This window comes from Papaver somniferum, chromosome 11 (assembly GCF_003573695.1).
Source record: "Papaver somniferum cultivar HN1 chromosome 11, ASM357369v1, whole genome shotgun sequence".
In the NCBI taxonomy this organism is placed as follows: Eukaryota; Viridiplantae; Streptophyta; class Magnoliopsida; order Ranunculales; family Papaveraceae; genus Papaver; species Papaver somniferum.
The window spans coordinates 91,502,690-91,574,778 of NC_039368.1; the positions used below are offsets into that span (position 1 = coordinate 91,502,690).

At 36.6% G+C, this 72,089-nt stretch overlaps 2 protein-coding genes, 1 long non-coding RNA gene and 2 pseudogenes across 4 annotated transcripts; 2 read left to right on the plus strand and 3 right to left on the minus strand.

Moving 5' to 3' along the window:
* Positions 1–6,163: 6,163 nt before the first annotated feature.
* On the plus strand, positions 6,164–12,229 carry LOC113322467 (serine-rich adhesin for platelets-like). 2 transcript variants are annotated; one of them, XM_026570554.1, is made up of 9 exons: positions 6,164–6,452; positions 6,538–6,623; positions 7,383–7,527; positions 7,614–10,302; positions 10,391–10,464; positions 10,936–11,029; positions 11,126–11,184; positions 11,493–11,550; positions 11,770–12,229. In XM_026570554.1, the coding sequence occupies exons 1-9, from the start codon at positions 6,399–6,401 to the stop codon at positions 11,817–11,819; spliced, it is 3,309 nt and encodes a 1,102-aa protein (XP_026426339.1). In that variant the 5' UTR covers positions 6,164–6,398; the 3' UTR covers positions 11,820–12,229. The 2 variants fall into 2 exon arrangements, with proteins under 2 accessions (XP_026426339.1, XP_026426340.1); XM_026570555.1 differs by lacking the exons at positions 10,936–11,029; positions 11,126–11,184; positions 11,493–11,550; positions 11,770–12,229 and adding an exon at positions 10,591–10,647.
* A 400-nt stretch (positions 12,230–12,629) lies between these two features.
* On the plus strand, positions 12,630–20,074 carry LOC113322469 (annotated as a pseudogene).
* Positions 20,075–20,376: 302 nt separating this feature from the next.
* On the minus strand, positions 20,377–25,348 carry LOC113321325 (methionine--tRNA ligase, chloroplastic/mitochondrial-like). The gene is made up of 12 exons (XM_026569218.1): positions 25,019–25,348; positions 24,073–24,216; positions 23,837–23,986; positions 23,453–23,620; positions 23,234–23,358; positions 22,963–23,056; positions 22,597–22,695; positions 21,876–22,056; positions 21,568–21,683; positions 21,254–21,409; positions 20,878–21,006; positions 20,377–20,762 (listed from the first exon to the last, which is right to left on the minus strand). The coding sequence occupies exons 1-12, from the start codon at positions 25,346–25,348 to the stop codon at positions 20,574–20,576; spliced, it is 1,881 nt and encodes a 626-aa protein (XP_026425003.1). The 3' UTR covers positions 20,377–20,573.
* Positions 25,349–26,001: 653 nt separating this feature from the next.
* Positions 26,002–28,299, minus strand: LOC113320623. Its single transcript, XR_003346207.1, has 3 exons — positions 28,088–28,299; positions 27,943–27,985; positions 26,002–26,247 (listed from the first exon to the last, which is right to left on the minus strand). It is a non-coding gene; the product is annotated as an uncharacterized LOC113320623 (long non-coding RNA).
* Positions 28,300–28,930: 631 nt separating this feature from the next.
* LOC113323734 lies at positions 28,931–36,881 on the minus strand (annotated as a pseudogene).
* Between the last annotated feature and the right edge of the window lie 35,208 nt (positions 36,882–72,089).

Genomic DNA, 72,089 nt, shown 5'->3' on the forward strand with positions numbered 1-72,089 from the left:
ACACAATTTTTAAGTGGGTATAATAATTTTGGAAAGGAGCAATCCACCAACACGAAGAGGGCATCCATGTTTGGAGTCAGTCCAAAGAACTAAGACCAAATGTCTCATGCGTTGTCTTTTCAAATTTCGTATTTGAATTTGAAATGTCAAAACCACTAACCTTTCCCAACAAGATTATTCCAGTATCCGTGAATGGAATGATTAAGAGGTATACTGTGACAAACGTCTATGCCCCCAAATCAGTAGCAAAGATGTTAAGAAGATCAAATGTCTTAAGATTGTTGGATAAATATGTTTGTTACCGATTCTCCAACGGTACAACTCGTGTATTATCCACACATCCGTTACAACTCTTTGTAACATGATTTTCATTTATGTATTACATCTTGTAATACCAATAACAAAACACGAAAAGAAGGATAGAAAACGATGATCAATCACAAAACTTAAACAAACTTACTTGGATGTATTGAGGCTAATAATCTCTTTGTTTAAGATATTTGATGCCCTGTATATAATGTTGTTACAGGTTTAGCGGCTTATGTCTCCAACATTCAACAATACCTCGATGTTTTTCGCAGCACTTCGATAATACCAAACAGCGAACGCGAATAGATGTAGCACAAACTCTTCTTTAATTCTTGAAGACACGTGCAAACTCTTAAATTTCTAGTATTAGTTTTATGGCTTTAAAAACACACTTGCAATGGAGAATGAGTGAGGTTTATATAAGTTTAAAGGTGACTCTTGGAGAAATCCTTTCATGAGGAGGTCACAACCCTTAGTGGAGAGTCACATCCCTTGGGATAAGACACTACATATTGAAAAGGTTTAAGTGATTGGACACATCCATTCACACTAACTAACTAACTAACTCATATTTCTATTCAAAATTTCAACAATTCAGACACAAAAATGTGTTATGGTGTTTTGTGTGTGTAGGTGTTTTCGAAAAATAAACATGTGTGGAAAAATTGGCTCGAGAAAGTGTTAAAGGCACCTGAAAAATTACTAAAGGCACCCCGGAATAAATGCTAAAAGGTCCCCCGGTTTGGATAGGGAGACTCCACTTTCTTCACCACTTCAAACATGATTTTTGGTGGAAAAAGAACCAACCAGCAGTGATATTTTTCTGGGCAGATTTTGATTGAGTTTTAACCAGAGATTTTCTTGAATTTGGATTGATATGGGCTTGCTGCATTAAAACAGGATTGGTAACAGGCTTTAAATCGAAGAAAAGGGAGTTTTCCACGTAGATTTCTGAAAACAAGGATGAGAGTTTCTCGGGATTAGTTTTGTTTGAAATATCGAAGTTGCACGGGGAGAGTTAACAGAGAATATCTTCTCTTCAAGATTTCATTTTTATCTTTGGGAGCAATTAGATGATCTAAAAACGCGTAAGAGATAAACGAAGAATAAAAAGTCTGTAACTTTTGGAAAAAGAAAAAAAACACATATTTCGTGGAGATTTAATTGATCTGTGGTGTATAAATATATCGTATGGAGTCACAAAAGTTAATACAGAGTGATTGGGGAGCCAGTAGGGAGCTCAGAAGCGAAGAAATTGAAATTACAGAGAATATTTTTACCGCTTCTGCAGCGAAGAACACAAAGAACATTTGATGCAGTAAAAGTGCCGCATATACCGTCACCTATTCTACAACAACAGAAGACCGTCGTTCACCGATCTTATTTTTTATGTAACAGTTCAACTGCAACGCTTATAAACGTTGCAGTTCCTTTGCTTTATTGATTTTTCTTATTTTTTTCATCTTTAAACACTTTTTGAGTAAGAGTGTTTAAAGCATGATGAGTTAAACCACATCACTGGGACAATGGAAGAAGCCATGTTTCACAATTGAATGGTAACTATATTTGATTTTTTTTTACTTTTTGCATTATTCTTAATTGATTTATGATATTCATCAATTAGTTGTGATTTTGTTTGATGATGTATGCTTAGACTTAGTGTTTTTAATACATCATGCTTATATTTTTCAATTAATATTTTATAAATTTACTTTTGGCAAAGAAATATAGTCCATAAAAGAACTATTATGAATCGTTATATGAACCAATTGAATTTTTCTAATGGTGGAATCCTGAGCTTCAGTTTCTCCCAATATCGTTATCATGTTTTACATATTTTCTAGTTTAAATTAAAATTAGGTCTAAAATCAATCTTCACAAGTCTGAGTGATCGAATCCTTTTTACCACTTTTCTACAACAATTTAAATCACAGCCATTCTTGAAGCCAGTTCCGACTATCTTTTACTTGATAGTTCGTGTATCCTGATCTTGTTCTTATTGATCTTCAAGGTTCTTGTTTTCTCATATCAGGAATGAGATAGATAGAAATCGTAAAGTTATTTTCTTATCAGACATTGTGATTCCTCAAGATAGATATATGAAACTCTTATCTATTGATTTTTTTGGATTGTTCTTGAGAGGTGGTTGGTAATTTAGGCTTCTCAGCTAAATGATTGTAAGTGTTCCGGATTCGTGAGGTTTTCTAGACTTTCTCTATTGCAAACAGATTTCCAAACCTGGATCTAAATATCAAAAGGGAAATCAAACAGGCTTATGTGCTAAAACCAAATTGGTATCAAAAGTCTTCACTTAGGTTGAAGCAAGTCTTAGGTTGTAAAGGACGCCAGTTAAGGGAATCAATCACGTAGAACCTTACGATGTTCAACAGATGTAATGAGCACGACTACAGCTGCATTTCTTGGAGGGTTAATTTGGTCTCAACTACATTCATGTTCGAAGTTTGATAGTAGGCTAGTGTCTGTAGCTTCTTAATGCAGTTTGGTATTCAGAGATGGATGAAGTCTCGGGGTTTTTCTGCAGGTGCAGTTTTCCTCGTTAACAAAACTTACAGGGTCTTGTTTCTCCTTTTCCACATTATATTGTTTTACCATTATAATTGGAATAACATAAGTAGTGTGTAACCAATCTAGCTAGAAGATGACAAAATATTTCTGGTGAAATAAAAGTGAGAACAAGAAAAGAATTTACCTTAGAAGATGACAAAATATTTCTCAACCTAAAGTGCTAGGTGGCATGAATATCAAGAAAAAAAGGTATTTCGAACAAATTTATTCTTACTAAAGAAAACCAATTCCTTCTTACCAAAGAAACTTGACTAAAAAGAGAGGGGGTATGCAAGATCTATGACGGAATACCAAAAGATCCGTCCACTATAAATTCTAATGTGATCTTTTTGGATAGAGATGGGTAAGAAGGCTAGATTGGGCAAGATTCCATCATAAAATTAATCTGGGGAGATATATGGTTTTCAACATTATTAACTTTTACTCGAAGTACCCAATTTGCTTTTACTAATATCTTTCAAGTTGCAAATTTGATGGATACTGATACTAAATCTCGGAATATGCAGCTGATTGCTACTCTATTTGATAAAAAAAAGTTAAGAAAATCTTAGAAACTAAAATTTCTACGACGGGAACAGATCACTTAAGATGGAAACCACATTATAATGGAACTTTTATTGCGAAATCTGCTTACAAGCCATCCAAAAAGTATCAATCGGGAAAATTGGATTAGTCACCAATCCCCAGTTCTGTGGAAATGTTTCTGGAACACTAAATTTCCTGTCAGTATCCTTCATTTTGTGCTGAAATGCATATATAATTGTCTTTCATTGGAGATAGACTTTTTTAGGTATTATTCTGGTACCAATACCCATTATCCCTTTTTTTGATAGGGGTATTGATAGCATGCAACACATATTTGTTAATTGTAGCTTTGCTAAGTGCGTTTGGAATGGGGTTGATGCTTCTGTAGGTCAGGAAATTGAAGATGCTAATATTAGGAAATGGCTTATATCTATTTTCAAGATTAACAATGCCAACATACATACTAATAAAATGTTAAGTTGGTAAGTTTTATCTTGTGGCAACTATGGAAATGCAAATGGTTGCATATATTTGAGAATGTCAAGGTTACATCTAACTAGGTGACACATTTTTCGTTAGTAAGAAAGATAACAATTTATAAATGTAGAAATACTTATATAGATGAGAATAATTGAGGACAAGAAGGGTCATATTCTCCTGTTACATCATGATTTTTACTATATTTGGTGATTTTATCAACATAGCCATTAAAATCAGTACTTAGATACTCCATTTTTGTAAAATTAAAATTGATCAATAAGTTCCGACAATTATTAAGAATATAGCTACTTAACCAGCTAGTCTGGTTTGAGCTTTTATTTAGAGAAAAGTAATACCATGTGCATCACTACTGATGTAGATGTTAGGAAGTCCTTTCGAACTGGATCATTTGATTGTTTCTAAAAACGCCAGACTTTCAACCTCATTCGGAGATCTGGCTACGCCTGAGACTGTTCTTTAACCTTGATAATTACTTGAAATATCCATTACACAATTTCCATCCCAGATTTCTTAGTAATTGTATTCATTTTTTTTGTAAAGTAGGGGTAAAGTCAACATTAAACGGACGAAGTAGGGTAACTCTAAATTGTCTTTTCCAACTAGGGGTAAAGTCAAAACGCCCTTAATCATATTATAGATTTATTAGCTAAGTACGGTAGGATTATGTCTGTTGTGGTTGAAGAATATGGTCTGCAAACTTACTTGTGCTTCAAAAAAAAAAAAAGAATAAGAAAAAAATATTTTTCTTGTTTCCTATCCACATTAATTCCCATCCCAACAATCATATGTACCGCTTATAGATCCTAAATACCATCTTTTGACATTTTATTTGAACCCACTAATAAATTTACCTAACAACAAATCAATTAATATCCCAATAATAGAATTACCGAACAAAATTAATCAAAATGAAGAAAATAAAAACATCAAAGTCAAAAATCACTTCTTCTTCTCCACCACAACCACTACCTTTTATGCTCCATCTCCACAATCCACCGCCTCCTTCAATAGATGTTTCTTTAATTGTTTCTTCTAGTTGCTTTACATATTGGGCATACTGGCTTTACATTGAATGACTATAGTTTCAACGACTATACTAAACTTTTTTAAATTTATTTTCTGGATGAACTGGTCGTTTATCAACGATCGGCTGTTAACATTTGTGGTTGTTCATCAACTATATTTGTTATAGACTTGCAGACGTCCGATTTTGGTTGTAGTGGTCTAAAATATAATGATGGCACCACAACAGATACCTTTTGGATTGTTGTACATCCAGGATTAGTCGGTGGTCAAATTTAGAGTTTTGGTGAACTTCTAACTTAAGTAAACTTGTTCCCAAAGTTTAGGAACTTAGAGGCCAAGTTATAAAAACTTGTTTCCAAAGTAAAGTTTTCTTAAGGGCCAAGTTTGTTTCTCTATATAAAAGGTTATAATTAGAAGTGTGGAGAGAATCCAACCTAGAAGAATGATAAATCCCTATGCTTAGGTTTTAGGTCTATCTGTTGAGAGGGTTGAGTGCTAACGTGAAGGTTAATATCGGTGTAAGAGAAAATTTTGTAGAAAGAGGATTTTGATGTTCTAGCGTGTTAAGGTTTACGGTTTTTCCCTAATTACTAGGTACTGTGAAGAAGATGTAGAAAAGAGTACATGAGGATGGTTTGAAGAATGGTTTAGAGAGTTGGTTTCCATGGTTTCTTCAATGATGTTATGTCTTGTTAACTTTTTGGATCTTGTCTTGGGTTGTGAAAAGAGCATGTACTGGTCTTTGATTATAATAGTTTTTCTGGTGGTGTTGGCCGTAGATGTAGCATGTAAAGGTGAACCGCGTATTTTCTGTGTTGTGGTTGTGTGCTTCTTTATCTTTTGTCTTTCTTCTTATTTCTCCATGTTTGGTTCAAATCACTATTTACCCTTTATGATCCCGTATTTTGTTGTACTCGGAATGCCAATACTCTCAACAATTATATCAGAGTCATTGGACAGGTTGGTGTCATTGAACCCGGAATTGAATGATAGTTTATTATTCAGGATTTTCCATAATAATAACAATACTGATTTGTCGATTGATTCGTTTATGTTCGAAGAATTAAATTTTTTAAGAAAAAAAATATGTAATAGTTAAATTCTAAGTTTTTTTTCTTGATCCGTCAATTCTAAAATTTACAAATACGATAGGTTGTTGAGTGTTTCATTTATGGAAAATTTTATTTATCAAAAACAAAAGGTTATTAAAGGGTTAATAAAAATGGAACAGAGAAATTAAGGAAGAAGACAAATAAAAATATTAATAGTCAAAATTAATTTGACTTTTGTAAATGGAGACGTGGGTGGCGAATAGAGTAACCCAAGAAAAACCCAAAATATTTCAAGCTCCCGGTTAATAGGTCTCCCCATTTGGTAACTTTTGTTTTCCATGATTTATTCTTCTCTTTTTCCCGCGATGTTACTATAGAAAGATATCATGTGAAGTTCTAATGGCGACCCCTCGATCAGAGAGCAACTTTATTTCATCCAAAGACGAACAAACAGTACTTCCCCGTCTCTTCCGATCATCTTCGTGAGATGCTCTTTTTTCACTTCACTTAACTCTATCTTTTTCTTTTTCCTGTTTAGGTTTATTTAGAAGATTGGTGGTTAATTAAGTCCGAAAAAGAAATTGATGGGAAAAGATTGGCTGTTGAAGGATTTGCTTTAAGAGAGTAAGTAAATAAGCTTATTTACATTGTTATGGTCCCCTGAATCATTTAGCCCGGTATTTGATTATCATAATTAGGGTTTTTCAATTAATTGGTTTCTGCTGTGGATGGATAATAGAGCCATGGAAATTGGAAAACTTATACGGCTGAGAAGTGAAGTTTGTGTGTGGATCATTATTCAGGGGGATAGAAAAAATTGTCGGGTTCCTTAATTGTTTACATGATAAACATAGTGGCATCACAGGATTTAAGTTTTCCTTTCTTTTTCAGCATCTTATTGGATTTAGTCCATGTTTGAGTGTTTTGGTTTTGGTGCATTTTACTCACTGGGTAGGTATAACTATGTAACTGGTACTCCAGGTTGCTCTAGATTTTGTTGGATAAACTGGAATTTGTAATTTGACGCTATGGTGCCTTGACTGGTTTTGTTAATATCTTTTACATACCCATTGAAGGGATTAGAAGAAATGGCAAGTCATTAATGTGATTATTTATTTATTTTTTGTGTGGGGGTAATAAGTCTGCATCCTTGTTTCTCCACAGATGAAACGTCCAGGATTTTCTTACATTCCGAACTTGTTTAACGCTTAGAATTCGTTTCGTTTAAATTGACGTTGTTTCACATTTCTCTCTATTTTCAAAATAAAATTGGTTGGCAGTGGTTTAACCAATGTTTTCTATGTATCGTTCATTTTTATTCCTTCTTGATGTAGTAGTATTTAATTCGCTACCATTTCTTTTACTGCTTTTCTGGTTCCTTAGCCCCCGATCTATGGGTGTGTTTTCCACTGCTCCAATTATCAAGAGATATAATATTTGCACTTTGAGGACGGCTGATGGGATCACTATTGTGACTAAGGGCTCTATAAACGCGTCTCGCACACTGGAAAATGGGTTTTCCTCGGAGGTAATAATTTTTATTTTACTGTTTTTATACATCTTCTCTTATGAGGAGTACATTGATATATTTATTGGCATCTATCTAATGAGCAGATGTGCAGTCTATTCCTTCTTGGATTTCCTTGGTCCTGGGAGACTTATTCTAATCCATGTGTTGAGGACGAATCCGCTAGCAGAGGTGTTACAACAAGTATGGATGCCTTTCTTGAGTCAACAACCATGCTTTCTTCTCTACCCAACTTCTTAAGAGGAAGAGCAGATACCAAGACGCGTGATCATATATTCTGTTTTCCTTGTGTGTCTGAGAATTCTGCACCCACTGAGAATGTTAGCGCCAGTCTGCTTGAAAAATGTATTGGAAATGCTTCGAGAAACCCTACGATGCCTGTTTTTGCTGATACAACATGCTGTAATCCTGTGTTGGGAGATTCTCTGCCAGAGAAAACACCTATTAATGAGGAAAGATCTGCAACTGAGATGAAACATGGACGTGAAGAGGATCTTCTATGTGGTAAAGATGGAGAAACTGTGGAAAAGGAAAATATTATTTTAGAGGAGGTTGAAACAAGTAAGCTAAAAAGTGATAGATGTATCCATCCTAAAAACAAATTTCTTGCGGAGAGATCATTTGAAGAGAACCTAGAAACCTCCACTGGTGGTCTTCGTGTCCTGTCGAATGGAGCTGTCGAGTCATCCGACGTCGATATGCTTGCAACCGAGGAAACTACAGTTAACAAAGAAAATTGTGGAGTACATGATGAGGGAACAATGGTAAACGAATACCATTTATTCCCAAATCAAGATAACCTCAAGACTGATAGTTGTAACGAGCCTGTCTTGCCATTGAATGAAGTCGTCAGGCCGTTCAACATTGAGTTCTTTGAAGCCAAGGAAACTTTGATCGGCAAGGAAGAGGGAACAGTGAAAACTGCAGGAAGTCCATCATCAGATAAGCAAGATAGCCTCAGTAATAGCTGCATAGAAGATGGTAAAAATGCGACGCTTTTCAGTACTTCAAGAAGAATCACCAGAAACGCTCTAAAAAATCTAGTAAACTATGGTAAGTCCTCAAGTGAGCATTGTGCGCCTAATGATGGTTTCGAGGAAAAGCATGCATCAACATCACCTAATGAAGGTCGTCCTACAAAAAAAATGAGGTTAAAGAAATGTATTGATAGTGTCACGAGGAATGAAGCCTCGAAGGATATCTTAGTACCCATTGCTAATGATTTGAACAACGATAATCCTAAAGAGGTCAGCGTGGTCTCCAAAGGCTCGTCCAAGGGTTTTGGGGATTCGAAAAGCAGCTCAAAAGGTCGAAAGAAGACTCGGGATAACTTGAGAATATCAGGAGCAGCAAACAACGTTGATGGTTGCTGGAATGAGTCCTTAAAAGCTGATTCCATATCTGTAGGGTCTGATGCGAGAACTGTTGATTCTTGTGAACTCATTGTCGATGTGCCTTTCTTGCCACTGAATGAAAAAGGTGTCAAGTCGTTGGACACTGAGTTGCACGAGACTAAGGAAACATCAATTGACAAAGAAGGGGGAGCTGAAGAAAATAAACAAGATAATCGCAATGATTCTGGCAATGAATCTGAAAGAGACTCTGTAAAAGAGAACTCTATCAAAGAAAAATCAGGAACTCCCGATGATGAAGTCCCTGGTGTGCAACTGAATGAAGAAGTTACAGAGTTATCTGTTCTTGAGTCGTTTTCAACTGAGGGAACTTTGACCAGCAAAGAAGATGGTGAAAATGTGAACATCTTACATCCTTCAAGAAGAATCACTAGAAACACTCTTAAAAATGTGGTAAACTACAGTAAGGCCTCAAATGGACGTCATGTGTCAAAGAAGAGCCTTGAGGAAAAGCGTGTTTCTACATCCCCCAGTGAAGGTTGTTTTAACAAAGATTTTAGGTCAAGCAGATGCGACCTTCCAAAGGACATCTTAGTACCCATAGCTAAGGATATCGATACTGCTGATTCGTCAGGTGTCAACGTGGCTCTTACTGTAAATCTCAAAAAGTCATCTAAGAGGTCTGGAAGTTCAAAAAATAGCTCGAAAGGTGGTAAGAAGACCAGGATAAACATGAAAAGTTCAAGACCAGCAAACTCCAGTTGTGGCTTTGATAATGGCAAGGCTAATTCCTTGAATGAGGCTTCAGCACCTACATGCTCTGATATGAAGAGTCTTAGTCCTTCCGAGGTCAATGCGGCTGTTCCAGGTAACATCCCGTATTCAACATTGGTTTCTGCCAGAGGATCCTTAAAAACAAAAGTTGGTTGCGAAAAGGGGAAAGGAATGAATTGCCATTCTATTTCTGGGTCCCAAGGCAGTAGTGTTATACAACTTCCTGGTAAAGATAAACCAAGACATGAATCTACTGCTAGTATTAAAGAAATTCTGCAGGAATCATTGTCAAAAGCGCCCCTTGCCGGGAGTCATGGCATCTTAGATATTGCGGGGAATTACATTAATCATACCATGGAGGATTCTCCTCGACAAGTAAATCTTAAAACTAATGCTAGTTGCTTATCTAAAATGGATATAGACACTCAAAGTGCTGCAGCAAGAACTCGCAGTAGGTTTAAAAACATAGAAGGAAAAGTCCATAAGAATACAATGTGTGGGGAACACCTGAGTGGAGGTCGTGTCGCAAGTCCTTCTATCTGTAAAATTGACGCCATGGAGGAAACAGCGGATTCATGTAAAGGCAGAAGAACAAACAACAGAGGCAAAATCTCAAGAAACAAGTCGAAGGTGGCCAAACCTACCAACAGTAAGATTCATTACAAACAGAATGAAGTCTACTCTGCTTTTATGGTCCTGATTTTACAAAGAGTAATGTACTAATGCTGTCCATGCAGGAGGCAGAAGTAGTTTAGATCAGCCAAATGATCGATTTCAAGAGACTGTTCCTGGAAAAAGAATGTGGAAAGAAGTGAGTTCTTACATTAAATTTGGATTACTTTTTACAAATTCCTTTTTCATGCCATACTTAAGGATTGAGAAGGTATCCTCAGAAACTGACTAATAGCTGACTAGTTTGACCTTGCTGGCTTCTTAGCAGTTCTCAGGTGCCTTTTGTTGGTGGAGCTTTAGGTGCTGAACTACACCATTCGACTCTTACCACATTAGCTTAGATAAGCCTTTTAAATTTCTGAATAAGCATTTTTTTTCACGCCACCAAAACATGTCTCTGGTATTACAGTATAGACCTTACTAGTGGCATGGTGGAATATATAATCATTACCCAACTACGTCGTTGTTCAGTGATTTTATTCACTACTTTACTTAAATTTTTTAGTGAGGCCATAACTTTTTATTTGTATTCAACTGTACAGTTTGGATAGGTTATCACAAAAAAGTCTAGCCTTGCACCCTTTAACATATATTTATTCTATTTGTGTAGGTATCCCCACCGCGTACTGCTGGGATTAACAGGAAGATGCAATATTCAAATACCCCAGAACAGTCTAGCCTAAGTCTCAAACGATCGAGATCTGGTGACTTGGATTTTGTGCCCCATGTTGCTTAATCGAACTCTCATTTCTGGTTAACTACATGGAAGTACTTTCTATTTATTGTCTTGTTTTTTGCAGGGAGACTACTTATACCTCCACTGGAATTTTGGCGGAATGAGCTAGTAATGTATGATAAGGTATGTGACGTTTTGCAGTGCCCTAAGGTCGTGACATGCTCAGTAGTTACACCCTATGTTTTTTTTCTAAATTCTCTTTTTCTCCTTTTATCCTCACAGTATGCATAACTTAATATACTTGCCATTTTCTGACTCTTTTTCACTTTCCTCATGTTTTCTCATGCATTTCAATACAGCCTTATTGTGTCCCTCTGAAGTTAACATAAAACTGCTTTAACCACCATGGTAGATTTTGAAATGCTAGTGGTAAATTCATTGCTGTGTTGCATTTTATTCTAATTGCATGGAACCTGCGCACATTGTTGCAGGATCGTAAGATAACTGGCATTCAGGAAGGCACGCCTAATGTTATAGATCATCCTATAGGTTTGTCTCATTTCAATTTCTGCACTTCATGATTCCACCCTCTCCTTTGATAAAAAATAAGTAATTAATTTCGTATACTGTATTGTGTATGTACTTTCTCTTGGAAACGAATGCCTTCTTGTTGCTGTACAAATATTGAGATTCTGCGGGGACTTTAGTGTCTCGTCGCAAAACACATTAAGGTTATTGTTTCTGACATACATTTTGTACATTTGACAGGTTCTAGGTCTGAGCCCCCAAAAACCAAAAGAAAGCTAGTGTACTCGTAGATATTCGAGTCATATTCTTGTCCATCAATGCAGAAGCAGCTCAAGTGTATGATGATGAGTAGCAACACAAGAAAAAAGAAAGCTATTTAAGTCTCGGCAGGGTTTTTTGTGTGGCACGGCTCACTTTTTGAGGGGAAGAGCTGAAAGTGAATGTTTCTTTCACATCGCTCTGTTCATCAATGCTCAATAGCCTTTCTCATTTCAATAATCATGTAAATGTTGAGGAGTTTCTTCAGATCTTACCAGCTAGTTCATGTCATCAGTGTATGGATCATGCAATCTTTCTTTTCTGTTTAGTTCCCAAACTTTTCTTGATTCTTAGGTTGTATATATACTTATTAGTACCTGCTTCTTCAGTGTAAGCGACTGGCATTGCCTTTTAAGTTAATAATTATAGTTATAGTTTTGCACCCCAAAGGCCTAGTTACTAGGTTCTGGTGCTGAGTGGACCGGGCATATAAAGGGGGTTTTAATTAATCAGAGTACAAATTTAGGGACCATTTGGTAAGACTGCAAAAACTTCACATATATTAGCCCGAAACGCGCGTGATTCTCGTTTTTCCTGATTCCCTACCCAACTCTTTCTAATTCTTTTAAAAAAACGTTTATTAACATGGTACATTTGGATATTAAGAAGAAGAAGAAGAAGAAGAGGCTCTGAATTCACAAATCTAACTTAGATTTTTGTCCTTGCACAAGGTAATAAACTCAATTTGTTTGAGATTCAGATCTGAACAGCAATAATAATTAGTTCTTACGTTACAAAGTTGTTATTGATAAGCTTTCAATTCACATTATTCTTCTTTTCATTTTCGCTTCAACTTCAAGTTTCTGCCTTTTCTTTTCTGTCTTTCATAATTTGAGTTTGGTAGATTCAAATTTGATTATAGATATATTAGCTTTCATCTTAAGAAACCCATTCACATTGTTTCTTTCGATCAAAGAGGAGGAGGAGGAGGAGTTTGGTAAGTTGTAGTTTTTGGATCAGAAGAGTGATTGAATGTAGAATCCTTTTAGTTTTTCTTTACTTGGATCTTTGATTGTGATTTGTTTATTGATTATAAGTTGGAATTTCTTATTTGATTAGACCGAGAGATCCAAGCAATGGCAACCAACGCAGATCACCAAAAGGCCCCTCCAACTCCATCTCCTCTAAGGAATTCTAAATTTTTCCAGGTAAAATGGCATATCTTTCTTTGTTAAGATTTTGTATTTAGATTTGTAGTGTGAACGGTTTGTAGCTCGGTATCTTCTACATTGGTCTAGTCTTAAGATTCCTGTTGTTGATTTTTGTGACTGTTTAATTTAACTTTTCTTCATTAATTGGTTCTGATGTCATTAAAATGTGCTTCGAAAATGGGTATTGCCGATCAATTTACCCGAAAATGTTTCTAATGTAGCTTACAAAAAAAAATGATCTTCTTTTTAGAGTTAGAGAACTACGTGCGAAATGAGTGATTTGAGTCGTGGATCAGTTGGTGTGATAGCATGGCAATGTCTTTTTCTCTTTTCTTTTTAATGCTTAAGTCGTGCGTGCTAACTAAAACCGCCATCTGGTGGGTGTAAAGTCTCTCCTTGGTGAATATCAGTCTATTCTAATGATCCTTACAATTGTATCACATTGGCTAGTCCATTTGTCTGGAAGCCTAATTGGGAGTAAGCGCGATAACTCTACAAGGATTGTGTTGTTGGTACCTTTAAGAGAAGATTTCCGTCTGCATTGTTATTACATTAAACGCCTACTCTCCGCTATTTCTGTTATAAGATGATATTCTGTGATAGTAACCAGTTCTCTTACGACTAATGTCAGTCCAATATGCGAATCCTTATTACTGGAGGAGCTGGGTTCATTGGTTCCCACCTTGTAGATAAGTTGATGGAAAATGAAAAAAACGAGGTACTCTTTCTTTTCTACATATCTTTCTTCTTCTTCTTCTTTTTTTTTTTTTTTTTTGATTTGTTTGGCGACATAATGCACAAATTACATATTAATGGTCATATGCCTGGTGGACTTTTCTACAAGCATAGTTTAAATAAGTACCTCTTTGTAACTCAGATTTTTCCTGGTCACCACAGGTTATTGTTGCTGATAACTACTTCACTGGTTCAAAAGACAACTTAAAGAAGTGGATTGGTCATCCAAGATTTGAGCTTATTCGTCACGGTATCTACTTCCTATTCAACTTAACTAAATTGTGAATCAGTGCATGACCCACTCTCTTACCAAGTTCTCCTCATGGAAACCTTACATGATGTGAATAAAAGGCATAGATTTACAGAATAACGATCAAGTGAAAGAACATAAAAAGAAGTAGGAATTAACAATAGGTACTATTATGGTAGTCTTAGTTAATGGCAGGTCCACCCATTAAAGCCCAGTAACCAGAGGTCCATAATAAAAGGAAAAAGAGAAAATTGGACCAAAATTTTTATCCCCTGGTCCGGTACACGTGCGGGACCAGTAATGCGTAATTTCGAAATTCCCAAATTAACCTTCCACCTCTAGATATTTAATCTCCTGGTTCTTATCGTCACATTCTCTTTCAATTTTTGGTTTTGCTCCAAAGAAGCTTTCACGCTGGAAATTTTTTGATTTCATTAATTGAGTCGCCAATTCGATCCCAAAGCTATCGTTTTATATATTATAGAAGATCTCCTCCGGTGAAGGTTTTTGCAAGATATATAGGTTGATTTTCTTACTGTTGATGTTAGTCTAGTTTTTTTTTATAATCAATTTTCATCTAGTAATGTTTATTTTAGGGCTCTAATATTAATCGTTTAATGGATGTTTGATTATGTTTTGATCTCCTTGTTTGATTGTTTATTTTATTTTATTAAAAAATAGTTCAGATCTATATGGATAATCATGTTTTTTTGTCAATTTCTTCACTAGATCTGATCATATCAGTTTCATTTTGTTGGTTTTAGATGTGTTTCGGTTTATTTTGTGTATGAACCAACAGTACGTATCTGCAGTACTGATAGAAACCTAGTTTTGAAGACCTTTTTTTATTTGATTCAGAAGTACATATATGGAATATTGAAATAGAAGTGTTTCAATACTGTTTTTTCACGGATTCATTAATTATTTTTGACATGCAGCTGATTGTTGTGTATGAACCAACAGTACGTATATCCCGTACTGACAGAAACCTAGTCTACTTTTAAGAAGAAGAACAAGAACAAGATGGTGCATCGTTATGATTTACGAGGAGAATATTTGTTTTCTGTTTCCAGGTATGCTTTCTAATCATCTTGTTTGATTATTTTGTTCGGTTTTTCTTCTTTTGATTTGTTTTTTTGATTGTATTCTGATAATCAAATCGATTTGATTGACGCTTTTATGGTTTTTAGGTTTGTTACAGTTGTTTTTCGTGTATGAATTGACAGTACATATATGGCGTACTGATACAAAACTCTTCTAATTTTGTTTTATTTGAAGTTTTTCCAATTTTTTTGGTTCGATCCATGAGTATGTATGTATAATACTGATAGGAAGTGCTATTTGCTGTGTTTTTGCTCCTTTTTTAATCTTACCCTTCAGTACTTATGTGAAATATTGTAATATGTCTTTCGATTCTCTTATTTTTCATAGATCTGTCACCTGTTGTTGTCATACTGTTGATTTGTAGTTCATGAATCTTCAGTACATATATCGCATACTGATAGGAAGTGCTCCTTGTTATGTTTAAGGAGAAGTGAAGAAGATGCAGGCATACAATGGAGCTGCAATAATGGGTGTTGTTGTACAACAACCCAATCTTTTTACTAAAGGTTCTTCAACTTTTTTTCCCAAGTTGGATACTACTACTGCGGATAGATTACCTTCTCAAGTTAGGCAGACCCTGAAATACGTTCAATAATTGATAGTGAGAAGAATCGTCAGTTTAACAGCTTGGAGCTCATTACTTCAGAGAATTTTACATCTCGCGCAGTGATGGAAGCTGTGGGTTCTTGTCTCACAAACAAGTATTCAGAAGGGCTTTCTGGTAAAAGGTAAAGATGGTTGTATTTTTTCCCTGTATTTGTATTGAAATGCATTTGATCATTTCATTCTGCAATGTAGATACTATGGTGGCAATGAGTACATTGATAAGCTAGAGACACTTTGTCAACAAAGGGCTTTGTTCATATAACTGGCACAGGGTCTGGATCTTCCTCATGGAGGTCACTTGTCACATGGATTTATGACTCCTAAAAGACGGGTATCTGGGACTTCGATTTATTTTGAATCGATGCCCTACCGTCTTGATGAATCAACAGGTGCTGCTCTGCATTCTTATATTGTGTAATGACTATGTGGTCTATTGTTGTTCATTTATAATTCGTTGATAATTTGCATTCATCACCAAATTCACTTGCAGGCTTTATTGATTATGATATGCTTGAGAAAACTGCCACCCTCTTTCGACCAAAACTCATCATTGTTGGTGCTAGTGCTTATCCTCGTGATTTAGATTATCCTCGAATGAGAAAGGTATACACATATCTTTTGATTGTCAACAGTTGTTATTCTTAGTGATCAGAGAATCAGACTAGTTAACCCATTACGCACACCTAATTCCCTTTCCTGCTATGTTTCTTGAATATTGCAGATTCTGTTCGGGCTTTTCTCATGATGGATATGGCTCACATAAGTGGTCTCGTTGCTGCATCTGTACTTGCCGACCCATTTGAATATTGTGATGTTGTAACAACCCCACCACTCACAAGGTACACCTAGTCTCATTCATGAAGTCTGCAAGACTGCAACTACTGACACCAACACAAGCAGCATTTGTTTTTATTGGTTTAGGTTCAATGGTCATGTTGTTTACTATGTCTTCTGTTTCAATTTGCAGTCATTACGAGGTCCCAGAGGTGGCATGATTTTCTTCAAGAAAGATCCTGTTCTTTGGGTTGATATGGAATCTGCGATTAACAATGTTGTTTTCCCAAGGTTACAGGTAACTAAAACTGTAGCGGTTATTTGTGATTTATCATTGGTTCAACATTATAACATTTTTTAGGTTTGTTACAGTTGTTTTTCGTGTATGAATTGACAGTACATATATGGCGTACTGATACAAAACTCTTCTAATTTTGTTTTATTTGAAGTTTTTCCAATTTTTTTGGTTCGATCCATGAGTATGTATGTATAATACTGATAGGAAGTGCTATTTGCTGTGTTTTTGCTCCTTTTTTAGTCTTACCCTTCAGTACTTATGTGAAATACTGTAATATGTCTTTCGATTCTCTTATTTTTCATAGATCTGTCACCTGTTGTTGTCATACTGTTGATTTGTAGTTCATGAATATTCAGTACATATATCGCATACTGATAGGAAGTGCTCCTTGTTATGTTTGATTCAGTACGTATATGAAATACTGAAATAGATGCTCTTTGTTACGTTTGATTCAGTACTGGAATTGGATATGGAGATGATCTGGAGCTGCAATTCAGAACTTATTGCAAGAAATGACAGATTTTGAATGATAGGAACAGGAGTTGTTGTTGGTTCAGATTTGCAAGCTTGTGAAATTGGTGGTGGTCTTGATGAAGTTACAAATTGGTTGTGACGTGTGTTTGAAAGAAGGTGTGATGCAAATGGATTTGGAGGAACATAGAAGGTTGGGTTGCTACATTGTATGATACTACAATGTATGTGATGTAATACGTTTTCTAATTTATTTATCATTGATTCTTACAGATTTGTACTCTACCTGGAAGCAGTGCAGCAAATATGTACTCGAATTTGTAAGCATTCAAATATATAATCGGATTTGTAAGCAGTACGACAGATATGCACTTAGACAGATATGTACTCAAATTTGTAAGCAGTGTAGCAAATATGTACTCGAATTTTTAAGCAGTGTACCAGATATGTACTCAAATTTGTAAGCAGTGTAGACACACACGTTTGGTAGTAATGGGCATTATGGACATTTCCATATTTTAATTAATTTTGGACCTCCGGATAAAAAAAAAATCCGGTTGGACCCTACTATAAATAACTATATGGACCTAGGACCAAACAAGAAATTTTCCAAAAAAGAAACTATCTCCTACTTGCCGATCCCTTGACGTATGGCGTTTTATCATTCTGCAGATGTGACGGAACCACTGCTGATCGAGGTTGATCGAATATACCATCTTGCCTGCCCTGCATCTCCAATTTTCTACAAACACAACCCAGTAAAGGTAGTTAAATTCCCATCAAACATCTGGGCACGAGATCTGTGCTCTTTCCCATGTTTTGGGTAAACCATGACGTCTGAAATCAAACATGACATATATTTGTCACATTCTATTACAAATCATGCTATGGTTACTATATTTTGTTCTAAAAGTCGATGCACAGCATTCACAGGACTGTTTCAGTCTTGACATGTTTAACTTAATTTTGGAGATGGTTTGATTGACTGATTCGTGGTTGATACTCCACAGACGATAAAAACAAATGTCATTGGCACTTTAAATATGTTGGGACTTGCAAAGAGAGTTGGAGCCAGGTTGGTGGTTTATACCATTTCGTAGTAAATTAACCTAATATGTGTTTTGGAGTCCACATATCTTTTTCACTCATGATGCAAGTCCAACAGGATTTTGTTGACATCAACCTCGGAGGTGTATGGAGACCCTTGTGCATCCCCAGACCGAAGATTATTGGGGAAATGTGAACCCAATTGGTAGATTTACTTACTCTGACAGCTCAGTTTTTACATTTTTCTGGTTATTATAAGTGGGTTGTACTTGCCTATAAGCTCCCCTGAAAAGTTTTCCTGGGAGTTGGGTCAATCACAAGTTACCTCCTAAGCCACTTTCAATTAATTTATCCCATATATTGTCTTTGCTTAAACCCGTATTCTCTTGATCCATGCAACAATGATGGTACGATTGATCTAATCCAGTAGTAGTTGGTGCTTAACAACCAAGCATTACAAATTTACGAGGTTTGACGGAAAAGGATATCGTGACTTATGCTTCAGGTGTCAGAAGCTGCTATGATGAGGGAAAGCGTGTAGCAGAGACTTTGATGTTTGATTATCACAGACAGCATGGCATAGGTAAACCGGGTTTACATACCTTAACAGGGGGTCTTGGAAAGAAAATAGGATGAACTACCATGCTAGATGTCGTTATGTAAGTTTTAAGCTTTGGTTATATTTGTATCCACAGAAATTCGCATTGCCAGAATTTTCAACACATATGGACCCAGGATGAATATTGATGATGGACGTGTTGTCAGCAATTTCATCGCTCAAGCACTCCGGTAACTTCCTTTCTCTTTTTTCTTTTTTTCTCTTTTATGCACACCATGGAGCACCTTTGAAGTATTTATCCCTTCTCATGCTTTTGTGAAGTCCACTAAAATCAATCGTTTGCTTGTGATTTGTGCAGAGGTGAATCTTTGACAGTTCAAGCTCCTGGAATTCAAACTAGGAGTTTTTGCTTCGTTTCCGACATGGTATATACTAGAAAGCTTTGTCTGCTTTCAAGAATTTCAGAGTCAGTATCTTTGTTTCTTACCTCTCATTGTATTTTGCCAATATTGAAAGGTCGATGGCCTTATTCGCCTCATGGAAGAAGAAAATACAGGACCCATTAACATTGGAAACCCAGGTTCAGCTACTTGATTTTTATTAAATTATTGGAGGATTTTCATATTAATTTATTCAAAAGAAACATTAATTGATTCTTAGTTATTTATTCTGGGATGATATAGGTGAATTTACAATGATGGAACTTGCCGAGACAGTGAAGGAGGTCAGTTGTGATTTATCATTAGAAATATGCAAAATGCTGTAAAAGGATCACGTTACTTCTCTAGCACGGACCAAGGACTGTTACATCCTTGGCTACACCTTCCAGTTTTCCGTTCATACATAAATGTTTCAGCCCAATTAAATCTTGCAGGTTTTGGGTTTCTGTATGTGGGATTCTGATCATTGTTATACTTGATTATGTGGTTTGCAGCTGATTGATCCTGACGTGAAATTGAAAGTTGTGGAGAATACACCAGATGACCCACGTCAAAGAAAGCCTGACATCTCAAAGGCGAAGGAGCTGCTCGGATGGGAACCCAAGGTCAGTCTGCGCGAGGGTCTTCCTCTAATGGAAGAAGATATCCGACTGAGGCTTGGAGTCGCCAAGAAGAATTAACTACCGCATCATAAACATAGGAACAGAGAGAAACTACAGGAGTTTTGCAGCCATTTGGCCTAGTGTGTGTTTCTATTTGATATTCCATCATCAAAAAAAGAATTAAATGGTATCAACTTACTTCCTTCCTAGTTTATCAAGTACATTGTGTTTAAATATGGTACGAATATTATATGTGTTATTTGGTTCCTGTAAAATGAGAGAGGTTCGTCTCTCCCTAGCTCATCAATTTCATTACTATGGCTGTAATAGTGAAATCCATGTGCTTCAGTGGGTGGAGATTCATAAATGAATAGATTTTACTTTTTAAGCTTTCTGAAAACATCACACCACATGTCCTAATTTTTATACCCATCATTCCAGTTTAGCAACCGGTTTAAGACTCGAGCAAGAAAAAGAAGGGGCATCGCCATATTTGACCAAAAAAGTTAAGGCTCAATTTCATATCGCAGCAGTTCCAACCATCCACAAGCATTACATTTCTCTCAGTTCTCTGTTCCATCATCAGTTATGTTATCACAAAAAACAATGGAGTACAGTATTCAATGATCCAATTAAAAAAAAAGAAACTCGAATCAAAGAAAACTTGCAGAAGAGTTTATATGCAAGTCCTAACTCTGAGCTTCTATGGCCACTTGAGGCTTTGGCTTTGGTTTCTGTTTCTGTTTCTTGTCTTTCACTGCCTTCTTAGGAGTTTCACCTCCATTTTCCTCTTCTCTGATAATTTCAATCCTCGCGAAGATGGGAATTGCCTGAGCCATAACCTGACCACCTTTAAGCCCTCCCCACCTGGTCTCACTCTGCATAAACAAAGTACATCATTGGATGAGTTTAACAAGATTTACAACTCAAATTCACCAAGGAGAGAGAGAGAGAGAGAGAGAGAGAGAGAGAGAGAGAGAGAGAGAGAGAGACCCAAGTAATATCTTCGAACTGATCGTTTGAAAAGCCAAGCTGTGAATATATTCGCGAAGATAAACTTGGGGTTACAGGAACTAATGCTACTCCAATAATCCTCACGACTTCCAATATTACAACGAGGTCCTGCCAAAAACAAACACCAAATAATTAGAAAAGACGTGCTTTCAGTAAGAGTAAAAAACTTAAATAGTTGTTTTGCAATCAGCTCGGAAAAGGTCAACAACGATTGCCCGAGGTAGACTCGGCCGTATGAAACGAAAACCTGACGACGAGTATAGTCAAGTCTTTTATACAACATATCGTCATTCAGATCCTCCATTTTCATTTTCTTGTTTTCAAATCCTACGGTGAGATATATTTAAGAGAAAACCTTTGCAGCAGCTTCAGAAGCATCGCCACCTTTCTTGAAAAGAGACCATGGAGCCCGTTCATCCATATACAAGTTCCCTGCAGTACCAATCTCTAGTATGGCCTCACAAGCTAAGGATAAGGATAGGTTTTCATAGTGGTCCTTTGCTGTCTCTACCTACAAAAAATGGCAGGAAATGCTCAGAATAGTTGAGTGACGTGAGATGTGTACAACTTTTGTTAAGATAGCTAGCCTAATAATAACAATTGGAATCATGCATATAAGTAATCAAATTATATGTATCATAATATTGCCGGGCCTTCTATCATCCTTACCAACTTCTCTACAGTATCTTTGAGTGCACTCTCTTCAGCTGCAATAATCGAATCAACAATTAAAGTTGAGTTACAGTTCTTCTTCAGAAGCCCAAGCGTACGATTAAGAAGATTTCCTGCACAAATTTAGTGTTTTTTTTATTATTTATAATGGCAGGTTAACAGTTTTAAAACAATGTCAGAGCTAGATCTTAGGATGACCCCAGTAACTTTGAGTGTATTTTAGCAGTTATTTTTTATAACCCAAACCCATATACTAGTTTTAGAAGTTAGCAATAGTTACCCACGAAACAGAAACCAACAACTACCTATTGTATTGGCAAGATGAGCATTGACAATGTTGATGAACCGTTCCTCTGAGTAGTCCCCATCATTTCCGAGTTCTACTTCCCTAAGAAAGAAGTATCTCACTGCATCAGAACCAAACCTAAGCACCAAATCCTTTGGCTCGAGTGTATTACCAAGTGATTTCCCCATTTTCATGCCATCCTAAAATTTTCAAAATAAAAAGCATTGCTGCATGAAATGAAAATCACTTAATGAGATAACATATCAGAACCTATGGAATTTCTGAATATCCTACTATTTCAGTTCATCAGGCACTAGAGGTCAGTTTCATTATCAGGATTATAGAATGGAAACTAGTAAATTACTTAGTATTACCTTATTAACCAAACGTTACCAAAACCAACCCTTTACCTAATAAATCCTCTGAAACTGAATCGCATCTGAGAACGATAGAACAAACTAGTAGAGACCCTGATGATGCATCTGAATCAGAAGTTTTTATGACTGACTACTTTCTAAATACCAAACCACCCCACAGATTCGTCAGTGCCACTTGCCAACAAATCCATCCTTCCACAAGGCATTACAACGGATAGAAACTGAAGCAACATGCGTTTTTTTTTTTTGGAAGACTCCTCCATCATACATGGAACGTGGTCATAGAGGATTGAAAATGCAGATTGTCATGCATGGACTGGGACTGAGTATCGCCTAAACGTAACGCATTTCTGTATAAAGTACCTTACTTAGGAATCCATGGCCGAAAACCATCTTTGGAAGACTTAGTCCAGCAGACATCAACATAGCTGGCCAATAAACTGCATGAAACCGCAAGATATCCTGTGAAAAAGAATAAGGAAACTGATGAGATTTGACAAGAAGACCGAGCTATGTTTCATTAAAGCAATTAGGTCATGTGATAAATACTGATCCTAAGTTTGCATAGAAGGTGAGGGGTAACAACGTCGTTCAAAAACATTACGAGATTTTAGGTGAATTTGAACCCAACACTAGTCCAGTTTCAAGAAAGAAATTAGGGGACACAAATAGATTTCAGAAAATTGTCAGAATTGACCAAACACAATGCAATAAAACAAGATGCGTTACCTTGCCAATTAAGTGCAATGAAGCAGGCCAACCCGAAGAAATTGCATGTTGCAAAGTGGGTTTTTCTTCTTCTTGCGACAATGCCGATACATATCTAAGTAACATAGAAGAGAAGTATAAGTAAATAGTGCACCGAGAATGAGCCTAAACTACAATGTAAGATAGGATATCTTGGAGTATCTACTCAAATATCCACAGGAATTGGGAAAGGCCAAAACTCTCCCAAGCTCAACCGTAAAAGCTTAAAGATAAGTGAAGTTGTAGACATTACCCCAATAAAGCATCAAACCAGATATAGATAGTTTGTTTTTCATCAGTAGGAACAGGAATACCCCAGTCCACAGACGCCCGCGAAATTGAGAAATCCCTTAAGCCACTCTTGACCCAGCTTTGCACCTATATAAAAATTTGTCAGAAAGATAATTTGGCGCAAGAATTTTTCAAACAAAAAAAAAAATCCTACAACCAATGTTAGTATTGTCAGCCGCACCTCATTCAAACGGTAGGAAGGCTGTACAAAATCTGGATTATGTGCTAAAACCTCCTCCAGTGACTTTTGATATTTTGACAAGGCAAAGAAGTAGTTATCCTCCTTACGTGCCTCACAAGGTTTTAGGTGCATAGGGCAACAATTGTTCTCAAGCAATTCTTTCTCATCCTGCATATATTGAAAATAAAGATATCAACCAAATTTTATTCGCTGACCAAGGGAAAAAATAACTAGTCGAAGTTAAGAAGCTTGACATGGTATTCAGCTAAACTGATTGTTCAAGACAAGCTTCTATAGATGAATTATGACAAAATCTCATTATTATATTAAACCTTCTGATCAATCACATTCTGACACTTTTATCCAAAATGAAGGTTTACCCACCTTATACTCTTCACAACCAACACAATAGAGTCCCTCATAATCAGCTCGATAAATGTCACCACTATCAAGGACTCTAGCATAAAATTCCTTGACAATTTCTTCATGACTTGAATCAGTTGTTCGAATAAACTTGTCATGAGCTATGTCTAGCTGCAATAAACAAAAATACTCAAAACTAATCCAATCTAAACAGATTTTAAAACATTTCTTCCAATACAAAGTGAAACAAATCTTACATCCTTCCAAAGGAGTTTATAAGCCTGTGAGATATTGTTGCAATGTTCAATTGGAGTCGAACCACTGGCAGCTGCAGCAGTAGCTATCTTCTCTCCATGTTCATCTGTACCAGTTATGAATATAACTTTCTTCCCTAACAATCTCTGGTAGTAGGGCTGCACAAGACCCGCCCACGATACCCAAACCCACCCGTACCCGTTAAATTCGTGGGTTTTTAATCCATACCCGTCCGTTGTGGGTGCGGGGTTGGTTATGGAAAAAAAACACCCGCTGTCTGTGGGTGCGAGGTTGGTTTAAGCTAATACCCGCCCATACCCGCCCAAAAAACCCGCAGATTATATATCATTAGATAAAACTAATCCTAGTCGTCCATTATGAAACCCTAATACTAGTAGATAGGATAACTGATAACCCTCATTCACTTTCTACACTCTTCTTTCTGTTCAGCCTCTCCTCTTCTTCCTCCTCAGTTCTTCTTCTTCACCTACGAACGACAATTACCAGAAATCTTCGCCAGAAATCGACAACAACAACTTCGAATCTTCACCAGAAATCGACAACAATCGAAAAATCAACAGATTCAACACTTAATCTTCATCTGTGAACTTCCTAGATATGAATATTTTGGGGGTTTTGGTTTTTTTTTCTCACTTAATCAAGGAGAATAGAAGTTACTCTAAATACTTGAATATAAAGCGGGTTTAAACCCGTTTAAACCCATACCCGCCCAACCCGTAGCAGGCGGGTAACAAAACCCGCCCGCTGTTTGTCGGTGCGGGGTTGGTTATGAAAAAAAAAAACCGCAGTCTGTGGGTGCGAGATTGGTTTTAGCTTATACCCGCCCATACCCGCCCATGTGCAGCCCTATCCGGTAGTATCAAAAAAGAAACCAAATTAACACCAGTTTTTTGGTTGTGGGGTATCTACAAATTTCAGCCTGAATACCTGAAATCGAGCAATGGCATCAGCAGCAATAGTAGTGTAGGCACTGCCCATATGAGGAGGGGCATTTACGTAATAAAGAGGTGTGGTGAGAATGAATGGGTCTGCTGGACTAATGGATTGAGCTCCACCATCGCTACTGCTGCTGCTACAGCAACAGAACAAGGCAGATGAAGATGATGAAGAAGGTTTTGGTGAGATGGAAAGAAGATTTCGGCGATTTAAAAAGACATTTTTAATATAGGTGGTTTTGGATTTGATCGAAGAAGAAGATGATGGAGAGAATAACCAGAGACTATTTTGTGGGTTGCAGAATATTACTCTCCCCGACATCTCTCTCTTTCTCTCGAAATTCGGAAGTATTGCCTTGCCTTTAAGTCTTATCCGGAACCGGAATTCAAGACTCAAACTCCATAGCCTATGCCAAGTTTTTGTTTTTAAATACTGAGGTTTGCCCTATTCTCAACTTTAAGAATTTCTATGGTGTTTCAGTACACATTTATTCAAGGTTTCTCAAGGCCGCCCAATCTGACAACAAGGTTTGTTGCATCATCTGTAGTTCTCAGTTATATCTATGTAATACCAATACCATATATATTGAGTAAATCTTATAAGGAGTATGTTTTGAATCCACAGCGGTAGCTTCTTACGGTTCTCATAATGGATTATGAAATGCTCAAACTCCACCGCTTCGCCTAGCCCCTATTACTATTAGCTGCAGCTATCGGACTTAGACTAGTGGAGTGGTTTACACTTTACACAGGATTATTTGTGTTTGGGTCTCTTAATTGTTCCACAGCGGGACTGCTCAAGATTGATGGTTCCATCAAAAAGCAAGATCTGGAATAATCATAGGAATGCACAGACAGTATTAACACTAACTTTTAGGTTTCTTTCTTTTGATGATATATCGATTTTTTTGGTATTGCTGCTTTGATTGCAGCCTGTTGTATGCAAACTAAGAAACCACTTCAAAATACTTTTGGTAGGGGAAAGAGAAAAGAAGAATGCATTCATATTTTGGAACAAAAATACCACCAATCCAACTTATATCCCAGTCTGATTCTTATTCAACTCAACAAAAGCAGACAGTAAATTCAACATCTGAGAATTTTAGAAATTATCTGGATTGTAACTTAATCACACCCACAATGAAATGTGGTAACACTACCCCACTCATGAAAGGAATTTTTTTTGATCCAGTCACTAAGCCACCAAAATTGAGGATTCATCTGCAAGAGAATAGAAAACCACCATCAGTAAAAAGGTCATATATTTGCCAGCATGCAATTTCATAGCCGCTGAAATAAGATAAAAGCATGAGACAAGTTTAATGAAGCAAGAGATGTGAAACGCAAACTGGTTTAAGAAATAATAATAGGTTTCAGGAAATATAAAACTGGATTGAGAAGCATCCTTGAAAGCTTAAATAAATTCTCAGTTACATACATATTAGTCATGCTTCAATAAACAGAACAATATAACTGAGAACAGTAATATAATAACCAATATGCATGTTCAGATCCTATGATTCATAAGAATCCATAAAAGAAATGAAGAAGTCTATAGCCCGAGGGAAGCAAAGATATAACTTGTTGCTCCATTAATTTTAGTACTCAAACCCTCGTGGCTTTGAATCTTTCATCATGGTCAGAACAACTATACGAGGTTGAGATGCTCAAGGTTGCTACTGAGCGTGACCTACGGCAGGTGCATGGATATATTCTCTTTCATAGTTCCTAGCAATTGAGTGGACCAAACTACCTTGCTTTCATATCTTGATTCATCAACTGATCTACTGCAGGAAGCTTTCCATTCTGTGAAAGATATTCCTGGTTTTACGAGCATTTTAAAGAAAGCCCCCAAGCCATTCTTGCTGATCATATATTATGCTTCAGTGACGGAGATATCCTGAGCGTTGGACAATCTAATTCATAATGTACATTGACTATTGTTAAGCAAGATATCTAATGTTGGAGGAAAGATCTCGTCCGTACATCTGTTCCAGATGTGCAACTTTCGCAAAATGTTCCAGATGTGTCAGAATGGAACGGATCACATGCATTCCATTCTCCTAATATGACTTGCAGTTATCTCAAGAACACATAATGGGGTTGATGGTGGTGAAACCTGTATCTAAAAGCTCAACAAGCTTAACAAACTTGCCAGTCAGGAGATTTCTACAAGAGAAGTCCAAACAACACTATTCTCAACATTAGGTGATTTCAATTTCTTTATTGCGGAACCAAAACAATATCATTAGTTGTGGAGAGAGCATTTTCCTTCTGGACTAGCGAATAAAGAAGCTAACAGATTGCATAGTAGTAGTAGAGTGACAAAGGTGTATGCTGATAAATCAACTTCTTATTACGGCCTGAATTATTGTGATTATCACACATATTAATATTAGTTATATAAAACAAATCAGCAACAATTGAAATTTACGCAATCAACTAAATGCACACGACATATATACTATCAATCAAAAACCAGAGAAGAAACAAAATCTAGTGAGCTTGTGGAGTTAACAAAGACAAACTAACTTAGTGAATTTACCCCTGCTCTCATGGTAGCAGCAAAACATCTTAATGTCTTGACCTTGCCGTAGCACCCATTATGCAGCACAAACAACACTAATATCCCCTTGCACATGTAACTTATTCTAGATTTAGGGCCAATAATTAACTGAAAAATTGGAACCTCAAATGAAGTTTACAAAGCATTTACAGAAACTGATCAAAACGAAAGTATTCACACAGGAAATGATACTTTTCCATTTGTAATTAAAAACTCCTAAAACAGACATAGATCAATCACGATAGATAACTAAACCCAATAAAAAATAAATAGATCTACAATAGAAACAGATACTAAAATCAGGATTTAATATAAATTAGGTCAAAATAAAGGGCAAGTTTAATATGTACCATTTATGCCTCTGTGCGAACGCAGACTTCTTCGCATCCTCCTCTACAATAAATAAAATACCACAAAATAAAATACCACAAAATACATCAGATTTAGGGTTACAAAAACTTGATTAGGGAAAAAAAAAGAAGAAATAATTATTACCAGTGAGTCCAAGAGACAGCTTAGTGATGATGGTACCAGTAACGGAAAATCCAACCAAGAACGGCCAGTTACGCTTCCATTCTCTCCTGAAGTAAACAGGCCATGCATCGAACAATTTCGGCATCTTGTTTCTCTCTTTTCTGATGAGTCTTCTTCTTCTCTCTCTCTCTCTCTCTTAAGCAAAAATGAAACAATGTACTACTATTTCCTCTCGGGTTTACCCTTTTAAGGTGGTATTATTATTCAGTGTTTCGCATCCGTTAAAATTTAGTGCAGCATCTTCTTCATCTAGCCGTTTGTTTCGGTGTGGGTAGAATGAATTTCAGCCTCTAGATCATCTTCTAAGTGTAAATAAAGATGTGGAAAACAGAAATGGAGAAGTGCCCGGAATTTGGACGAAAAGTGGCCGTCTCCTTCTCGGATCATGCTGAACCACTTTACTCTTACAAATAATGTCACCATAGTTGATATTATCAGATTGGCACAGGCCCCTGGTGTTTGCAGTAACTGTAAGTCAGCGGGGGTTACATTCTTAAAGCAATTCATCAGCACCACAGGATCAAACGGTGGCTTCTCTTAAACGTAGCTCACACGTTTATTAAACAAAACCCATATGAATTGTGTGGGATTAACGTTTACCATTTTATTTTGCAATGGCTCGCCAGACCTTTTTAACAGCACGTGTTTGATCAATGGTGTTCCCGCGACTCGGATTACCACCGACCGAGTTATTCCATGCGTAAAAGGGGTTTATATAGTGTTGGATTGGCATTAGAGGAACTTCAAATGTGCTAAAGAGATTTTTATAGTGTCAGGACATGGATTGGAAACCGTGCATCGGAGGAACTTCAACCGTGCTAGACTGCTTAAAAATGGAAGTAGGCTTCTCAAAGTTCAAAATAACCGGCTTACCTGACAGTGTGAACGATTAACAAACCCACGCACACATTGACTATGACAAACGACGTAAGAACCAATTACAAAAGAATGCAAACCGCATTGAATTAGATAACATGGAGGTAAGATTACACTCATTAACTGTACATATTTTACACAAGGGAACCAAACATCCAGTGCAACAGGAAAAACTCCCCAGAAATTTACAAGTGAATGACTCACCACCCCATCAGTGTTCTTCTCACTTTGTCCACAATCTGGTTTTTAGCTCGATTATTTGTAAGCGGAAACTCATGGCTTTCATCTAGAAGGAACCTGTAGACTTCCCATTGACGATAGATGTCAAATTTCTCCCAATCTCAGCCTACAAAGATAGACAACGAACGCTTGCTTATTGTAGTTGAAGATAGTGAGTCACTAAGAATATCATTATTAAAGTTTCTTACCGAGAAAATGCAGATACCAAGAACCTTTAGGGCAAGGGTGACATCATAGAAGACGCGTGGTCTTCCCTTTCCACAAATCTCCACTGGATTAGCAACAAGCAGCTCGGTGTCAGGGCCGCGGTTGGAAATAGTTACTCGCAAGGGGTGAAGCATCTCCACCTTTAGACGGAAACAAAGAGAGCTTTGCTTCTCGGAATCTAGAAGCTTTTTTCCATCCTTTTGTTGAATAAATAGGTCAACATCTCGGAAACCCTTGGTGATGGATGAGAACCGGCCATAAGCTATCTAACGATAAGAGAAAACAACATAAATCAAACATTAAAAGAGAATGAAGTACTTTTTTCTTTTTGCTGACACGTGAAAGTAGAGAAATGGAAGTCAAAGAGATAAACTTAGCTAAATAAGCACCTGAATATTGCAGTCTTTCAGGGTTCTCATAATGTCATAAAGCAGACCCTTTTGATCAACACAGTGAATTTGAAGCAGTGTGTGAGCTTATTGGACTGTGATGAGAAGACCCATTCTGGTGGTTGTGTTGCCACTGCCGTGGCACACAATGTAATAGGAATTATCATGTAAATGTAAATCATCTCTCTGAGTTCTAGAGATCTCTAATACAATTCATCCTTATGGGTTTTATCAGTGGATGTAGGTCAAATGGACTGAACCACTTTAATCTTCTGTGTGTTCTCTATTTCCCTCTTACCATTCATATTTTATGATGGTATCAGAGCAGGAAAAGATCTGTCTGCTTCCGCTTCTGTCGTGTACACATTGTGTGCCACGGCAGTGGCAACACAACCACCAGAATGGGTCTTCTCATCACAGTCCGAGTCTTGTGTAGTTGTTCACAACTTCCCTGTATTCTAGTTAGAATCTGTTTTAGCTTAGGAAACATATCTTTGAGAATATCTGTATTCATATATATATATCTCATGTAAAGAAACAAATATTAATTAATGCAGAATATACATATCTTCACCAGAGATCTTTGAAATCTAAGATGGTATCCTTGTAGATCCTAGGTTCTTCCCTTCCGCTTCATCTCTGCAGTCTCCAGTGCATCAATATTTTTTTTCATCATGTCTGCATCTACTCCATCTTCTCCCAACTCTCCAGTGCATGACAACATTTCTTCCCAAAACACTGAACCTCTGCCCAATCCTTCAGCTCTTCCTAGAACTCTAGACCCTTATATCATTCATCCTAGTGATAATCCCGCAACTGTGCTATCCTCTCCTCTTTTACAAGGAGATAACTACGGTTCATGGGTTAGAGGAATCACCAAGTCTCTGAATGCCAAGGCAAGCTTGGTTTCGTTGATGGCTCCCTTCCTCCTCCAACAGATCCATTGCAGTTTCAATGCTGGAAGAGATGTGATGATCTCGTGGGCAGTTGGCTTCTAAACTCTTGTCAACCAGATATCAGGGCTAGCTGCCTGTATGCTGCCAACTCTCATGCTATCTGGAAAGATCTGCAAATCAGGTTTTGTGTCTCCAATGCCCCTATTCTGTTTCGTTTAAAATCTTCCATTGCTTCAATCAAACAGGAATCAATGCCTGTATCTCTTTACTATACCAAAATAAAAACTCTTTGGGATCAATATGACTCCCTGGTTGCTTCTACGGAAGCATGTATCTGTGGTGCTGGCAAGCATATGCTTGAAAGACTCGAAAGAGAACGTGCCATGGAGTTTCTGCAGGGATTACACGACAGGTTTTCCAACCTTCGTAGTCAGATCCTCACTATGGATCCCTTCCCAAGTGCACTTCGTATCTTCAATCTTGTTCAGCAGGAGGAGGAACAACAGCATATCACTCATACTCCTCTGCCAACTGTTGATGCCGCTGCTCTTGCTTCGGCTCGAAATTTTCAGTCCAGCTCTCGTCCGCCATCCAATCAGAACAAGCGTCAGCGTCCCTTTTGCGACTATTGCAACAGGCTAGGCCATGTTCGAGACAAGTGCTACAGGCTCCATGGTTTTCCCCCTGCCAACAGTTCTTCACAGCAACCTTTGGCTAATGCAAGTATGCATGACTGCTGCTGCTGCAGCTCTGTCACTGACACATCTGCTGCACCACACGCTCTTCCCTCTCTGTCTGTTGATCAGTATGCTCGCCTTTTGGCCTTAATCAACCCTGCACCAGACTCTGCACAACCTGATGTCCGTGCCAATTTGCAGGTAACATTCTATCCACCTCTATTGTTGACCCTGGTTTGTAGACAGTGGTGCAACGCACCACATCTGCAACTCCCTCCATTATTTTACATCTTATGTACCTGTTCAGTCTTCCATTCTCATGCAACTCCCGGATGGCTCATTCTCCGTGGTTAAGCATATTGGCGAGGTTGTTTTTTCGCCTACGCTAAAACTGTCGAATGTACATCACATTCCTAATTTCAAGTTCAATCTCATCTCTGTGAGTCAATTAACTCGCCAAACTAATTGCATTGCTTATTTTTCGAACATGTTTGTTTCTTTCAGGACCGTGTAACGAAAGCAGTGATTGGTCGGGCTGATTTTATCTCTGGCTTATATCATCTCCAAGCCCATCGCCCAAGTCATTAATAGAGTCCTATGTAATAAAACAACTGCCGATGTTTGGCACTGCAGACTAGGTCATCCTAGTTTTGATCGTTTTAAATTACTTTGTCGTACTTTTGATTACATTAAATCTAGTTCTACTTCCTTTTGTGATGTCTGTCCATTGGCTAAACAAAGCCGTTTGTCTTTTAATAAAAATTCAGTGTCTTCAAAACGCTGTTTTGAACTCATTCATTGTGATATCTGGGGTCCTTTTATGACACCTTCACTCACTGGTGCAAAGTATTTCTTAACATAGTCGATGACTATTCCCGTTGTACGTGGGTTTATCTCATGCACTCAAGAGTGAAACTTTTAAATTTCTCAAATATTTTCTTAATTTTGTTATCACCCAATATTCTCACAAAATAGATACAATATCAACTGGTAATCCATTCCTTTTCTTTCCATATTGCAAAGAGTACAATCTGATAATGGTTCTGAGTTTTTATCTCAAGACATGCAATCCTGGTTCAAAGCCCATGGCATCCATCACCAACGAAGTTGTGTTTCCACCCCTCAACAAAATGGTGTTGTGGAACGCAAACATCGTCATCTTCTCAGCGTAGCTCGTGCTCTTCGTTTTCAATCTCATTTACCACTTACTTATTGGGGCGAATGTTTACTCACGGCATGTTACCTTATTAATAAAATGCCAACTCCTATTTTGAAACATAAAACTCCACATGAAGTTCTTCTTGGTACTATTCCTAATTATCGTCATTACGTGTTTTTGGTTGTCTTGTTATGCTAGAAACACAAAGATTCATTCTAAATTTGACCCGAGGGCTAAGCCTGGTGTTTTTTTAGGATATCCTCATAACCACAAGGGTTACATCATTTTGGATTTCCACAAAAACAACTTTTGTATCTAGAGATGTTGTCTTTCATGAGCATTTGTTCCCTTCAAAGATGCTAAATTCACTTCTGACACTGCGCTTCCACTCTCTACAGATACTGATTTTTTCTATGAAGACTCCACGTCTGTTTCTCCTTCAAATTCTGTCATCGATATTCATTACTCTAATTTACCTTCCTTGCAAGTGCTGACTCGACTCCTCCCACGCACATTCTGGAATCATACCTCATACGACTGGACCTCCTCTTGAATCTACCTCTCCGGCCGTTCTTCTCCTGAAGTGATTTCTACTATCGATACTATTTACGCAGGTCAACTAGAACACATACTCGTCCATCTCACCTGAAAGATTATGTTTGTTCTGTTTTCAAGGTATGTCTAATTCTCTGTATCCTCTCACAAATTACATTTTTTGATAAATTTACTCCGCAACATCGTGCCTTTCTATCTTCGGTTATTTCTAATAATGAACCACGCTCTTTTACGGAAGCCATTAAACATCCAGAATGGCGTGATGCCATCGTCAAAGAGCACTGCTTTACTTAATAATGATACTTTTACTATGACCGCTCTTCCACCTGGAAAATCTGCTATTGGTTGTAAATGGGTATTCAAATTAAATATAAGTCGAATGGTGATATTGATCGTCGTAAGGCGTCTCGTTGCCAAAGGATACACACAACAGGAAGGTATGACTATCATGACACTTTTGCTCCTGTTGCTAAATTAGTTACTGTTCGTGTTTTATTATCCATTGCTGCCATTTTCAATTGGCCTCTCCATCAACTCGATGTCAATAATGCTTTTTTACAAGGGGATCTCCATGAGGAAATATATATGAAACTTCCCCCTGGTTTTCAAACAAGGGTGAAACTCGTGTTTATAAACTCAATAAATCTCTATACGGTCTTAAGCAAGCGTCTCGTCAATGGTTTGCTAAATTTTCTAATGCTTTACTGGAGGAAGGTTTTATCCAGTCTCGTGCTGATTATTCACTTTTTCTTTTTCATTCTGACGCCATCTCTATTTATCTTTTGGTTTATGTCGACGATATCATTATTACAGGAAATAATCATTTGGCTATCCAGCAGCTCATAAAAAACTCGAAGCCAAATTTTCACTCAAAAATCTAGGGCGTTTACAATATTTTCTGGGCATTGAAGTTTCTCGTTCTCCAAATGGCATTTTTCTTGGACAACGTAAATATATTCTAGACATTATTCAGGACTCCGGTCTTTTAGGTGCTAAACCTGCGGCCTCTCCCATGGAGCAACATCTAAAATTATTACCAACCTCAGGTAATCCTCTCTCTGATCCAAGTATTTATCGACGCTTAATTGGTCGACTTCTATATCTTCAGGTAACTCGTCCTGATATCACTTATTCTGTGAATTATTTAAGTCAATTCTTGCAACATCCTTGTTCTGGTCACCTGGATGCTGCTTATCGTGTTGTTCGTTACCTAAAAGGCACGGTTGCTCACGACATTTTTCTTTCTGCTACTAGTTCACTTTCTCTTGCTGGTTACACTGATTCAGATTGGGCAGGTTGTCCAATCACTCGTCGCTCTACTGCAGGTTATTTCATTATGTTGGGTACTAGTCCTCTTTCTTGGAAATCCAAGAAGCAACCCACTATTTCGCTTTCTTCTGCTGAGGCAGAATATAGAGCTCTAGCTAGGGTCACTTCTGAGCTACAATGGTTACATTATTTATTTTCTGATCTTCGTGTCAGTATTCCACAACCCATTCTAGTCTATTGTGACAATCAGGCTGCTATTCACATCTCTGAAAATCCGGTATTTCATGAACGGACTAAACATATTGAAATCGATTGTTATTTTGTTCGCGAAAAAGTCATCTCTGGACTTATCAAACCAACTCACATTCCTTCTGCAGCCCAGTTAGCCGATCTCTTTACTAAACCGCTTGGTGTGGATCATTTTAAACATCTTGTCAGCAAGTTGGGCGTTCGGCCACATGATCCTCCCGCTCCAACTTGAGGGGGGGTATTGGACGTGTACACATTGTGTGCCACGGCAGTGGCAACACAACCACCAGAATGGGTCTTCTCATCACAGTCCGAGTCTTGTGTAGTTGTTCACAACTTCCCTGTATTCTAGTTAGAATCTGTTTTAGCTTAGGAAACATATCTTTGAGAATATTTGTATTCATATATATATATATCTCATGTAAAGAAACAAATATTAATTAATGCAAAATATACATATCTTCACCAGAGATCTTTGAAATCTAAGAGAGCTGGACTCAAGGAATTGTCAATCATAACACTTGGTGATTTTAATTTGTTCAGATCTGGGGTTAGAGCATGTGAAAGATTTTCCTTTTCTGAAAGCTCACAGCAGAACAACTCCTCGGCAACAGTGGGTGGAGGAGAAGACACCCCATGTTGGAGAGCTTCATATTCAGGACCTGACAGCTGAAGATCACAGCTGATGCACGAATCTCCTAAAATGGCATATAAGCTCCGACATGTATCGTCTCGCCTCTTTTTTGTGTGTAAAAGCTCCCTGAAAAACAATATAACAAATTGGAATCAGTTGACAGTAGACACAATACTTGGTATATCATTTGTATGGCTTCAATACCAACCAGGGCATTAAAACCGAACTACTATGATTTCTGGAATCATTGTCCTGCGACAACTATTACAAACTAACTTGAATCTTTTCTTAACATTCTAGTAAAATACGACCGCGAGCAGATGATATATGTGCTTGATCGAAATAAAGCAGATGATAATATGTGCTATGCAGTAAAATGGTCAAGGGGTGAGCTTACTCAACAAGGTTGGGTCATGACCCCCTCCCCTTGCCACAATAGATTGTGCAGCTTAAGGGTGAGGGTTCTACACATGCACGGTGGACCTGTTTGTTTTTTCCTTGACAATAATAACACCAACAAGATGAAGAACTAGAAATGCAACACACATAATTTTGTTATCAACTTATCATTAAAACAGGTTTTTGTTTTTGATCATATAGAGGGCAGTTGAATACCTACATTGGAATAATATGATTTGTAGCAGCTACTTCAATGACTATATTTTCAAAAGTCGTAATACTTATTGAACGAAAAATAAAGACTACTCACAAGTTATCTGTAACAAAGAACATATCCATGACTTTGTCATCAGGGGTTGTCATCACTTTTACTCTTTGAATTGTTAGCTCAAGCTCACAAAAAACCTTTGTAACATCTACACGTAAAACCCTTGAACAGATTACAACCAGCAAAGATTACAAAAGTAAAACAGACAATTTCAATAACTAAAGAATTCTAATAAATCATGCTTACCATGTAACAGTCCTTTCCTGTCAAGGCCGCAGAATTTTAACAAGTACACCTGCGGAGAAGATGCCGATTTGCTATCTGATTGTTGATTGAAATAAAACGAAGCTGAATTTGATGGACACACAGATACTAATTGATCTTTCAAACTTGCCCATCTTATGTTACTTGAAAATGAATGTGGAATAACCCATAACACTACATAGCACCATTTTCCATCTGTTGAAACATCTACAACCCAACAAAAATAATTGATTGTATTAAGCCATAATTAGCCAATCTTTTCAGTCAGTAGAAAATTATGGTCCTAAAGAATTTGGAAGTGAGGTCGTTAGTAAGTATCAACATCCAACATCATTACCGCTCTACTAGACCATACATATGATGAGTAAATAAAAAACAACCAGATATTCTAGAATTAACAACCATTAAACCTAAAGACTCGGATTAAACAACAACGAAACATCAAATTGAAAAGGAGAAAATCAAGAATAAATTCACTAACCTCCTTTGCTGATTGAGAGGCCAAAATCAAGAATTATTCGACAGAGATCACAACCAAGTCCAGTTTTGTCTGGACAATTAACAGTAATTACATAAGGTTCCCCTGGTTTATTACCCTTCTCGATTAATACAACATCATCACTCGAAAACCCCATGGATTTCATCAAATCAAGAAGAAATCAGAATCTCAAGATCCTTGTGACTGCTATGACTTTCTAAGAAAAAGTAAGAGGTTGTTTTTTACGCTTTTTTCTTGTTTTGTTTTTTAGGTGTACTACTGTCTAGTCTGCTAGTGTCTTGAATGGATAGGGTGATGATCCACCAGTAGCTGTCGGTTTGGTATACCGAAGTATCAGAACCGGAGTGTTTGCCCGTAATATCTTGACACGTTACTATTATCGTGCTAAAGTATGATTGGTCTTCCAGCGGGACTTTCGAAAGAAGGGTCGATTTGCATGGTGAGTTTGGATGCAGAATTATAAAGATGAGATTTAAGATTCCTAAGGATTCAGCTGTTAATCGGGGGTGCCAGATTAAGCGGAGGTGTACCGAGGCAGGCAAAGTTTGTTTTGTCATATATATAAAAATCTGTTTTATCTTATCTTAATTTTGATAGTACACCCCCACTTAATCTAGTATCCCCTATTAGCAATCTTAATAATACGTTTGGTGTCTAAATCGGTGGAATCACGCTTTATGGGGATCGCTTTTCCATCATATTCTCCATATGAAATCTGATCCCTCCTTCTAAAATCTGTTGGAAAACTTATCAAGAGATTTATGAACTCACTTTTTTTAACTTTAAATCCCATATGTATACAATTTTATGATTATGAGGCAATACCAACGGTACGGTACACGGACTTTTAAATAAGATAACTCTACGAATCTCAGGAATTTTAATTGAGTTACCAAACACACGAGGGATTTACATAAATCCCGAAATTTGTAATCCCATAGGATTATAAATTCGTCTGAATTGTGATTCTGCAAACAAATCCACAATAAATTAATCGGATTTTGTTCCATGCACAAGATAACAGCTGATCGTTGACATGGAAAATTATAAACTATAATAAAAAACATGAAAGATAATGCAAAATTAGATTATATATGGCCCAATTTTTTAGATTGTCGTCAAGAAGTATGCTCCCAGATTTATTTATTTTTCTTCTGATTTTTTTTTTTTGAGAAAATAGGTTAAACTTGTATAAAAAAGAAGAAAAATAATTGGTTAATTTCCCGAATATTCCTAAAGTATGGTTCAAGTGGAAAAGTAAACAAAGGTATGGGTGAAATGGACACCAAAAATCTTAGACAATTATGTCCTTCATGTTCATGTTTTTTATTTTATTTATCATTTTCTCTTTCTAATTATAAAACAAATCACAAAACAAGCCACAACTCCTAAATGTATATCCGATTTTTATTAAAAAAAATTACCTTTGGAAGGGGTTTTAGATTATGTCCAGAACAAGATCCATTTTTTATAGTGAATCCGAAAAAACAGTTAGGATGAAACTTGTTGCATCCTGACTTGAAAAATTATAAAAGAAATTATTAGAAAAATAGTTAGGATGAAACTGAAAGCATCCTGACTTAAACTAAGAAAGAAAGAAAATTGTTAAGAAAAAGAAATTATTTGAAAAAATAACTAGAATGAAATTGTTTGCATGGGATAAGAAAAATATTTAGATATGCAGGATGAAACCAGATTCCTAAGAAAACAATGTTTATTTGTTGGAATATGCTAGATGAAACCAAATATATTCTGATTAAAATATTTTCTTTGTCGGAATATGCACGATGAAACCAGTTTCATCCAAGTTTAAACGAAGATGAAACTGGTTTCATCCTAATTTAGTCCTTCTAAAACATTCCATTTGTTCTACATTTTCAAATTTTATGATTAAATTCCATCACTCTTATCTGGTTTCAGCTTCTTTTGAAGACCCCCAACCGTATATGTTATGGATAATTTAACAAGAAGAAGAATTAGTTGTCCCACATTCAAGTAAACCGGGGAATCAATCTATGACATATAATAACGTGTTAAAAATTTAGGTGTATATTTTTTTGTTTATGACACGAAGAAGTGAATCATTGTTAATGCTTATGACGTGAAAATGTAATAAAACTTGGTGTTCTCATATTCTGGTAAGGCTTTATTCCAAAGGGAACCAAATGCGGCACGAGTCATAAGATTCTTTATAGTTCGGCACTATGTTCATACTCTCGTGCAGGGGCAAGAAAACTTCTCTCTCGATCCATATACGTTTTTCCATCAAATTTTCTATTTTCATAGTAACGTTTGAAAATATAATAAAACAATTAGAGTATATAAGAGTTTTTTTTTTGTATACTGTGTAAATATCAGATATCTTTGTGTACGGAAACTTGGGTTTAATACGTGGTTATGGATATAATAATAGTAATATCTTTTATATTCTTGGATATTAAAATAATATCTTATTTTACTCGTCTTGTACACCCATAAAAAATATTTTAAGGGTTGTTGGACCAATTTAGTGAAAAAGATACAGAAAATAAGAGCATCATCTAGTGCTACCAGAACCAGCCCAGTTTAAACAACAAAAAACCAAAGCAAAAGACAAAGTGCCAACAAGCTACATGAACAAACAAGAAGGTGGCATCAATATTTACTATTAGCATAGTTTTGTTGCACTCTGCCAAGCAGTTTATTTCTAGTACATTCACCCCCATATTCTATGTTTCATCTCTTTCTTAGCCTTTTGATAACTCTCATCTATTCCGTCTATTAAGCCTTTGAAAAAGCTCATAGGCTCCTCTTTCTTACTCCCATCAGAGGTTCATATCAAAGCAGAAAATATTTTTTCCACATTTTGATTACTAGTATTGGGGACCCAAGGAGTGTAATCATTAGTAATCTTATCTACTATATCATCTTCAACTTCAGATTTTTCACAGGGGTTTTCTTCACTTGCATCCTCCACTAAAATTTATTCTTCTCCTAAGCATACCCTCCATTTTCTATAGCATCTTCCCTGACATTTCTACCTGAATGTTTCTGTTAGAGCATTGTTTATTTGAACCCACCAAGCGTTTGTTATCAAGTTTGGTTGTCATATTTTAAATCCAAAACTTGAAGCATATTGATAAGATTACTAGAGTCAACTTCTTTAGGTTAAACTAGGAACATTAGAAACGTTAGGACAAATTCGTGTTACTCTAAGGAACCTAAAGACATGGCATAAACGTACACATCATCCTTCTATTTGAGGTTAGTAATACAGACTTGACTTGTTTCCATTTCTATCTACGTTTATTTAAGTCGTTTATATTGAAAACATAATATACAAAGTATATATATATATATAGTATTGTATTGTATTATGATCAAAGTGTCAAGAAAGTATATACTAATTTCTTCATACAACTTTGGTATATTGAATTACGAAGTATAACATTTATCTTTTGAACTTCGTAATTGCGACATAACAATGTTTGAGCTTACTAGATTTGTCTGTTGAGCTTTGGATTGATTATACGCCTGGAAAACTATGATTACAACTACATGAGTACAAGTAAGTAGACTTGTGAAACTTGTTTCGTTGTTGAAATAAATCAAATGATTTATTCTAGGATTGATCTCTTAAACAAGGATTTACATCAGGATCGGTCCCCAAGGATCTATAATAAGACTGTTCCCTATTTGGGGGATCTATTGCAGAACCTATCCCTATTGGGTTAACCTATTAAAAATGTGTTTTCCGATTTGTCTATTACTTTAGGGTTTGCATAGATATCGGAATATGTTTTTCTTAACATAGAGAGATTATTAATGTCGACATAATATTTTGAACATGTGCTAAAATCTTATTACTTAATGTTCAAGTATTTTCCTTGATGTACAAGGGGTGAGACCCCAGACCGAAATATTCCATAATATTCTTTTTGATATTGAGAATGTATATCATGTATTTAATTTTTCAGTAATTAAAACATATATCTGGATATTATATTAGTAAAGTATACTTGCATGCTAGCTAATATTTGGTCGTCATCAATGATATATTTCGGTATATTAGTTGGACAACAGTTGGAATCTTTTACAAAACTGAAAATTGGTATCTATTGGATATATTTTGATATTTTCGGATTTGGAAATTCCTTGGTTTCCAAACTACCTTGATCATTATAAATAGTGAAGTTTGTTCTTCTTACAAACTTATCACTTGTAACATGAGTCTGTTGCTCAAGACTTTGAGAAATTAGGAATTAGATTTCGATTTATACTCGGATCTTATTCAAATTGATCCATATTTCGTGATTGTGAATGTTCTCAATACAGGAGCGAGAAGTGACTACCATATTCATGATGGTTTTCTCTTCAAAGGAAATCAATTATGTATTCCAGATTCTAGTATTCGGGTAATATTCTCAAAGAATCACATGGCGAAGGACATGTGTGAAAAAGAGAGTGTATCAAGTACACCACCAATTTTTTTTGTTCGGAACCTGTATGGAAAAATCCTAATACAATTGCAAGTAGACCAACTTAATAAGGGTTATTTGGTGTTTGATACATACATATTTTCCAGCTTTAGGCTTTGGACTAACTTATGTCCAAATTAGGGTTTGGTACTTCGAATTGAAGTTGACCTGTGTTGACAGTCTTTGACCAGATTTTAATTAATTTGATAAAATAAAATATACGAGTTTACAAATATAAACTTGATGTGGGGCTAGGATCCAACGACTTTAAAAAACCCAGTAAGGCTACAATCCAGATTTACGAGATCACTTACCCTAATTGTACACTCGTTCTTCTTCCGCCTCCACGACTATGATGTAGTTTTAACAGTGGTAAGTAAGAATTCGATTCTCTGACTTTTTTTTAGAGATTTGGTTTAAGAATAAAAGAATATGAAAAGACGAGGGTACCCAAATATACCTCAATCTAAAACTTTTCCACCTATAAGTCCTTTCTCCGAAAGTGATTGTCTATGGACTGAGTTGAGACAATACAACGAATCGGTTCACACTTCGTGTGATCGTATATCGATACGAGATCGAGACAATACAACAACAAGATAACTTGCGTGATTGACTATAAATACAAGATAGAGACAATACAACAACAAAGTATGATTACTTGATAATAGGTTCGGACTTAACCAAACACTATAGGATTGCTATCAAGTAATTAGGAATTAACGTTTGTGTATTTTACTTCTAATTATAATAAATCAATTATAATTGCGGAAATAGAAAATTAAAAGACACAACAAGATTTTGTTAACGAGGAAACTGCAAATGCAGAAAAACCCCGGGACCTTGTACAGAATTGAATACTCTCAGAATTAAGACGTTATACAAAATATAAACCAACTTTGTATAGTTGAGACCAAGTAACTAAACCCATAGTTCACCTAGTTCCCTCAGTATCCCTGCGCCTTAATGAGACCAGAGTACGTTTCACTTCGACTTGTATAAATAGGCATTACTTATTTCCACCGAACAACAAGTTCAGGTCAGGAGCATACAACACTCAGAAAATATTTGCTAGCTCTACATCTGTTAGCTTCCCACTTTCTGATACAAGTCGTAGAAAACAACTATTCTGGTCTCAACACTTTCTTCGCTTCCCTCCCCAAAACCAACCCTTCTCATTCACTTTGTGACCGAAGCAAGTATGGAACGGCCATTTCTTGGTTTAGGCCGGATTTGTACAGATTGATCTCTCAAATCTAAAGTACTCCCTTGCATTACACTGTTCAGGGTTTAAATTCGTTTCTCACCCACACACCCGAAATTACCAAAATCAGCAGAAACCATTTTCGCCTCAAACAGTTAGGAATGAAACAATTCAAGTCAAAATATTACTAACCTCAAGAGGAAGGATGATGTCGTCAATGTAGCTCTTTACTACTTCACATTCTTCAAGTCTTCGAGTGATACTTGTAAGTCTCATATCCTAATAACTTTCTAGCTAACCTATACGAAGTTGACTCTAGTAAATAATCAAGCGACTCTTTAAATGAGTTTTGGTTCACTAAAATATGACAACCAAACTTGACATACCAACGCTTGGTGGGTTCAACCGAGCAATGCTATAACAAAAAATACTAATGAAAAACTAATTAAATTTGATATTTGTTTACCAATGAGAGATGAATCTAGGGTTTTGGATTCCCTACTTCTAATATTTGTAAACTCCATAATAATTTCTTTGACAAAATACTCCTACTTTACTCAAAACAATTTCGAACCAAATCTGATGCTTTGGAAAATATAACGTTACAAGCTCTTTTTATGACTCTCATCGCTATTCTAAGACCTAATTTTCCTTCACTTATAAAATATCGGTAGCTTAAAACTACCCAAAACAATTGTTACGAAGCATACAAAGAAGAGAGAATTTTTAGACAAATTAAAAGCACGGTATTGGAGTAAATAAGTCAAAGAAAATAATTACTAAAATTTATGCATCATGGCTTCATCCAAAACCCTAGAAAATATGTTTAGATACTCATGAATCGAAAATTGGAGGAATTTGTGATTATTCATTGGATTCAAAAAGAGTATAAATTGCTTACAATGATTTTGCAGTCGCTTAAGGTATTTAGCGACTGAATTGAGAAGTTCAGCTACTACCGAAGTACAATTACAAGAAGTCTAATTCAATTAGAACTTATAAAACTATCGTTGATTTAAACGACTGATTCACAACTGACTTGGACTGACTACTGTTCTTTATATTCTTGCAGCAGTAGAAGATAACTTCCCGTAACTCCAATTTCTCGATCTCTAGCTCTACAATTCTCCTCCAAACTCTCTATACCCCTTCTCTCAACCCCCAACAACCTTTTTATACACCATAGGGCCTTCAAATCTCCCTGCAATTACTCCAAATTTTCGACAGTAATAAAGATATTTTCTTTCCAAAAAATTACGAGATTTCCCATTTTTATCTCTTCACGCGTCTGCTTGTGTTAATCACGTTCCCAACACCTTCCAAATTGCAACCAACTCTTTTTTTCCACACGCAAACATCAGCTGAGCACAAAACATCCTATGTTTTTCTTCTCCCTTAGACGTGCCTCCCTGTTTTATTTGAATCCACGTAACCTTCCTCATTATTCGAATCCAAGCCACTTACCAACCCTAATTCATCGAAACACGCTAAGTCCAATGAATTCCTGCTACTGAATCTTACCAAAACCTTCCTAGAATCCATACAGAACTTCGGGACCTGAAAATGATATTTTTTTTGTTTTACCCAAAATCAGTGATTCAGCGAACTTTACTAGAATCAAAAGCACATATCATCTTTGTTTATCATAAGAGAGTCCAACCCATTCAAAACCAGTGATTAAATCTCTTCAGAACACGCCTAAAAATTCAACCCTAATTCTGCACCTTTCTGTTTTGCTCCTGTTCAAATTCTAGCCAATTTTAACTGAAACAAAGACCATTACCAGCCCTGTTTAGTCCATTAGAGCAAACCCAATTAATCTCAGCACTTCAGTCTCACTAAATCATGTTGAATTCTTGAACCCTAATTCTGCTGGTCCAAAACCAGTTTTTCCCGCCAAAACGCAAATTCAAAAGGTTGAAGATGAGGTCACCCCTTAACCAATTCTGGTGTCTCTTTAGCAATTAGAGTGCCCCTTAGTAATTTTTATGGTTGCCTATAACACTTTTTTGGGGTATTCTCAACACTTCTCCTGGGCGTTTTTAACACATTTTTGAGGGGTGCCCTTTAGTACTTTTTTTTTGGACGTCCAAATAATAACTTTTCAAGTCGATTTCTCCATAAACACTTATTTCCTTGAAAAGACTTAAAACAAATTTATTAGCGATAAAATGAGTCTAGCTAATGTAATTATGGGTGAAAAAGCGTCGCACTTACGTGCTTATCAGACTACTACTATTGCATCTGATAACTCTCATTTGCATCTGATAACTCTCATTGATGAATACGTCAAAGGTGAAAAATCATCCTTACACAGTAACTACCAAATTCACTTATCTGTCTACGAGGTAAAGTAAAATATGTCCCTTTTTATGCGAACGTAGTGGAGAAACAATTTTTTTTAATGAAATTCAGTTCTCAATTCTCAATCTCCCAGTAAAAGGTAAAGTTAAAATCTTAGATCTAGTCCGCAATTCTCTATGAAATCCTGATATGCTTAGATCCAACGGGACACGTATGACATGATGATGAATATGAATTTATTATTTACGGTGAACATTCCCATTTTATTTTATTAGGATTGGATTTGGAAAATCTGGTGTTAATTAATGATTTTGGTTAGTTTAGAATCAAATTGACGTGGTTAGTACTCCTCCGTCTATCACTGTTTGTTCTCGGCACCACCTTCTATGGAGGAAAATATTAAGATATCAAGTATATGTGTAAAATCATCTTCTTTGATCAGTCAATAGTCGATATCGAAAGGGCGGGAGAATGTAAAAAAAAGAGCACCACGACTATGAAATCTTTCTTTGAACTCGGAGACCGACATCAGATGCTTAAGGGTTCAACACCATTCGTACTCTTATGGAAACAATAACATGAAGCATATTCATGGTGAAAGTACTGTAAGGTTAGATTTGGAGATTGGATTGTGTGTATATATTTGTGAAACTAGATTGGAGATCTTCTTACCGGTGATTGTTGCGTTTAAAGAAAATATTGGGTGGAGAGAAGTACAAAGAGAGAGTTTTGGTGGGGCGGCAGGTGATAGTGAGGGTGGTGGAAAGATAGTTTTAGTTTACTACATAAAAAAAAGGATGGGTACAATAGTAAACTCGTTTAGTTTTACATTTTTTTTAAAAAAATTATAAGTAGTAAACAGAAGTCAATATTAAACGAAATCAACGCGGGTCAATGTCAATTCCAAGTACCAAACCCTAAGTTGGACAAAAGTTAGACCAAACACTAAATCTGGACAAAATGTAAGTATCAAACACCAAATACCCCCATTTTATAATCATTAACAATATGTATATAGAGTTTATGTCTCTATCTCTTCTCCATCAGAAAGTCTAGACAATAGAGTCCGTGAACCTGATTGTTAAGTATAGTACTTGGACAATCACAAAAATCAATATCCAAGATCAATCTAGTCATATCTATATAATCCAATAGGAATTCTGCCAACTATGAAACTTGTCATTTATATCTTTCAAGATACGAATTCTACAAGAACGAGTCTCGTAATCGATCACAATTAATATGAATGCATTATCTAGAATTGAGTAATACTTGTATAAATGCGGTTATAAAGATAAACAATATAATGCGTAAAACGAAAACACAAGACACCAGAAGTTTTGTTAATGAGGAAACTGCAACTGCATAAAAATCCATCCAGATTTGTACCAAACTGTATTAAGCCGCTACAGACACTAGCCTACTATCAGACTTCGAACTGGAATGTAGTTGGGACCGAATTCACTCTCCAATCAATTCAGTTACAGTCGCGCCCCTTATGTCTCCTGAACCTCTCAAGGCTCTACGTAATTGATTCTCTTAGCTGACATCATTTACAGCCTAAGAGTTGCTTCAACTTAAGTGAATACTTGTGATACCAATCTTACTCTAACAAATAAGCCTATTTGATTTCCCTTTAGATTAAAGATCAATGCTTGGAAATCCCTTTAGATCAAAGATCAATGCTTGGAAATCCCTTTAGATCAAAGATCAATGCTTGGAAATCTGTTTGTAATAGACAAAGCTAGCTAGCCTCACAAATTCAGAACATTTACACTCAGTTAGCTGAGAAACTGGATTCTTAACCACCTCTCAAGAACAATCATGAACTAATCGATTAAGAATAGTTTTCAGATATTTATCTTGAGGAATCACAAAGTCTGAGAGGAAGAGAACTTTGTGATTTTTATCTATCTTGCTACTGAAAGAGATTGTGAAAACCTCGATAATAGAAAGAGCAATATCAGGATACAAGAACTATCAAGATATAGATAGTTGGACCTGGCTTCACGAATGCCTAAGTGAAGTCTTTCAGTCATTGACCTAATTATGTTTCTTAGAGAAAACCTAAGTCAATGCAGGAAGACTCTAGTAATCAACTAAGACAGATAAGTTGCTAGGGATAAATTTCCTAGGTGAATGAGCGTATATATTTATAGATGTTCAAGACTGAGGGTTGCTTAGAATTCATGCTAAGATAACTTGAGATTCAAGGAAACTCTTTCTATGTTTAGATGAAGCTCTAGTTAGGGTTTCAAGTAAGCATGTGAGAAGTTTGTCTTGAAATCACATAGAAGAATATACACGTTGGCCCGGTTACGAAACCGTGTATAATGACAGTTCTTGGCAAATATGCCTTTCGAACTAGTAAGTAATATCATGTTCATTTAAACACTTAAAACTTTAATCATGATGCACATACACGAGGTGTATTAGTGATCAATGATGTCCTAGAGGTGTTTATGAGAGTCATATAAATACTAAACATATGTAAAAAAATAATTCTTTGAGCATCTGCTAATATTTAGTGAGACCGTTAGACAGTTCATGATGAACTTAGATATTTACGGTTTGTGAACAAAGTTCATGAACCGTTGGCTATTTCACCTTTTCATATCACTACAGTTCGTGAACTTGGGTTGGTGAAACCTTACCCCTTTGCGAACTCGGTTCACCAACCTACTTATACTTCGAACGTCAAATATCTATGATTTACAAAGTGTTTCACTAACCTACCCTGAGTCCAAATTTCAATAGTTCTAAAAAACATTCTTGATATTTGAAACCTTCCCATTTGCCATAAATATAAATACCATTGCTTGGGAAATTTTTCCCATTGCTTAAATCATATTCCGAGATGTTTAACAAGACAAGATTGACTCAAAATTTCTTCTTTGCAATAAATATACTAGAAGTCATACAACGTAGTATCATATAGATAGATTGGTAAATCTTGTGAGTAAATAGGATGGTTCAGTCTTCACATATCTTTGTTGATGAAGTTCTCCAAATGTCTCCGTCGATCTCCAGTCTTTGAGAGTTATTCATTCATGCATGATACTCAACTACCAACTTTTGCACCTAGTCCAACACTTGACTTAGTAGACTAGAAATAAAGATATTTTTTTAACTAATATTAACAACAAGCTTGAGATAGCAAAACTTGTGAGTTGACCGAACAGTGCTCTAAAAATCTACCACTTTGTCAATTTTAATGATAAAACTAATCAATATATATGGATTCAAAATAAAATGATCTTTCAGCTCAAAATCCGCTATGCTTGATTTCCTTGGTTCTTCAACATCGTCTTGAATTCTTCGTACTTCAAGTTCTTCTACGGTTTTGCATGTTTTCGTTCAGCACCTTTGTTGTTGAAGATCCGTAGCAATAACAACTTATGAAATACTCGATTAGAGCTTTATTAGAATGAAAAAAATCTCTTTACTCAATGGTTTTTATACAGAAACATAGTATTGTTACCTTCCTCAAAGTCCAATTGCACCACAACTTTGAAGCAATACTACAACGATATGTTATCCCCCTTAGTCAATACTTACTTCTTTTGCAAAATAGGTAAAACCTATAATTCATAATCCACTCCTGATAAATATTTTTGTCTGATTTGATATCAATCATCTATTTTGTTAGTGCTCATTTTTGTACTTATTATGGTGTTTTATGTCTTTCTAGGTGTTTTTGGAGAAATAATTTCTTGTGGAAAAATTAACTCGAAAAGTGATATTGACACCCCCTGGAGAAATTATTAAAGACACCCCAAAAATGCTAATGGCACCCCAAAAATGTGTCAAAAGCGCCTGAAAAAATCGATAAATGCACCCAAGAGAAATTGCTAAAGGTACCTCTCGATTGGATAAGGGTATCCCCTCTTCACCATTTAAAACTGAATTTTTGGTGGGAAAAATTCAAGTTTTATTGAACGCCTTTTTTGATTTTCGGACGAGATTTACACGGTTTTTGTTGCGAATTTGGACTGGTATATATTTGTTAAGTCAAAACAGGCTTGGTATATGTTATGGATTCGAAGAAATAGAAGATTTTCATTGATGATTGAACAGGGATGAGAGAATATCACGGGATTTTGTTCCGTATTTGGGAAGTTTTCGTGTGCATGCAAGAAGTTTAACTCCTCCTGGGACATCCATTCAACATGTTTGGCATGTGTTAAACTCCAATAAACGTATGAGAATCAAAAGAAGGAGATAAAATGGAAACTATTCATGCAAAGATAAGGTCGAAAAACTTGGGTCATGTGAAGTATATAAATGGTTTTGGGGATTCATAAAGAGGGTATGGAGTGATTGGGGGTCGATATGAAGAGTTGGGGGAACCAACAAAGATCTCAGAACGAAGAAAGAAAAGTTGCAGAGTCGTTTTCTGCCCCGGTGCAGAAGAAGGAAAAGGCGAAGAACATTAGACTGAAGGATTCAGTCGAAAACTCCAGAGAACTTTCGGTTCTCATCAGCGCTGTAACAATGTATTAGCAGCGGATTATTTAAAATTACAAGACTTCTTCTGTAGCAATTCATCTGTAACGCCGTTAAAGCGTTGCAGATTCTCTGCTTTATTCTTTTGGGTCATTTTCTCTTTTTAAAACACCTTTTGAGACATGTATATATCTTTTGAGAGTGGTTTGAGTACGAGGACATAAACCCCATCACTGGGACGACGGAGGAATCCAAATTTCATCCTTGTGGAAAATTCAATTAATTCTTTTATGACTTTTTGCATTAATTTTAAATGATTTATGATTTTTCTTAATTAATTGTCATTTTGTTTGATGATATATGCTTAGTTTTAACAACTTTTGATATACCATGCTAACGGTTTACTTTTAATCTTTTAAAAATCTACATTTGGCAATGAATTGGAGTCAAAATTCTCATTGAATGAGTAAAAATTTTCTAGAATTAATATTTGAACCACATGAGTATGAAGTTTGGAGGAATCCCGAGTCCCAATAATCTCTTAATCTTGTTATCATCTTTTGTTTACTTGCTATTTTATTGTTAGAAATTAAATTTTGAAACCAATGCTTCACAAGTGTTAAACGAACTTTCTTCTTACTATAAAAATCACATCAACTCCCCCTTACATAATTCTCCCCCTTTTTGTCGACAGAATTGGCAAAGGGAGAAAAAAAATGGGATCATAATGAGTTAAAAAAAAGAGTTATCAAGATTAGGAAACACATACCATCTTTTATTTAGACGTTTTCACCAAGAAAACTCAGTGTCTTCATCAAGGAGATATATGGGTACAAGCATCTCCTACAATTACATAACCCCTCTCCCCACAAAGATATTGCAATTAAGCACAAGTTCAAAAAGAAATCTCCCCCGTTTGATGTAATTCCCGGAAAAAACAAGTTGAACCTTTACTTCTCCAAATTGTTTCAAAAAATCATAAACAACATTAGCAGAGATCATCTCTTCTTGTTATACATATTGATGATCATATATAAAGTAGAAATTAACATCAGGATGATTCTCACTAACATCAGATTTTTCAACATCATTTTCTATCGGAGTTCTTTTCTTCCTCACTTTTGATCAAGTACCACTGCAATTGTTTCCATGTTTTAGTGAGACAGAGTACGTGACATGGAAGACATGTTTGATTGCAGTAGAAACCTGAATCGGAAAACTCAACTCAACTGCGAGGTATTTAGAAGGTGAACTTAGAGGTGTTTTCCAAGAATAGGGACGGTTTCGTGACCACTATTTGGAAGTTAAGTCAAAGTAGGATACCGTTCGTCAACTGTATTTCTCCACCCCAAAAGTTTTAACAAATCTTAAACGTCTTAAATAAAGAGCTCGTAAAAAAATCTCAAATTCAAGAGGTATTATTGCAACAAGTGAGACACTTGTCTAAGGTCCATATCAAAACCATCAAAAAATGCTTAACCTCAATCTTTGCTATTATGAATACTTTCCCATTAATTTTGTTCTTGTCTCTTACTTAGGAGTCAGATAGGCAGGGAGAATATAGTACAAAAAGGCAAAATATTTTTAACTTTCACATCAAATTAAAATGTGATTGTACCAAGTCATAGACTCATAGTATGATGCAGAAAGACAAAAAAGATAAACTTATTTAACCATTCTACTCAAGGTGTCACTTAACAGTTTGAGGATCGATACATCTTCTAAGAAAAGGGGCTCAACAGAAGGATGTATATTTTTTTGTATTTCGTTCAAGCAGACGGAGTAAATAAATGGATATAGTAGTGTGCAATAACAACTTTTAAGAAGGAGATTGTACGAAGTTACATAGCAGAACTATTTGAATAAAAAAAAACACGTGTTGTTTGGTAATCCTCATCCTACAAGATTTTTAGATATGATGAGGATCCAAGTCCTCGTTGCTTAAAAAGCACAAGGGCGAGTGTGAGAGACATACCAATGTTTAAAATTTTGTACAACTTTATCTTTTGAGTTTTTACCCTTTGATCTATAAAATTTATCATAGAACTCATTGTGATCATGGAAGGAAATGAAGTTGGATCCTTTACATGAGTGTGCTTGTTTTTACCTGAAGGTGCATGATAACTTTCTATGAGATCCTTATAGCGTGCTATAATCAGAATCATGTCAACTAATAAAATAGTTTCTTTTTAGTTCCTTTGATGCAGTATGAGTATCTTTAGAGCCCACATCTTAGATTATATCTCTGGGTTCTTCTTGGAAATTTTTGAGCCACTACTTTTGCTTCTTTTTCGATTATTCGTGGAATACGCATAAATGACATTTTTGGAGTATGATGTCTTGACACGAGCACCAGTACCCATTTTCAAACCGAGCGGTTTGGAAGTTTTTATGTCAGTTACACCTTTTAATATGAGATTTAAAATGTTTTGCAGATTCCCAAAATAATTATTTTCTAATCTCATCTCACACTGTATTACATAAGTAACAAATCTTTTGAGTTCAGATAGAAATAGAAGAAGTAGTCTTATCATAAGAGTTTTCAGAAGATCTTTTCCTTATATGAGATATAACCTTTCCTTGGCCAGGGGAATTTAACTATTTATCTCTTGTCAAATTATTTATACTTTGAGTATGGTCTTCTTAAGGAGAATTTTTTAGGACATGAGAACCATTGACAATCATTTTTTCTAACTCCTTCATTTTTACAGAAACCATAGATAAAGCTAATTTGTCAGATTCACAAATGCTAGAAGGAATGGTAGGGGTATCTAGTAGACGTTGAAGTTCTTAGGCGTTTTTTTCTAGTTTTGCCTCAAGTGAGCTAATTTTCATATCTACTTCAGCCTTTTCTTAGAGAAGTATCATTATTCTTGAATATTTTTCATTAACCTTATTAATGAGAATATTGACTTTATTTTTCAGCCTGTTGACTTCGGAACCATGGACTCTAAGATGTTTAAGAATCTCTCCACTTTCTTTGGCGCTTACCTTTCAACTTCTAAGTCAGACTCATCCGTAAGATAGAAGGGATAACAATTTTCAATACCAGACTTTTCTATGGGAACGCAAGGTTCGTCTATTCTAGAAAGGTAAGATGTTCCGATCTCATTAATAAAATTCATACATTTAGTGCTTTCAATGTCTGGTGATACATTAATAGAGATTGCACTTGTCCATAATTTAGATCGCCACAAACACAAACTTGTTAGGTCTAAAGATCTTTGACTGCTCTGATACCAATTAAACAATGAAAGGGTACCAAGTACACAACCAACTTTTTTGTTCGACAATCTGTATGGAAAAAACTTAATATAATTGCAAATAGACCAACCTAATGATCCTTGACAATATATATGTATACATTTTATATCTCCAACTCTTCTCAATCAGAAAGTCTAGAAAATATAGTCCGTGAACCTAATTATTAAGAAGAGTACTTCGAAGATCTCAAAAATCAATATCCAAGATCAAGCTAGTCGTATCCAAATAATCCAATCAGAATTCTGCGAAGTGTGAAACTTATTATCTATAAAGATACAAATTCTATAAGAACGGGTCTCGTAATCTATCACAATTAATATGGATGTTGAATACGCGGGGGTATAGCAACCACACCCAATATTTCTTTCGGTAATCTGTATGGACTAAAATCCAATATAATTCCGAGAGCACCAATTTAAAAGTGAGACTCAATCAAGAAAGATATCAAAGAGCTTTATCTCTTTCTCAATACAATCAGTAAATCAACTAGATATAAATCTGTGAGACTGATTGATATGAAAATAACTTGGACGGTACCAAAGACCAATGCTCAAGTGTCAATCAAGTTCTATCCAACAATCAAGGTTGGATTTATCAACTGATTGAACTACGCACAACCAGTAATATTTCAAATATATAAACAAATATAATGTGGAAACCAAATAACACAGATACCAGAAATTTTGTTAACGAGGAAACTGCAAATGCAGAAAAACCCCGGGACCTAGTCCAGATTTGAACACCACAATGTATTAAGCCGCTACAGAACCTATCCTACTACAAGTTAACTTCGGACTGGAATATAGTTGATCCCTAACCAAGTCTCACACCGATTAAGGTACAGTCGCGTTCCTTACGCCTCTAGAACCATGTCGGATTCTGCGCACTTGATTCCCTTAGATGATCTCACCCACAACTAAAAGTTTCTACGACCAAAAGTCGAAGACTTATAAACAAATCTGTCTCCCATAGACATGTATATCCTTTATTCTTTTTGTTCCGTCTTTTGAAACAAAGATCAAGGTGAACAGGAACCAACTAATAATTCGGTCTTATACTCCCGAAGAGAAGCCTAAAAATATTATTCACCTCACAATAACCTAACTGATTAACAAAAGAAGCTATTGCGGAATCACAAGAGTCTGAGACGAAGAACTGTTGTGATTACTTTTTATATCTTACCTATCTGAGATAAATCTCGAGTAAATCTTAGAGAAGATAAAGCTCAATATGATATAATAAGTAAGATCATAATATGCAACTACAGAGAAAATAGTTGGATCTGGCTTCACGAATCCCAAATAAAGTCTTTAAGTCGTTAACCTAATAATGATTTTGGAAAACCTGGGTTAAAGGAGAATCGACTCTAGTATGCAACTAGGACATACGGAAGTGTCGGGATTAGGTTTTATTGTTTAAAGTTCTCCCTTATATAGCCTTTCAAATCAGGGTTGCTTACAGTCCAAGCTAAGGTAGCTTAGTAACAAAGCATTCAATATTCACCGTTAGATGAACTCATGATTTAAGATTCAAGCTAAGTCTGCTTAGAAGTTAAGAAATTAATCTCCACCGTTAGATGGTTTTATATTGTTACACACAAATGAAATATACTTATATTTAGATATGGGTAACCGTACCTAAACGTGTATATTGGGTTGCCTCAATAACAATTAACCGAAGTTAGCCATACGAATACTTTTGACTTAACCATATTCATCTAACACTTCCATATCAAATATGATGATCAATCAATCATGATAGATAATCAAATGAATATAATTGTGTTTCAAATATAGTTGCTCAATTGTTCACTATCTCATAGAAATATTCAAGAACAAATTGAAACGAAATTGGTTTGATTCGTGATTGTACAAACTACTTATACAAGAATCAATTCATGAACATCAAGCCACGGTTTGCAAAGTTAATGTGCATTCCTTAAATCATAAATGTTTTAGTTCGTGAGTATGAGAATCATATATTACCAATTTTAGAACTAAAGCACTGTGTTCGCAAACTGGGTGCGTGAACATCAACTCCGGACCTTGGCCTAGTCAAGTCGTTCGCAAACCCGGTTCGCGAACAACCGTTCCAGACCCAACTCAGGTAAACCCATTCGCATACTAGGTATGCAAGAAAGAGTTCCGAACCTTCTCAGGTAAATCCGTTTGTATACTAGGTACACAAACAAGAGTTCCGGACCTGAATCATCACAATACAGTTCGCATACTGGGTATGCATACCTTGTTGTATCCAGACATGGGTAATCGTTCTAAACTCTCATTTTAATCGTTGAAATATCCTTAGAAGACGACAATGGTAATCTTACACATACCATTATCTTCAAGTAATTTTCAATTGATCAAATGATCAATACGAAACTTTCCGAGCTAACATCAAATGGCTGTCTCACACAAATCATATAAGATGTTCAAGGTAATTTTCACATGATCATCTTTTGACTTATATTTAGTTTCCAACAAATAAATTGTTTCCAACTAAACTCGTCAAGAATACGATGAACATAACTAAAGCAAAAAGCTTCCAGCATGTATTTCGAGAAATAGATAAGCGAGATAAACTCGCTCGAAATATCAAATGTGTATAATGTAAAATTCTATATAGCTGTATGACTTAGTCTCATTAGAAGATAGAATAGAATAAACTGCTGAGTGATAGATAAGTTTTAGTTTCCACATACCTTTTGTTGATGAAGTTCCTCCAAGCTCCTCAGTAAATCTTCTTCTTTAATTGGTGAACGTCGTGAAGTCTAAAGCTCAAGTACACATTTTATCCTAATCCGAGACATAGCTATAAGTAGACTAGAAATCAAGTATATAGTTTTGATCAACTAAACTTGGAAAACAAGCTTGAAATAGCAACGCTTACGAGTTCGACCAAGCAATGCTCTAACAATTTCCCCCCTTTTCAATTTTAGTGATAAAACTATAAATACACATGGATTATAAAATAAATAAACTTTGTAGATTCTCATCCATCATGCTTGATTTCCTTGGCTCTTCAACTTTCCTTGAATTGTTCGTTACTCCAAGTACTCCAGCGCTTCTGAACGTGTTTAACTCAGCATCATTTTTGTTGAAGATCCGTAGCCATAACAATAAGAAAACAAATGTTCTCAATCATTGTTATACAGTGTCGAAGTATTATTATATTGTAGATGGAGGATTTTCGACAAAGGCTAAAATCATAAACCATAACTATACATACTCCTGATCCAGCAATCAAATGAGTATTGAGTCTCATGTCTCTTATCGAAGCATGAAAGCTCATCCCACAAGAATCTCTGACTGAGAATACTGTCTCTCGGAGTATACGTAGATGTGTAGTCTCTCAGCTGAGGCAACGGCATATCTCATGAATACTGAGCAATTTCTGTAATTATTTCTATATAGAATCGAAAGATTGGATGGATCCTAGACATCTTGCCTGCTAGTATAGAGCAATAACGCCTTCAGGATGTAACAATGGTTTTCCTGACCATATAAAGGAAATATGACGCTTCAACAAGCTCATATTACTCAATCCTCAAATAATTAATGCTCCTAGACAACATGCCTGCTAGTATAGAACCATCAATTAATTATTTCTAATCCTTAAATTCATTAACTGAATATTTGGAAATACTCTACGTTATTCATAATATTTCATTACTTAAATTCGTGGTTCTTCCCAGCAGAATTCCATGGGTTAGTAATAAATATTCAACATACGGGTACCTGAGCCGCTATCGAGTAAGCCCCGACCAAAATAGTGCAAGTGTACTCAACAACAATGCACTAACGAGCACCTGAATGCACGAACGAGCATTCCAAAATACGAAGGAACGATGAACCTATGCAAAATAGAAAGAAAAATAATAAATAATAAAATATTAGCTAGAGAGCTAGGGGACTGGACCCACCGGTCAGCCGGCAAAGCCGTGGCCAGTCCCACGCCCAATTCTATATTTTATTATTTTCCTCGATCTCATGAAAATCCCTTCATTTGAACAAATATCCTTCATTTTAAGGAAACTCCCCGGTTTCATGGTGTTTCCTTCACATCAAGGAAATAATATAAAATTGGGAAAGGTGTCGTGGGACCGTATCTACTAGCCGTCCGGATGTGCCCTAGTTGTGGCCGGCCCCACACCTCATGATTCCTCATTATATTATTATTATTTCCTTCATCTCATGAAAACTCCTTAATTTCATGATATTTTCTTCAAATCATAAAAATAATATAAAATTAGCCGGCCGACCATGCCCTAGTCGTGGACGGTCCCACACGCCCTTTATTTTATTATTCGAATTATTGTTTCCTTCATCTCATGGAAACTCCTTCACTTCAAGGAAACTCCTTGGTTTCAACAAACTCCTTGATTTCATGATATTTCCCTAAATCATGAAAATAATAGAAAATTAGGAAAAAGTGCCATGGGACCGGGCTTATTGGCCGGACGACCATGCCTCAACCATAGCATGTCCCACACTTCATGATTCCCTATTTTATTATTATTAATCCGTTCATCTTATGAAGTTTCCTCAGTTTGAGCAAAAACCTTGATTTCTCCATATTTTCTCAAATAATTGCTCAAATGCACGCCAGAAAATATCAAAATTCCCAGGACTGAGGCACGAGCACTTTTGTGACATGAGCATATTACCTTGACCGACCAGGGTTGGGTCTTTGGGCCTGCAAGAGGCCGGTCCTGCACATTTTCATCATTTGACCTAATTTATTCATATTAGGTTCAATCCCTTCCAAGCAGTTTGGAATTTCATCAAATGATCATCAGTTGGTCCCACGACCAACCAGGGTCGGTTCCATGACCCCTTGGTCGGTCCCTCATCTCTTCATAATGAATTAGGTTTCATCACCTAAGGTTTAGACGAACACTATTTGAATGAATGATTAAACCATCATTTAATCATCCTTTCACCAACTGGTCTTCAAGAGACTTTGGTATTTTTCTCACTCGAGCATCTGGGCGTTACATGGTCGACTCATCATCCCATGTAGCCGGTCCCTCCTTCACTCCGTCGTTGATTTTCAATAAATCATCAATTAATTAGCAATTGATCAAAAGTTAGGGTTTCAAATCCAAAGCTCTGCAAAACATAATTCTGAGCAGATTCAAACACTAATAATTTTATGTTGATCCCGTGATCAACATTTTAATTATTATACTCGGTTCAGTTGCCAGTATTTTAAATTAATATTTTATTTGGTCCCGTTACCAATAACTCATCAAACGAGCAACGTTCGCTCAAGTGAGCAATATTTGCTCAGACTAAGGAATATTGGTTCTACTATCAATATTCAACAATTCATCAAGTGAACAATATTTGCTCATCTTAACTATGAACATTTATTCGACAATTATACCTCTGTCTCAACAGACACGTTCAATTCATGAGTCTTAGAACATTTGCAAATCATGTTCGACTTAGTACAAGGACTCATCGTCCCATAAAGTCAGCAACTGACTAACTAAATACACGCCTGCCTTGCAGACTCCACAATCACGAAACATCAATCTGTCACATTGGTGGATATAAACTAGGGTTTTGGTCAGGCGGTCTAGGGAAAGTGTGTTCATACACACGATGATAATGTGAGAAAGTCGTGCAATCAGTTGGAGGAGTTAGCAAAGTAGTGGATGGAAAATCAACCAAGTCTCCGCACGATGAGCAACTGGTTTTAACACGATTTCCACTTCCCCACTCTTTGACTCCAGTAACTGTTACACTTCATGGGATCAAGGTGTTTACAATTCTAGCAATATAAATAAGTCTTTGAATCATGTTTGAAAAAAAAGACAATCTCTCGTCAACAGACAACAAGAGATTAAGAACTCAACATCTGAGCAATTACTCTCAACAAAGCAAATTCAATCAATCAGAACTTATCTTATTTCTTCACGCAGAATACACAACACACCTACAATCTTCTATCACCATTGATCTCACACATTTCTCAGCTTCCCTCCTACAGATCGACCCATCCTCTCTTGTGACTGAATTGATTCTGGAACGGCCATTGTCTTGGTTTAGGCCGGAGTCCTACAGACTGATCTCTCGAACTTAAAGCACTCCCTTCTTGCAGTGCATCTGTGTGAGGTTAAGCATTTCGCTCGGTTCAAGGAGTCTCCTCCGCAAGGTCATCTCCTCAATTCCGTAAAAACCAGCAAATCATCTTCCCCATCTACGGATTGGAGACCACAATGGGAGATCATTCTCTCGGTTGCAATCTCAATTCTAACAAAGATGGTTGATCTTAGGTCAGGTTCAGTTACAAATCGTAATCCAAACAATGCTAGCACTAGCAATACTGGTGGTGCTCCAGAAACTGCTCCGGCTCCTAACAACGGTACTGGTGGTACCACTCCTCCTCAAACCAACATCGGAAACAATCCTCTCTTCGTCCGGTTTCCTGAATAAATCAGAGAAAATCCACCTACCATAGGTGATCTCATGAAGGTGCAAGAAAATATTTCCAAGAATCAGATTGACATGGCTGCTACTCAGAAAGATTTGTGCAATTATCTCAAGACTCTTATAGACAAAATGTCAGAGAAAACTCAGGAGAAGGGAAAAGCTAAAGAAACATCTTCAGACGCTGATCCTGAAGTTACTCCAATCCATGTAGTAGATGATGAAGATGTTCCTAAAGCTAAAGTTGCAGACAATCCGCCAGCGAAGTAACAATCCAGTTTCATCACTGGTGAAGACTTGGAACGCCTCTTGGAAGACCGTGGAAAAGATAAGACTTCATTTGTCCATCGTCACCAACCTACATACCCTGCTGCTACACAAAGGATTCCTCTGCCAAAAGGTTATACTTCTCCAACATTCACCCTTTATGATGGAACAGGCAATGCTCGAGAGCATGTTTCTCGGTTTTTGGAAGCATTGGGTGAACATGAGCACAATCATGTCGTCTGTCTTGAAGGAATTTTCAAAATCTCTGAAAGGCAGAGCATATACCTGATACAACAACATCGCACCAGGGAGTATCACAAGCTGGGGAGAAATGATTAATGCTTTTACAGGAAATATTTCTTTGTTTCAGAGCAAATCACCCTCTCCAATCTTGGAAGGATGTTTCAAAGGAGCAATGAACATCCTAATGATTATGTGAAAAGGTTCAGAGTTCAAGCCCTGGACTGTCATGATCCAAATGTCACAGAACAACAACTTGTGGACTTGTGCATCAATGTAATGATTCCGTTCTACAGAGATTTACTGGGAAATCTCAAATTCCAGACTTTCTCCGAACTTCATGAAGCAGCTAAGAGGTCAGCAACTACTGCACCTGCTTTACTGGAGAGAGCTAAAACTACAAAAGCTGAGGAACCATGAGAAACTCGGGTAGCAGACGTTTGATCAACAAACAGTACAACCTACAACCTTCCACGAATGTTTTTGCATAGGGGAGCAAATGAAAAGACGATCCACAACGCAAACATACTTCTCCAGCTCCTTCGAAAGCACAAAGGAAGGATACCAAAGAGACGCACAATCCCCTCAACGCACATGAGATGATCAAGAAGCGCCTGATTTCCCTTTTCCCATCGAAGAGGTGATTGAACTAATAGATGTCTGGATCCAAGACGGTGCAATCAAGTTGCCGTATGTCAAGAAAGAACCAACCGAAGAGGACATGGAAAATCCTCGTTACTGTCACTTCCACAGATTCGTCAATCATCCTACAAAGGACTGCAGAATCTTGAAGCGCATATTCCAAGAAAAAGTTGAATCAGGAGAGATTAACTTGGGGACTGAAGGAGTACACAGAGATCCTCTCCCGGTCAGAACCTTCACTCTCTATGAACCACCTGTCAAGGAAGCAGTTCAATCCTTAATCGAGCATGTCTGCGAATTGCTATACTTATCAAAGGCTCAAAGCGAAGACATGTTTGCTGCATTGAATCACATCGTGTCTGGGAAGCGTTTATTGATCCAAGAGACATTTTCTGAGCCTTTAGCAACAGACAAAGAAATGTACGACTGGGGACTTCTTACCACAGTCCATCTCAAAGGAAACAGGTTCAAACGAGCACTGATAGATGTTGGCACTGCTGTCAATGTTATCCCTATGAAGACTCTCAGAGCTGCTGGTATCACACGACAAGAAGCCATTCATACTCCAGTATCAATCATGGATCACGAAGGGACGCCCAGAGATGCTTACGGTCACATTACTCTCAAGGTGAACATAAACTCAACCTGGACAGGATATGACATGATCCTTGGACGTACGTGGATTCATGCTGGAAAGGTAACCCCAACACCTTCAACATCAATTGCACATTTCTCCGTTGAGGAAAGCTCTGATTCGGAAGAAGAAATAGAAAATATTCCACCGTTTGAATATCTTAAGGAAGTCAAAACCTTGACGGAGCTGACACAAAAGCCTGAAGAAAACACAAATATTTTCATTAAAAGGTTTCGCGCTCAGGCAAGTCTTATTCCTCCTCATATGTCCATATTATCAGTTTTCAAACATGCTGCTTTGGTTCGAGGGCTTTACTCCACCAACCGTTTAGCCATTGCAAAATGCTATGAATGGATAACCTCACCTCAACAATATTTCACCAAATGGTTGGATGCAAAGCCTCTCCGAATCGAACATTTCACCGATACTATCGTTGATGAAATAATGGCTGAATTCAACAAGCAGTATCCTAGATACTCGCCCCTCCGTGAATGTCCATATGTACCGCAAAATTGGAAGGCCTCAACAACATGGAATTCCGCTGCACGGAGAATTCCAAACCAACAGAAGATATTCAGGGCACGAACGATCAAGTCTAACAAGTTCCAGGAAGGAGATTTAGTTCTCAAAGCGACTAAGCGTAACTTTCATTCTGCAAAGAACTCCAACTGGGAAGGAACTTTTATGATCTATAGGTCTGTTGCTGGTGGATACTACAAATTAATCAATATGGACAGCAAGAAGAGTGTGGCCGTAATACACGAGAATTGGCTTAAGGCCTTTGACGCCTAAAGTCTTAGGCGTTTGAGGTGTTGGGTGTTCAAAGCATGAACGCCAAAAATATCTGAATTTTGGCATTTAGAATTTTCTTTCATTGTATTTCAATTCCTCCAAAATATTTGCAATACTTGCATTCAGTAATTTAAATCCAGCAATTTATCAAAATTCAATTTACTTAAAAAAAAATCTCTATCAAATCCAAAGAAAATCCTCAATCATCTATTTATCAAAAACAATCACAACCAGAAACAAAACCTCACATCTCTCAGAAGTTCAGAAGTTCAAGAGATTATGGAAAGAAATTAAAGAAAATCAGCAAAGAAGGATTTTTTCTCCTCTGCATCCTTCAAAACTTGTAAAGCCGCCTTCTCCATGTTCAGCTCTTCAGTCAGCCTAGCAACGTCGTCTTCCTTCTCCATCATAACATCATTGGGAAAGGGTATGTTATTCTCGCATGATTCCTTGATAGCATTTATCTTCTTACGAAGCCAGTTAACGTTAAAGCAAGTCTCTCAGAATTCTCCAAATTGAACTCCCAATCAAAGAGTACACCTGGAGTAACAGTATTTCTGGCCCTAGCGCATATATCACTTACAACACGCAAGATAACACTTACTTGCATTGTTAAAGAATAATCACGCTTGGGATCTCTGGTAACGATGATGTGACCAAATTTCCTCCATATCTTCTCGTACAAGCTGGCATATCCAATAGGAACGCTGAATTCACCAATTAGTTCGTGGTATGGGAGTGATGCATCATATGGAGGATCAAAAGCAATTCCTTCACTCGGGTATTCATGCACCACTATACGATTCTCAATTATTGGAGCAACTTCTACAGTCATGGCAACAGTTTCTCTAGTCTCTTCTACTCGTGACTCGGTTTTTTCTATCACTGAAGCGACAACAATTGAAGTTTAAATCTCCTTAAGAGCTTCAGTGACAACCCTCTCATGTCCTTGAAGTGCATATATGGTTTCCTCTTCATCAATAACCCCTGGGCTGCTCGAGTTATCATTATTATTTTCAGTATTCTCAACTTCGGTATTTGGCACCTAATACGAAGATTGCATGAGGTTAGAGCAATCTAAACATGGAAACCAAATGGAATAATAAAATACGACATACAAGTGGTCTAACATCATCAAAGTTCATCTTTATGCATTCAAGACATGAACAAATAGCGTGAAAGTCATAAAAACACGTTTTGCAACAAGCTCATCTGAAGAGATTTACACTGCCCTGCATAAGATGACCAACTGGGAGCAATTGGTGAAGAATCTAAGGTTGAGTTATATACCATTCTCTTCGTATGGATGTTCCCTACAACATATCAAAATATCATACTGATTTAATGAACTAGTAAAACGATGTGTCCAAAACATCGAACTACACGCCAGCTGAAAATTTTCTGAAAGTCTCCTGGAAGTTTATTGTTTCGCTAATTTGAGCCCCTAAATGTTCTCAAAACTCCAAAAGATTCTGGGTTAAATCTTGGAAATTTTCTGGGCATGAGGATACATGGGTAGATCGCGAAAATCTGACATCGGACGAAGATTTTATGACATTTTTGCTAAAAGGCGGAGTTCTGAATTTTCTGGTGACGTATTTCGGCAAAACTTTGCGTGTATTCACATGGATTCTTATTCATTCATTCACGAATCAGAAATTTTATTCTTATATGAGTATAATACAAGATAAATTCTTACTTGGGTGGTCTCTGAAGCATTCAAAGAGTTGGAATTCCCCGTATCAGCATCAGGAGCATCATTGTTTTTACTCGGTCTTGAGTTCTGGGAATATTCTTCGTCACCATCCTCCGAAGATGAACGAGCATCACCAGCACTCTCCGTTTCCATGACAACATCCTCCTGGATACATTCACATCAATTAGAATTTTCATCACAAAATGTTATAACCGAATGTGCGGAGGAATACTTACATCAACTTCTTCAGCACTCGATTCAGAAACAGCTTGCCCAGCAGCAGCAAACTGAAGACCGTCAATACTTGATGGAGCGAAGTTCTACAACGGAATAACAAATATTGGTTTTATGATCCTAATTACACGGATAATAAGAAGTCATGGTAAAAGAAATATAAACAACTCACCAAGGAAACCACTGGGGAATTTATGGTGTTAGGCAACATCTTATAATTCTTGCTCCTGCCTTCTCCTCCATTAACAATTGCTTCTGTCTTCGTGAAGTCAACATCAATCCGAGGTATCACAATACGACCGTCCTGCACAAATTGATGATATAATCAAGATACAATTATCATATTCTTATGGAGATTATAAGGAGAATACATACTTGAGAACATCCTGGAGATGTCTTTCGTTTATCGCCTGATAAATACCTCAGTCTTGGTCGAGTAGAAATCATCTCAGCAGAAGGAGGAATTTTTACCAAGGGTTGAACAACCATCACATAATCATGTATAAGGTCGAATTACTGATCCCAAAATTTTATGTAACCATGGGTCACATACGTAATTCGTTCAGAACAGGGGAACCAATAATTTCTTCCTTCCACATGAGTACAGTCTAAACGGGTCATAAGTTTTTCAACTGATGGCTTTATCCTTCGAAGAGTCGGAACACACTGATCCATGCCCATCGATGTTGTATTCTTCCACTGAAAAATCTCCATATGTTGCTGACACTAAGTGACCAGGAGTCCAACTCAGCATAAAAGATCTCTCACCATCACTTCTATCTGCACCAAATTTCAAGGTAACACTCTCCTCAGTATTGAAGGTTGTTAACTGAGAAATATAAGGAGGAACTGACACCCATGGACGAAAGTTAAACTCAGACTCCTTGTCTAACACATCAACAAGACGTGGTTTAACTCGAGGCTGCTTTGTAGACCAACGCATAATCCTGGCATTATCCTTCTCAGAGAAAACGTGCCGAGCATCAGCGTTTGGTCCTTGTAAAATGGTACGGGGAATGGGTGCATAATTCTTGAAATGTTCCCACATCAAATTTTTGAGAAACATCATATTGGCATAGCATTCAATCTTCATAAAGCTGTTAGAAATGCTAGAATCTATAACCAAGGAGTCTAAGTTGGAGTATAAAGAACCCAAGAATAGGCTGCAAATTGGAAGTTTCTCACCTTGGGCCATCTTGATAGCAAAAGGAATCACAAACGGCTTCAACAAATTTCCACTATCTTCAAATATATCTCTGGATAGCCATAAATATAAGAAAGCAGCAATAGACAACATACCGTCAACGGGAGTTGCAGGAGCCTCATCTCTTGGCCACCAGTGTGTTAACCAGTGAGCATAACAACATTTACTGGATACTTTATTAATTTCCTCTATTTTGGCTGTCAGAATATTGGAAATTGCTTTCTCCTTCGCTGAAAGACTTTCAGGAAGATTGCCTGTGACTGGAAGATGCAACAAAGCAACTACATCCTATAAGGTGATAGTAAACTCTCCCCAGATGGAAATGAAAGTATGAGTCGGAATACACCAACGGGCAAGCAGAGCCACTATACCTCTCACATCGTGAAAGATGAACAAGTCTCCAGTTGCTTGAATAACTCTTGTTATTTGTGCACGATCCAGCATGGCTCGAACATGAGGAAAACTAAGCATATGCCTTTCCCATCCATAAATTTTCCAAACGTCGGCGAGAAAGCTTAAACTCTATGATTTAAGCAGAAAAATTTCCTCGTTCAAGACAGAATGGAATAGCCGCTCGAGGACTCATCAATTTCTTCTGAGTAACGTTTCTAGGATTTATCAGAAGACGAAATGCTGGAGTCTTGAGGCGTTTCTCAGGATGCTGAACCACGAAGAACCCATCATCTGTGTTTGGGATATTCTTGATCCCAGGTGTTTCTTCTTCTCCTTCTTCAATAGAAGTCTCATCCATGCATGTATCATCTCTGGAGGCATAATTATCTATGCATGTATCATTTCTGGAGGTATCATTATCTTGGGAATCAGACATTCTTGTGAAGTGGATGTAACAGTCACATAACATTCTGCTTCAGTATATTGTAGGTTGGGAAACCTACAATAAAATACTGCAAGTGCACAGTGTCTAACTAGTAGACAATGGAAAGTGCAAGTCGTTCCCACGAGGAGTGTGAAAATACTACTATTATCTAATACCAAGAAATAAATATTCAAATTCAATATTTCAGATATTTATGGATTGGTAACTAAAATTATGAAACTAAGAAAGTGAAATAATGAAATAGTAACCAAAGATGCGAGTGAAGGTAACCAAAGTTTTATGGAATCCACCACTATTTCTATTCAAAAACTGAAATGAAACATAATTATGAATATTTGTTTATCTTTCGTTCTATTGACATCACCTATTATAAGCATAGAGTCGCAAATGTCACGGGTATACCCTAAGCATGGTGCATCAAAAGAATAAACCCAAGCATGCACCATCAAATTGCATCAGCGAGAAAATTATACGAAGCTAAATATTAATTCACAAATATTATTTGACTATTCCAAGCATAACCCATCAAAGAATTTAACCCAATTATGTACTATCAAACAATGAGACTGAAAATATTTGCAAAACTATCAATTACGCGCATAGGTTCCTAGAACCGGCAATGCAACAACTCATTTTCCAATTAATCGATAAACAATAATAAAAAATCAATCAATTCAAATCATAATGGTCCATTGCTTCATTATTCAATCCAATTAAAAGTAACCTAAAACCCCAAGTAGCTTCAACCATAAAAACCCTAGTTACAAGTTATCAGCAAAGCATGGATTTGTTAAAAGCCATAAACATAACATAGAGGATCAATCAGCTAATCAAAATGGAGGAAAACACAAGAATCGCAATCCTTTCTCTTCATTGTTTCGGCTCTGCAGCCACCTCCAGCCCGTCCTCTTCGTTCTCTCTTGAAAATAATATATCAGTATTGCTGCGTGGGTTTTCAAAGTACCCAGTACTCTCTGTTGGATAATAAAAGCCTCCAAAGCCCAGTTAGTTCCGGTCAATTACCAACTCCAATTTAAAAATCCAAACTCAGTTCATCCAGGCCATTACCAAGACCGCTGCAGACTCACTGTTAGTTCTCAGCTTCTTGTCCGTATGGTCGTCATCCTTCACCAGTCCATCTGCAGCACCTAGATGACATCTTATGTCCAATGGCTACAACATCACTTTCATTCACCGGCAAAAACAACTCACTTATACTATTCTCAAGCTCAGGCCTAGTTGTATTGATTACAAGTATTAAAATGTTAACCAACATATACAAAAGAATACACACTGGACAAGAGTATTTATACACTTTACTCTTGTCAGAATACAAACAAAGAAAGGACGATTGGTCTTCAGTACAACTTGTCACAGCTATTAAACATGACCGACACTAACACGTACGAGTAACATGAGTGACTGTACAGAATCAAAAATACTACAAATTACACAGCTCTGCTATTACTCCCCCTTAAGTTGAAGTCTGCTGCAAGAAGTTACTTTAAGATTGTGTCTGAGAAGATCATACCGTGGACCAACTAATCCTTTCGTGAAGATATCAGCTATTTGATTCCATGTGGAGATGTAAGTGACATGTAGACTTTTGTTGTGAACCAATTCTCGCACAAAATGATAATCAATAGCAAGATATTTCATCTTACTATGAAAAAATGGATTAGAAGATAGGGAGACTGCACTTTGATTGTCACAAGAAATGAGAGGAGGTATAGGAAGAAAGAGATAAATATCTCTAAGCAACTGACAAACCCACACTACCTCTGCAGCTGTATTTGCTAAGGATCTGTACTCAGCTTCAGTTGAGCTCCTAGCAACACCATTTTTCCTTTTGCTGGACCAGGAAATAGGATTAGTGCCAAAAAAGATACAATAACCACCTGTAGATCTCCTAGTATCAACAGAACCAGCCCAATCAGCATCACTAAATCCATGAATAGCTAAGAGACCTTTTGAAAAGAGAATGCCATAGTCTAGAGTGTGTTTAATGTATCTGAGAATCCTTTTTGCTGCTATTAAATGAGAGTCAGTAGGATCCTTCATATACAAACAAACTTGATTGACAACAAAACAAATTTCAGGCCTGGTCCAAGTTAAATATTGTAAAGCTCCCACAAAAGGCCTGTATGTGCTAGGATCTGCCAAAAGGGTACCATCTGTTTTGGATAACTGAGAAGAATGAGATATAGGAGTACTGCAAGGCTTGGCACCAGTCATATCAAACTTCTCTAGAAGATCAAGAGCATATTTTGTTTGAGACAAAAAAGATGATCTTTATCCCTTTTAACCTGAATCCCAAGAAAATAATGCAAAATTCCTAAGTCATTGAGGGGAAAATAGGATTGCAAAATGATGATAAATGAGTTCACAAAGTCTTGAGAGTTTCCAGTGATCAGAATATCATCAACATAGACTAAGATGATTGTTATTCTTGAACCAATCTTCTGCACAAACAAAGAAGAATCTGCAACTGAGGGCTTGAAGTTGTGAGAAACAAGAATATTGAGAAGTTTTTCATACCATGCTCTTGGTGATTGTTTAAGTCCATAAATAAACTTATGTAGTTTGCAAACATGATGAGGCTTCTCTGCATCAACAAAACTAGGTGGTTGTTGCATATAAACATCCTACTCCAAATCTCCATGTAGAAAAGCATTACTCGCATCCAATTGTTTGATTGGCCAAGAGTAATTCACAGCTAAGGACAATATAAGTCTTATGGTAGTTGGCTTAGCAACAGGACTTAAAGTCTCTGTGTAGTCAACACCTTCTTGTTGATGAAAACCCTTAGCAACAAGTCTAGATTTAAATTTTTGAGTGGTGCCATCTGAGTTATATTTGATCCTAAAGACCCACTTACAGCCAACAACATTGTAGGAAGGATCAGGATCTACTAAAGACCAAGTACCAGCTTCTTTTAAGGATGTGTGTTCTTCAACCATTGAATTCCTCCATTTTGGAATTTTAAATGCTTTAGAAAAGCATGTAGGTGTAGGTTGAGGTATTTCAGAAACCAAGTTTGCAGATAAAGCATGTTTAGTATTGAAAACTTTAGGTTTAAAAATACCTATTTTTCCTCTAGTTACCATTTGATGATTGTTAAGAATTGGGACTTTAGAAGCAGTAGTTGTATTGAGGAAAACATCATCTACAATTGGTAAAGAACTAGCAGCTGGAACTGAAGTAAAATCTGCGTTTGATATAAAAGGAATATCTTCTGAAATACTTGTAGGAGAACTAGCAACTAGAGCTGAAGTAGAATATGCATTAGTAGAAGAGCATGTAGGAGAACTTGATACTGAATTAGATACCAAAGGAAAATCATTCTCATTAAAGACAACATGTCTTGAAACATAAACTCTGCCAGTCTTAACATCCAAACATCTATAGCCTTTGTGAGTGGAGTTGTATCCAAGAAAGATGCAATGTATGCTTCTAGGCTGTAATTTGTGAGTTGTATAAGGTCTTAACCAGGGAAAACAAGAGAAACCAAATGATTTGAGGAATGAATAATCTGGTACTTGATGAAATAACTTTTCAAAGGGAGAAATAAATCCAATGCTTCTAACAGGTAGTCTATTAATCACATTGTTTGCAGTTTGAAATGCATCAACCCGGTAAGAATCAGATAAACCAGATTGGATTAGAAATGTTCTACCTGAATCAACTAGGTGTCTATGTTTAGATTCATCTACTCCATTTTGCTCAGGTGTATGAGGGCATGAAAATTCATGACTTATCCCATGAAGACACAAGAAATCCTTCAGTTCATTATGTAAGAACTCTACCCCTCCATCTGTTCTTATTGTAATAATAAAAGTATGAAGTAAATTTTCAGCCATGGACTTGAAAAATAAGAAGATTTTCTTGAACTCTGATTTGTCATACAAAGGATATATCCAACAGAACTTGGAGTAATCATCTATAACGTTGACATAGTACTTAAAACCACTAATAGAAGGTACATGACTTGGACCCCATAAGTCCATATGTAATAATGCAAGAGGAGAAGCAACTCCATGAGTAGAAACATAAAAAGGTAATTTATGACTTTTACCTAGCTGACATTCATTGCAGAACAAAGGTGTCTTGACAATGTGAGATAGTTCTAAAGTTTTACACACTTTTTGGAGCACTTGGAATGAAGGATGAGCAAGTCTTCTGTGCCATGTAGTAGCTGAAGTTGTTATTCCTGAAAAATCTTTGTATGAACTTTGCTTGAGAAATTGCATAGGATATAATCCATCTTTATGTGGCCATTGGAAAGTTATCCTCCCAGATAGAAGATCCTTAACAGTGAAACTAAGAGAATCAAATGTGATTGAGCAATTATTATCACTTGTAAATTTGTGAACCGATATGAGATTTTGAGAGGATTTTGGCACAAGTAAAACATCATTAAGAACAAAATCATTTGAAGCTGTTGTTTTAGAAGTATTCCCAATATGAGTTATTTGCATACCTTCACCATTAACATCTTGAATTTCTTCAGAACCACCAAAAGGAGTAGAGTGATGTAATTCAGTTTCATCATTGGTAATGTGATTATTTTCTCCAGAATCAGCATACCAAGGATTACCTCCCACAATGTTGGCAGTTGCAAGCATATCACTTAAGTTGTGAGGAGTATTGGAGCTTTGATAAGCAAAATTCAATTTGTGTCTACAGTCAAGAGCTAGATGACCATCTTTCTTGCAGATTTGACAAGATGGATCTGTAGTGGGTGAGGAGGTTGAAGATGAAACAGCAGGAGTGTATGAGGTAGAACCTTGGTGAGGTATATATTGAAAATTTGGCACAAATTGAGGTGTTGGATATAGTTGAAATTGAGAATAACCTCTGGGAAAGGTATATTTCACAGGAATTGAATGTTGAAAAGGTGATGATTGAGAAAATTGAGAATAACCTCTACCTCTACCAAAGTGAGAATTAGGTCTAGCATTAGCAGCAAAGCTTTGTCATTAGCTTCAGAGAGCAAATTTTTTGTTTTGTTGTGACAACTACTTCTTCACTGAGAAGTAAGTTGTGTAATTCCTTAGATGTAACATGAGGATTGCGAACACGAATAGAAGTAGAGAAAGAACCATAATCTGGTCCTAAACCATTAAGAATGGTGATAACTAATTCCTCATTTGAGATTCTAGATCCAACAACATATAATTCATCTTGAATCTTCTTAATTTCACCAAGAAATGCAGAAATAGTACCTGAACCAAGACGTAATGATTGAAACTTTAAATGAAGTTGAATTGAGTGCGTACATGAGCTTCTTGCAAATCTTGATTCTATATTATCCCATAGATCCTTTGAAGTATTAGCTCCAACTACATATGGAATTACAGAATCTTAAATTGACATCTGAATCCACAAAACGAGTATTGCATCATCATCATGCCAAGCTGTATAACTTGGATTTACAGTGTTATCGACCAGATATGGAGGACATTGGATGGATCCATCAAGAAATCCATGAACTTGATATCTTTTCAGCAATTGAAAGAGTAAAGACTTCCAGGTTAGGAAGTTATCTTCTTTCAATTTATAAGAAAAAATACTAGAAATTTGATTAAGAGGAACAATTGAGATTCTTGATTCGTAGTTCTCCATTGAGAACACAGAGAAAAGAAAGATCAAAGGACAATCTGATGATTAACAGAAGAAGAAAATAATAGCAGTAAGATCTGAAAGAAAGAAAATGAAGTAGAAAAATTTCGGATTTGAAACAGAAGCCATTAATGGCGGTGCGGAAGCTTTACTACTGATACCATAGTTGTATTGATTACAAGTATTAAAATGTTAACCAACAGATACAAAAGAAGACACACTGGACAAGAGTATTTATACACTTTACTCTTGTCAAAATACAAACAAAGAAAGGACGATTGGTCTTCAGTACAGCCTGTCACGTCTATTAAACATGACCGACACTAACACGTACGAGTGACATGAGTGACTATACAGAATCAAAAATACTACAAATTACACAACTCTGCTATCAAGGCCGCTGCACCAATTCATTGCCTGACCATCCGATACCACCTCCAACTAATTGCAAGGAAAGTCAGTGCCCCCGTTGAATGAAACAGCACAATAAAAAATGGAACGAGTTCAGCTGTCCCTTAACTCCTCCTCCATCTCGGTCATACAAGCATCACCTACTGCAATCGTTTCACCAGCAACATCTGTCATTTAGGTACAGTCTACTCCATCTGCATCGCGCCTGCACCATCAACCACCACTGCCAGCATCTTCAATTCTCATTTAAATCCAGTCAACACGCCATACATCCATACATCCATACATCCTCCTTCTATTCAAACTATAATACATTCAAAAGAATTCATCTGTCTGCCCATAGAATCGATGAAAAAGGCAGCCAATTTATCTTTGCTCTTTTTAGGTATCTCTCTGTGCGTAAGGAGGATATATCATTGCTGCTTTCTGGCTTCCTTATATAGCTAGTTGCACCTGCGAAGATATATCATTGCTGGATATATCTTTGCTGTAAGGAAGATATTTCATTGCTGGATATATCTTTGCCGTTTATTTCTTTGCTCTTCTCTCAGCCAATTTATCAAACACTTTTTAGGTATCTCTCTGTGCGTAAGGAGGATATATCATTGCTGCTTTATGGCTTCCTTATATAGCTTGTTGCACCTGCGATTTCGAGATTCATCCACAGCCATACATCCTCCTTTTATTCAA

What these genes read in the sequence shown, in the direction of transcription:
- LOC113322467 (XM_026570554.1), top strand. Translation starts at nt 6,399, where the DNA reads ATGGCGACCCCTCGATCAGAGAGCAACTTTATTTCATCCAAAGACGAA. An exon ending in AGCTAGTAATGTATGATAAG is followed by an intron (nt 11,185 to 11,492) that starts GTATGTGACGTT and finishes ACATTGTTGCAG; the next exon opens with GATCGTAAGATAACTGGCAT. An exon ending in TGTTATAGATCATCCTATAG is followed by an intron (nt 11,551 to 11,769) that starts GTTTGTCTCATT and finishes TACATTTGACAG; the next exon opens with GTTCTAGGTCTGAGCCCCCA.
- LOC113321325 (XM_026569218.1), bottom strand. Translation starts at nt 25,348, where the DNA reads ATGTCGGGGAGAGTAATATTCTGCAACCCACAAAATAGTCTCTGGTTA. An exon ending in CTTCCTACCGTTTGAATGAG is followed by an intron (nt 23,359 to 23,452) that starts GTGCGGCTGACA and finishes ATTTTTATATAG; the next exon opens with GTGCAAAGCTGGGTCAAGAG. An exon ending in CATTGCACTTAATTGGCAAG is followed by an intron (nt 22,696 to 22,962) that starts GTAACGCATCTT and finishes TCTTTTTCACAG; the next exon opens with GATATCTTGCGGTTTCATGC.